At 37.1% G+C, this 72089-nt stretch overlaps 4 protein-coding genes across 6 annotated transcripts; 3 read left to right on the forward strand and 1 right to left on the reverse strand.

The window, feature by feature from the left end:
- Positions 1-534: 534 nt before the first annotated feature.
- LOC116254931 (uncharacterized) lies at positions 535-11864 on the reverse strand. Of its 2 annotated transcripts, XM_050078073.1 has the most exons (7): positions 11454-11864; positions 10890-11046; positions 4765-5016; positions 3742-3885; positions 2964-3650; positions 2618-2882; positions 535-1027 (listed from the first exon to the last, which is right to left on the reverse strand). In XM_050078073.1, exons 2-6 carry the CDS (start codon positions 10965-10967, stop codon positions 2634-2636), a joined length of 1410 nt encoding a protein of 469 aa, XP_049934030.1. In that variant the 5' UTR covers positions 10968-11046; positions 11454-11864; the 3' UTR covers positions 535-1027; positions 2618-2633. The 2 variants fall into 2 exon arrangements, with proteins under 2 accessions (XP_049934030.1, XP_031486446.1); XM_031630586.1 differs by lacking the exon at positions 10890-11046.
- A 10955-nt stretch (positions 11865-22819) lies between these two features.
- Positions 22820-43309, forward strand: LOC116254327 (V-type proton ATPase subunit a1). The gene is made up of 18 exons (XM_031629664.2): positions 22820-23056; positions 24223-24267; positions 25141-25263; positions 25356-25463; positions 29240-29353; positions 29456-29629; positions 29996-30133; positions 33293-33400; positions 33608-33715; positions 33850-33998; positions 36188-36341; positions 37902-38062; positions 40170-40376; positions 40465-40648; positions 40720-40803; positions 41839-42032; positions 42110-42169; positions 42634-43309. Exons 1-18 carry the CDS (start codon positions 22916-22918, stop codon positions 42833-42835), a joined length of 2454 nt encoding a protein of 817 aa, XP_031485524.1. The 5' UTR covers positions 22820-22915; the 3' UTR covers positions 42836-43309.
- A 5622-nt stretch (positions 43310-48931) lies between these two features.
- LOC116254173 (PWWP domain-containing protein 3-like) lies at positions 48932-54218 on the forward strand. 2 transcript variants are annotated; one of them, XM_031629356.2, is made up of 3 exons: positions 48932-49073; positions 49218-53711; positions 53811-54218. In XM_031629356.2, the coding sequence occupies exon 2, from the start codon at positions 49349-49351 to the stop codon at positions 53690-53692; it is 4344 nt and encodes a 1447-aa protein (XP_031485216.1). In that variant the 5' UTR covers positions 48932-49073; positions 49218-49348; the 3' UTR covers positions 53693-53711; positions 53811-54218. The 2 variants fall into 2 exon arrangements, with proteins under 2 accessions (XP_031485216.1, XP_031485215.1); XM_031629355.2 differs by having other exon boundaries at positions 53823-54218.
- Positions 54219-58844: 4626 nt separating this feature from the next.
- Positions 58845-59801, forward strand: LOC116254449 (uncharacterized). Its single transcript, XM_031629847.1, has one exon. It carries the CDS (start codon positions 58845-58847, stop codon positions 59799-59801), a length of 957 nt encoding a protein of 318 aa, XP_031485707.1.
- The last annotated feature ends 12288 nt before the right edge of the window (positions 59802-72089 follow it).

Genomic DNA, 72089 nt, shown 5'->3' on the forward strand with positions numbered 1-72089 from the left:
AAATCCCCACCCCAGGTTTTATACATTACCTTACCGAAAAGAAAGACGAGAAGCCAAAATCGAATGCTGCAATTGTACCACTGGCGATGTAAGCAGATTAGATGCAGCTGCCACCACATCTGTTTAATCAAAGTTGGGAGTCCAATTCAATTGCACAAAATACAAACATGAATCAAGGCTCATACATTTTTTTGATTTCAGATTTCTGCCAAAATCAGATTGTCCTTATATGAGGAAACCTTACACTTGAATTGGAAAAAATCCATAATCAGAATTCCTTTTCGAATCCATATAACTGGGTTCAAATTCACGTAAGACATTCGATAGTTTCTGAACAATCGAAATTCCTAGCTCAAATCCAATTCTTAGATATTTTCTTCAGCCATTAGCTCTCATTAGGAGAATGGAATGAGAGGTCGTTGGCACACCAGGAAAAGTGGAAACTGCAAGTTCCTGTATTTAGCAGATAGAGCCACCCTGACAAGGGACAGTTATGGCTAAGAAGCTCCCAAAGAAAAGTAGGGCAAGCACAAGGGAATCCAACCCCTTCAAATCCATAAAAAAATATACACTGAACGGTTTATTTACAAAACAGTTTACAATTTTGCTTCATAAACAGGGAGACAAGTACATCTACGCGATTAGAGACTAAATCTTGAGAGAAAGACCCCTGTACCTCTCCTACATAAACTTGTAATGAATTTACAGACCTTACGAAATGAAAATTAAGGTCTACAGATAGATTGAACTCGATGAGAATTGAATGGCAGGACTAACGAGAAAGGATTGAATAAAGTATGTCTCAACCCTGGACTTAAGACTACCAAATATACCGGAAGCATCTGGATGTTGAGAGGAAAGTCAACTTTTTTAATGACTTCAATAGCAAAACTCTTGTTTCTTAAGTAGCCAATGGGTAAAATTTAACTCATCAACTGGAGTAAGACAGGATCTATCTGAACCTTCTCGTGGTATAATGCTTCTCACACACATACTGTACAGATGAAGGTGCTGCAACTTAAGAACCCTGCACAGTGAACATACTTGAAGTTAGACATTGAACATACAACCTTCTCTAGTCTCTCTCTTCTATGTCATTCCCAAAAACAATGTCCACATTCTCCCTTATGTATTCTAGAACTCTCTTTGATAAATCCAACTGCACAATATAAATTATACTCAAGTGCCCAAAATGCTGGAGCAAAAACATGAATGCATAGAACAAAGCTAAGACTGCTGAATCGAAAGCCTTTAAAAAAAGCCAACATTCTGATTTTCATTATTTTATTTTCAACTTATATTTGTGACCATGTAAGATCATCACACACACACACACATATATGACAGTATTGTGCTAGAAGTTCTTTCAGTTTTTAACCGTCCCCTTCCCTTGCTGGCTCTAAATATAGAGTACCGATGCATTTCTAAGCATTATGTGACAAATATTTATACACACAAACACACACACCCCTTTTATCTTGTGGTTTAGTGCACATTGTGAAATTGTATTGTAATTGGCCTTGAGTGACATCATTTCTTTCATTTTGAGCTACTTTGTGAGGATTCTTACATCTAGTTTTGTTAGGTTATATCCCCAAACCAGGTCTGCTGACCTGTATCTCACTGGGTTTGAATGTCATGCACCTGTATTTCATAGGTTTTGGTCTAAAACACACACTAGAAATAGCTTCATTCAACTCAGCAAAACAGCACTCAAAGAGCCATACAGAAAGGAAGTCTTAAACAGCAATATATAAGACACAATGAGGAGCTGCTTGGGTCTCCAACGGCTGGAACTCTAGCCGTTGGAGAGTTCTGCGGCTAGAAATACAGCAGAAAACATTCTGCTGAACAGAACACAAAGATAAATTACAAAATATAAAAATAGGAAAATTAAGAAAAGAGAACTATAATATTATGATTTAAGGTTATCCTGTCACTCACCAACCGGCCATCAAAAATAAAAGAGAGAAAGGAAAAAGAAGCAAACACCAGTTAGCCATTTCCCTGCCATCTATCAGTCAAGAAAGCAACTGGCTGGGGTCAATGCTAAATTTCAGTCCACATTCTGGCCAATGGATGGTTGAAATGGTTGAAGCTGGAAAAAATAAAAAAGCACATAAATTCCTACAATCACAGACCAGATAAAACGGATTGATCTATGGTTAACTGGAAAAAAATATTAGTGCTCCTTTTCCACCAGAAAAGGGTCAAAAAGAGCTAACAACCCACAGTCATTGTTCATAGCAACATGGTGAAGAAAGCCCACGAAACTGATTTCGGGATAGGAGATAGCTTCTTCAAAATAAAAACTAAAGTTATTGAGGTCAATCTGGGTTTCAGGCTAAACCAACTGGACGATGCTGTGTAATGATAACTACATATATCAATATGCCTGGCCGATGTAACTGCAAGCAAGTTGGCTACTTTGTCTTTCTACAACCCCATGTCTACAATAGACCCAGTCCCTTTATCCATGGCTGGGTAAAAAGCTTTAATGTTAAGAGTTCTTACCTTGTCTTTTAAAAACAAAGATATATATCCAAGTACAACAAAGTGGACTATCATATTATGTTCTATCACTTTAATAAGAGCTAGAAGTGAACTAGCAAAAGACCTGTTTGTTCCCACGTCTAGGTAATGTTGCACTCTCTAGGATTTGAAGAAGGATCTTCATCAGATGCTGCATCACTATCAGAAATTCCTAAGACATAAGCCTCCCCGTCATCATCCTCATCAAAATCAAAATCTGCTCTTGAATATCTCCTTTCAATGTATGCAAATGTCTGTCTTCTCTGCAGCCTTAGCACACGCATAATTACATCAGGAGTTAGTGTTATGCGTGAACGATCTTCTCTGCCTTGTCTGTTTGATTCCATAATCTGCAGAAAGTAAGCCTATGTCAGTATTGTGCAGAAAGGAGATATATGGATTAGAATGTATGAAGTAATTTTCTAGACTACCTCTTTCACATTGTCAGGCAATGGAATGATATCCCTAGCAATTGGTGACCAGAGCTTGACATTCTTCTCTATTCCACTGGTTGCAAGAACAGTCATGCAAGGGTGAGGCTCAAGGCAATTCACAATATGCATGTCACCAAGCATTATGCGAAGTAGTTCACCTCCTTTCTTCCTCCACATGAATATATGACCGCAGTCTGAACCACTAATGACATACTCATCATTAGGGCCGAAGAAACTCACACCTTTAACAGTTTGCGAATTTCGGTGACCTATGTAAGCCTGTGGATGGTCCAGTTCCTGCAACTTCTCAGCCGGGATTGACTTTGGGTTTGGCCCCATTCCCATATCCTTTTGGAACAGGTAGACGAGCTCATCATTATAGGAGACAAGTAACTCACTCATGTTAGAATATGCTAGCCCTGTGATGTGAACATTATCATTACCAATCAGGTGATTTGGTGAAAATGTGTCTAATGGTCGATCTCTATTGCTTGATGCATCACATTGATAGTTCCTTACGTCATAGACACGGGCATATTCATCAAAGCCAGCTACTGTGAAATGGTTTGGATTGTGAGGGTCAATAACAATTGCATTTAACTGTATGTTCCTGTTGGAATGTCCATTCTCTGTTAACAAAGAGCAAGTAAAAAGCTTGGTGGCAGGAGGGCATCGAAGATCAAACTGCAAAAATTTGTTTCCAAAAGAAAAAAAATCAGCACGGGAACTGACTATCAAGAATTGGAAATCAAACAAATAATGGCTTCCAACATACACGTTGTACTACACCATCTTCCCCGCAGCTGTAAAATATGTACGGACTTCCTGGTTCTATCGCAAGCTTGTGCACACGACCATCATGCTCGCCTAATTGTTTTGTCTCAACTCTCCCATTCTCCATAATCTGCCCAAATCTAACCTGAAAACAGAATGAAAAATTGCCTTAGATGTACAATTTTCAAAGGGAACTTGTTTCATCTGCTTGAAACAAATAGGCATCAAATATTAGTAAAAACAAGGACAGCAGGCCAGTTAAAAGTGCATTCATAGGCCAATGTCATAACAAAAGATACTTAGGGCAACAATATAACTTGACATCGGATGAACTACAATTTACAAATGGAGAACAATTCAGGCAGCTAAAAAGGCAGAACTAAGAGAAGGAACTCTGGGATACAATATAGCCGCAAGGGGAGATTCAATCTCCAACTCCTACACTACCATTTACATACCTTACATGCTTAACATAATCATAAACTTTGTGATAATCCACTACAAACTTTACTCTTCAGATTATTTCTTACATAGTTTCTTATGTCACTCTTCCTTATCACAATATCAGCAAACCATTGTTGATCAAGGTCAGATTTTGGGTATATATTATGATATTATGTATGAGTATCCTTTCTATGTAGCCAGAAGAAGAATCCAAACACAAATCGGTCAAGCCCCTAAAAGAACTAGTGGAGACCAGACAGTTTCCCTTTCATGGAGCCGATACAGCTCCCAAGTTGGTCAAGTCAGTGTGTGTGTGTGTGTGTGTATATATATATAGATGTTGCCTGTTTCTGCCTTGTGTGCATGGTTTTCTTCCCTGTTTAACATGCTTTTTATTTAATGTGTTACAGCATTTTCTTATATATAATATATATATATATATAGCATGTGGTTTTGTGAGCACATAATCTTTTCCATTAACAAGCTTCCAACCAAACAAAATCAGAGATATGTAGTATGTACACAAAAGATTATATTTCCTTCAGGTAAGGAACAACACCAGAATAAATAAAATAATGACCTGCCCATCAGCAGCAGATGTTATTACGCTACAATTATTGGTGAAAGGCATGACACGAGCTTGAAAGACATTATCTTCATGCCCAGAATAATATGAAAACTTTTTCATCTTCTGTGCCCAGTTCCAAAATATAATCTGCTTGTCATCAGAACCTGAAACAAGAAGATCTCCAGTAGGATTGAAATGCACAGTATTTACACAACCATCATGAGCAGATAACTTTACATAGAGATCCATCCGCTTAATAAGATCCTGAAAATGGAAGGCCAGAAAAACAGCATCAATAGTAATCAGTGACCAGGAATATGATGCAAAAAAAGGCATACATTTTACGGCTGTAAGTTCGAAGAAATTTGCAAGGTCACAAAATGTAAGATAAATCATTCTATGCTATCTCTCTCTCTTTTTCTGTATCTACATATATATCTTAGAAGCTCAAAAGAAGTAAAAAGGAAAGAACGTTATATTAAAATTTTAAATAATATTGCCAATGTTCCAGAATGGTCCAGGGAAGAATAATGATTTTTTAAAAAAGTTTATGAACAAAGAGGTTTTCGAAAAATCCTTTTTTTTATTTTGCCAAATCCCTCTCCTGCTCTCGCCCCTCTCATCCTCTACTCTCTCACTCTCTTTCTCTCAACGACACCAAACTCTCTCTCTCTCAGTCTCTCTCCTATCCCTGTCCACCAGAGGGCCTGTGCTTGTTGTGGCAGCCAAGGTAAACCTTCTCCTTCATCATCGTCTTTTTTTCTTTCTTTTCATCTTGTTCATATAATCCTTGAACTTTTGTTTTTTTGTTTACACTGTTATCATTTTACAAAGTTGTTGAGTTAAATATTTTTTTCCCCCAGTTTTCCTACCTTCCTCTTGGTTAACATGCTGCTGAAGAGAGAGCAGTAAGAGGGGGTAACCTCGGCATTCATGATTGATAATTTATAAATTCCAAAAAGCCAACTAAGTTCACTAACAAAAAAACATTTGACAATCCTACAAAGACACATTTGATACATTTGCCTAGAGATGAACAGACTTAAAAAGCTGAAACCCTAATCCATATTTCATTTACAAAATCTGACAAAACAAGAGATAAACAGTCAACAGACTTAACAATAAGATTCTAACTGCCAAATCCCAGAACAGATCATCTTTGTATGATAAAAGCAACAAGAAAAAGAAAATAAATAAACAAGAACAGACACAACAACAGACAAGTAGAAAACAAAGAAACAAGACATAACTGCACAGATGCCCATTTCCAAAGAAAAGAAACAAAAACAAGAGAGCGAAGTATGCAAGCACAGACACAAAGCAAAGAAAGGCATAAAGAGAGAGAGAAAGGAAAAGAAAGAAGTTGATGAAATAAGAGAAAGCAAGACTGACAACGAAAAATAAGACTGACCTGCATCACTGCAAAACTCACCAGAAAACTCTCACCGGCAACCTGATTCTTTGTGGGGATGAGTCTAGGAAAATGATTGGGAAGCCAAAGGGTCGACACGATCGACCCAAAGTTCCAAATTTGGGACAGAGTTGGACTAAGTCAAAATTGACATAGTCCAAAAATGGATGGACACAGTCCTGGTGCATTGACCGCACCCAACACAGTCAGAGCCATGCCTGGGCCATGTCCAGGAGCGTACCCATCTATGTCACATGGGTGCAGGCATAGGATACAGAATCTTTCAAGAAAACTTAGGTGCCGGTTCGGCAGGCGTGTGCATGTGTGTGTATACATATATACACATGCAGACACACACAAAATTGCTAAACATTCGCTAACATAACTATGTTGATTTAAATCTAAGAAGTCATGAGATCTAGAAAGCATTGCTTTTTGGTATTACCGCAAGTAAATTAACGTACAAATCTTATTAATAAGGCTAGTACTACCACAGGACTTTTTCAAGCCAATTTGGCCCGTGCGGTGCCCAAGGTTTCCCAAGCCTTTGGCCAACCCTATGTAGTTGAGATTATTCTCCTTTCTTACCTCTCTCGTGATGTACACAGCTTTCCATGATAAATACATTGCGAGTTTTCTTTATTCACACTTTGCTTTCTTTATGCACTTTGCTTTCCAAATGATCTTTGCACCCCTTTCGATGGTTTGAAGGCTGACGGCAAATAGGTTTTTGCCGTGCCGCACGGACTGAAGTTGTCAGCCCATGACAAATACAGTGACTAAATTAAATATTAAAAATTAACTTTAAGTTTTAACATGACACGGTTGGGTTGCTTGAGCTAGACTTCACAAGAACAAATTTGGTCAGGTGCGATTGACTGCATCTGACGCATGTTGACCGTGTCAGATGCCATGTCGAAGCTGAACACATGTCAACGCAGGTGCACACCCATGTGATATAGGTACCCATATTTGCACTTGTGTTGCCCAATGCAGACATGGCCATGGGTACCTTGCCCAAACAGATGTATCTGTGTGAAGTAACCTAACAAAAGTGGGTATGATCCCTGCCAGATATCTGATATGACATTACATATTAAGGATGGAATTGATGTTATGACAAGAATGGCTATGTATCTTCAGGCATACTATTCCATTTTAACCATTGATGAAATACTTAATGACTTCCAAGAAAACACGATCCCTATATTGTTAACTAGTGAAGTTGAAGCGAAAACAGACCCTTGTGTGCTAAAATACCCATGTGATTGAGAATTGAGACAATTTGAAGTAAATTATTAATTGAGCCCTACAACGATATCACCCAAAATATTAGTTGCATTGCGCTAGGGGAGACCTACATGATGGGTGTAGGTGATAATAACAGATTTGTGGCCATACTGGTTTTCCCTGCACTACGAGACAACTCCTACGTCATCTACCATAGTTGCTAGGGGCAATGTTGTAAAACGCGTATCGTAAGCCGTATCGGTCGGGCTTTAAGATGCGCCGTATCGTAACGTATCGTAACCGTATCGTAAATTTTTAAAAAATAATAATAATAAATCAGAAAAAATAAAAAAATCAGAAAATTCATTAAAAAATCAGAAAAAATTAAAAACTAATAAATTCTTCATAGAAAACATGTTTTAGTCTTTTAGATAATGATAGACTTATTATTTTGCTAAATGCTATAAACTTACGCATTCACGCGGATGGTTCATCATTCATACTTCATAGACATCAAAATTCATAACAATATCATTCTTTTTCATCTTCATCTTCATGGTTTAAAAAAACCCTTTTCCTCCCAATGGGAATCAGTCACCCATGCACAAATCCATGGTTTAATAGATAATTTCACGGTGAAAATCGATGATTTCACAATGGAAATCGATGATTTCCCTCTAAGGCGGTACAATCTATAGATTAGAAATGAAGAAGGGGTGGGTTTTTATAAAAAAAAAACTCGAAAAAATGGGGTTCAAGCCCCCTTTTTAGAAATCAGCCCGTATCGTACTGTATCGTACGATACGAGGGCCCGTATCGCACGTTTCGTGCGATACATGTACGATACACCCCCATTTATGATACAAGGGGTGTATCGTATCGTATTTTGTAAATGATACGATACGTATCGTACGATACGTACAACACTGGTTAGGGGACGAACCACACCATGCATGACCTAGTGTGGTCAGTTTATTGACATAATGATTAGCCATCCTTGCTCTAATCCCTACCGAACTAACAGAGATAGTTCAAAAAGGTTGCCACGCTAGAGTTGTGTTGGGTGCAGCTTGAGTGCTTCGCGAGTGCAGCTTGGGTGCGGCAACAAAGTTTAACAATCATTAATTGCTATTTTTATTACTTGTGAACAATTTTATTGCTAGTTTTGTTGTTTGCACACAATTTTGTTTCTATATAAATATATATAGATACAACTATATTATATTCTCACCACACCCACACCCATGTTTTTTTTGGAAGATGCAGCATCCACACCCTACACCTATGTGACATAACTGCCAATGGCATAATCAAAAGGAAACAGAATGCAAACTAAGCAAAAGCAAATATAGAAAGTAGGGAACAATAAGAAATTAACAAAAGCAATCAGGGTTTTTCTTAATCAACTCCAATAATACATCAAAGAATAAACACACCCGTAAATAAGGGCTGCTGCCAAATCAAATGGATCTTGGTTCCATAACAGAAAAATAATATCCAGACGCTGATAACTAAAGGTCCATATCAACTACTTAAATGGAAATAATTAAATGGATCCAGTCCATTTGGAATTTGAATAGCGTTCATCAGTTATTTTGCAACTGCTCATGTCTGTTAGTACCAAGAAAGACTGTCAAAGACTCAAAACCAGGGTGAAATATATCATTTTGGAAAAAGATGCCTTGGGAAGTCTCTAACCCTTGTAATGCTGTGAATCGTCTAGCAGATGTCAGGGTGAAAGTAAATGTCATCTTATTGATACATTCATGTAAAACCTGGAGAAGCCTAGTGAAACTTAAATGAATTAAATTGCACACATTGGGTTTTACATAATAGTCACATATATAATTTCAAATTGTTGATTGCATTGATTTGCTTCAAGTTTTGTTCTGATGGTAATAGTAGTGTGGATGAATTGATTTACTGTGTGAGAAGGTAGTGCTTTAATGCTTATTCCCCCCTAGACCATGATTGTGTGTGGTGTTTGCTATGATGGTTTCTGATATTTGATGATTGCGCTTGGTGATTTGTTAAGTTAATATCTAATATTGAAAATGTATTGTAGTATTATGCTACTTGCTTAAAAGAACATGTCACAATAAAATATTTAAGCCAAGGTTTAAGTCGCTAATGCATATATGTTGAGATGAACTGTTGATGAAAGAAGCACTTTGTTGCCTTTTTAACACTGAGGCCAGATACAAACTTTAGTCAAAATGCACCTAGGAACCCACCTGGGCAATGGGTGCAATGTTGTTTAACAAGGTCCACCAAGGTGGATCTGCCTAGTCGCCTAGGGGTGTGGCTCTGTCTCTCTCTCTCTCTCTCTCTCTCCACTTAGGTCCTTCTATCCAGAGTAATTTTATTAGTTCCTGCTTTGTACTGTTTGCCTTGCCGCACATCTTGTTGGGCAAGAGATTAGTAATGTTATCTCTCTCTCTCTCTGTGTGTGTGTGTGTGTGTGTGTGTGTGTGTGTGTGCGCGCGCAGTCACCAGCTAACATTTCCAGTGCCACTACTTCTGTCCTCCCATCAAAAGTTGTTGCTGCTGATGTTGTACAGATCTTTTTATGCTTTCCTTTCTTCTTGATTCCTCTTTTCCTTCTTCCACTTCTTTATTAATTTGCCTCTATTCTCTCCTCCTCCTCCAACGGCATGTATGATGTGGGTATCCACATCAAGTACTCAAAATAAGTCCTTATAATTATATTTTACATACATGTGGACATTTGTGTGTGGACATTTGTGTACTACCACCAAGTTCCGCACCTCACTCCTCTGTACGGCCATCCAAGATCACCACATGCCCATAGATGAGCATCCTTTTGGACGACATGGCTTACCCTTTCTGGCTTGAGACAAATTGGGAATCTCCTACGTTAACTAAAGACAGGTCACAACAGTTGATTCTAGTTATTGACAGCCATACCTTACATGCCCTTAAACACCACTTTTGGGAAGAAATAGATCTGTCAAACCCTTCTTCATACTTCTACTCGTCCCTTTATTCTGTTCAACTTCATCTTTACCATAACTGAACATGCCTAGAGTTTCCACATCCGAAAAAGTTGACTTTTGCACTACAAAGAATAGCTGGGAGAATTGTTTCTGTATTTTAGATCTAAAATACATTAGTACTAGATATGAATCAGCAACACTAGACCATGTTAATCATCTCTAAAAACACCATGGCGTCTACTGCAACATAATTAGCAGCGACATCTGCTATGCACCTCCATCCAATAAGAGAAATGAAGAAAGGAAATAGGTATACCACAAAAAGAGCCAGGTCATGGTTTACATTTGGAGAAAGCTCAACCGTAAAATCTTTTCGTCCTTGTAATGCCATGCTCATCACAGGCACATGTCTGGTTCAGAATTTTAAACGTTCTCTTAATGCTGATGAAAAAAGCAGTTCTTAGATATGAGAATGCAAGTTACATGCCCTACAGACAGAAGTGGGAAGTTGACAAGGAAACTATAGAATCACGACTTACCAATTCGATCAGCTGGAACATGGAAGCCCACAGCATTACGCAATATACAAAAATGCAAATGCACAAACGAAGCTCCATGTGCAACCGAACCTTTTTCTTAGGTTAATTTATGCATACACCAAAGTTAGAAGAATCCGGAACCAACAGCTCCATAAAACTACAGAGGAAAAAAAAGGAAAAGAAACAAATAGAAAAAACATGTAGAGTTAACAGACCCATACCACAAGAAACTATAAATACGGAGAAGAAAATTATCCATGCACAACCAACAACCTTTACTAAAAAAGTTACAAAAGTGAGAGAAGAAACCATAAAAAGTAAACTAAAAAAAAAAACTGCAGAACCCATTACTCCATAAATGTGAAAATTCAAAAAACCGACGCAGAAAAAAAAAAGCAAAAAAAAAAAGAGAGCAAACAACACTGTCACAAAACGAAGAAACAAAAGTTAATTTACTGGAACAATAACTAGAAAATAAAAGAACTCGATGCAACAAAATTCCAAGAAGTCCAGAAAGAAAAAAAAAAAGCCATTAGAGAGACACAACAATCGAGGAACACCGACCTCCAAACCGCCGACCCGCTGAGCGAAGAGCCTTGGCCGCGAGAACCCGATTTCTCTCCGGCGGATCTCGAACTCCATCGTAATCGATCGACCTTCCATCGCTCTCTCCACAAACCAAAGAGAAACAACAAAAAACAGAAAAACGCCCCACCACCTTCACAGCTAATTCACTGGAAGGACTCCGACAAGAATTCAATCCAACAGCCAAAGAAACTCATAGCAAATGAGATTTGGGACTATTTAAAGCATGTCGGGAAAGCACCCACAAAGGGGAACCTTCACATCAATCTCCATTCCCCATCTCTCCCGTCACAGACAGACACTCTTCCTCTCTCTCTCTCTCTCTCTCTGAGAAGAAGCGAAAAGGCAGAGAGGCCTAAGTCGCCAAACCAGATGACACTCCATGGGGCCCGTTTACCTTTTTCTGCTCCCAGGATTCAATTCCACGCCTTTTTACAGAAAGCATCAGCATGCAGCGGCCCCCACTTCTGGTCAGTAATATGGACAACCGGTTCGGGTCATGCTCGGATCCAAACTTTTCCTTGACAAGAAAGATCTTGGCCTGAAATTTTTGAGTGAAAAGTATCGGGTCGGGTCTTGACGATGGAATTGTTTGAGCAGGTTGAACTTTGACCCGATGGAATTCAGATAGAAAAAGGCTCCATTTGTTTGCTTCAAATCTAAATTAGATAGGCATTTAAATGACAATGTATATATATATATATATATATATATATATATATATATATATATTTTGACTGCACAACAAGTCGAGTAACTCAGGTTTGAATTGAACTCGCTCTAAAAAGCTCAGCTTGTGTTGACTTCGAACTTACAAAGATACTTGAAACGATAAATGAATCAATATACATATATATTGACTCTACAACAAATCGAGTAACTCGGGTTCGAATCGAACTCGCTCGAAAAAGCTCATCTTGTGTCAACTTCGAACTTACAAAGATACTCGAAACGATAAACGAATCAAGCTCGAGTTTTATGAACTCGACTCGTTTATACTCGATTCTATATAATATTGCCAAAACTAGTAAGGCAAAAACAAATTTTCACAAGTTACATAAGTCAACACTTACATGAGTTAAACGCTTACACGAGTTGAACATTTCAACATCAACGAGTGGAGTTAAAGTTTGATTTTGTGTAGTCAAGTCAAGCTCTAATTTGTTAAAGGAGTTTGACTCGACTTTGAGCTGAACAAACTCGGGCTCGACTCGACACGTATATTGCCCTATACATATGTGTAAGAGACCCTTTGACTTGGGGCTGGACTTCAGGCCCAACCATCAAGGTCCAAAGCTTGGGCCTAACCCAATTATAATAAAATGTATAAACATAATATATAAATATAACGATTATATTAAAAAGTATGCATAACTATAACAAAATAAAATTATGTATATTATTGAGCAGAATCAGGCTGCTAGTACCCAATCGGACCTGGCCCGAGAAACTTTGAGGTAGGCTTGGGTTCAGCCTACTTTGGGCCGGGCACCCCCGACTACATAACTATGATTATTTGATTTATAACCATTGTAAGTTTGTTGGGACTCACTGTAAGTTTGTTCATAACTATGATTATTTGATTTATAACCATTGTAAGTTTGTTGGGACTCACTGTAAGTTTGTTCATAACTATGATTATTGGATTTATTTTTAAAATAATATATATTTTAGTTTGAAGTGCATTAGTGTTCCATAGCCAAAAATTTCTAGCTCACTGTTGGTCCCCAAGAAAATTATGAATATAGAGTCCATTTTTTCATTATAAAAAAAAATTTGTGGGGCATTACCTTATCTAACCTAGTTTTGTATAAACTTGGTTTTATGAATAAAAACTTGGTGTATTTGTTTTGCTACTCACCTTAACCTGATTGTTTATGAATGGCTTGATGCTTTCTCTTATGCTCGCTATAAGGAATATAGCTCGCTTATGAAACTCGTTGGCTCACGATTTTTATTCCCTTTGTAAAACCAGGTTTTGTTCAAATTGGGTTTTCCTCAAATCCTGTTTTAGTGGCACCCAAACACTCAATAGATCTGATTTTTTAATGCCCTTTAGATAGACCTATATTTTAGCATAAGAATATTATGCATCTATCTCATCTTTATTTTATGTTTACATCATATGTATATGAAAGAATACTGAATGTCACTGTCAAATGAAAGTTTACTTAGATGTCAAATTAATGAAGATGGTAAGGTTTATATATAACTTAATTCACATTATGCTTATTGACCTTTCTGACCTTTATATTCTTCTTAAATCGATCAGTTTTCTTATACTATATGACTACAAATTAAAAACGAATTCTGTGAATTACGAAAAAATATACTATGTGTTGAAATGAAAAATCATGGAAATATATTTATGAAACGCAAAAGGATAGCTAAGCTAACGGTAGGCTGACTTCTTTGTTTTTGGGCTTGAGAAGGCTGTCACAAGCTATCCATTGTTTATTTTATATTTTAAAAATAATTTTTTATTTTAACCGGGCCGGCTCAATGGCCAATCCTAATGGGGAAGCGGCGGGCTATGAGGAGGTAAAAAATGAATTGATGAGCCAAAAAAAATGGTTGGAGGATGGTTTGAACTTCGAAAATAAAAAAATGATGTGTTCATGTAAAAGTTAAAAGGGTTTTTCTCAATTTGACCTGTCGCAACTTCAAAAATACAAAAAAAAAAAGTTTCATCCCTCCTTTCTCTCAAACGGACAAAACAATCTCATGCATTCATTCAAATGGAAAATAGAAGAACATCCAACGCCATCACATGCTGCTAAGCCAAGAAAAATGAAGAGACAAATATATATATATAATAATAATCCGATCCACTATTGGGTTTAGAAAGATAAGAATCAGAACAATCATCTCATTAATGACCTCATTTATAGGTTATTAAAGATTTCTCACAATCTTCAATAAAATAGTAAACATTTTGAGCGTTATATATATATATATATATATATACACAAGCACACTAAAGAAAGAGAGATGAAAACGGAGAGAGATTAGACTTAGGTTCAGCCAGATAAGAGCTGGGTCCAGGTAGGCTTGATGTTTGAAACCCGAGCTCAGGCTTGATTTGATTACAATGAAAAATATTTGTTTAAATATAAATTAATTAAAAATATATTTTAATTATATTAATAATAAAATATAAATATTATTGAAAAATTATCGAGCCAGATGCAATATATATATATATATATATATATATATATATAGAGAGAGAGAGAGAGAAAGAGAGAGAGAAAGAGAGAGAAAAAGAAAAAAAAGTGATGAAAGAGAGATGAAGGAAGAAGATAGAAAGCAAATTAAGAGAGGTAAAAAGAGGACAGAGTTTTTTTGTAAAAAGGGTGAGAGATTTAAAAAAGAGAGAGAAGACGTTTAGTAAAAGGAGGAAAAGGGGGACCTTAGTTAAAAAAAAGAAAAGAAGAGATGAATGTCCAAAGAGGTTTTGAAAAGGAGAAAAGAGAACGAAAGAAAGAAAAGATTAAAAAAAAAATGAGAAAGAAAACGAAAAGAAAAATAGCGATGAAGAGGAGAGAGAAAAAGCTTAAAAAAGAGATAGATAAAGCCGTCTTAAAAAGATAGAGAAAAATATTAGAAAGCCATGCTGGCGCCGGTCATGCTCTTAGAACTCCAAGGAAGATTTTTGAAACTTTAGGAATTTCATCGACTTGCTATGAATGAAAAAGACAAGGAAAAACTAGAGATGACTAGAAAAAAATGAACTCTTGAAATTCTCTACGAGCTCCTCCAGGGTTTCCACTTGGTAGAGATGGAGGCTTGAAGTTGAAGCTGAAGTGAGTGAGCTTGGAAAGTGAAAAGAATAATAAAGAGAAAAAAAAAAGAGGGAAATAGTGATGGTATTTATATATGAACAAGACATAATTGAATTAGCCTCATTATTTTCCTATGTGTAATTATATGTTTTTTAGTCATTGTTACCTTAAAAATAGGATAATCGTATCAATGTTCAATAACGTCAAAGATGTCAAAAAATGAAGTTGACCAAAGGTTTGACTATTTCAGCCTACTACCTCATGTCCGACCAACCTTGGCTTGGCCAAGTGGCGGACATACCTGCCTGACCTGTTCGCCAGGCAGGGGTGGAGGGAGGGGGGGCCCACCAAGGCCATGGCTCGGGTGAGTGCAAAAAATTTTAATTTTTATATTAAAAAAATCAATTTTTTTTAGTTTGACTCGACCCATCGTTTCTGTTGGCCCTACTCGTCGCTCATCTTGGCCCGACCTGCGAACCGTTTGATTCGCCTCTAAAAAATTTCTATCTTCGGCAAAGCATGACCTAGCTTGGCTAGGGCATTCTAGGCCAGCTCAGTCTGCCACGTCAGCTGTGGGCCTCGTGGAGATAAACAAAATGGTATTTTGAGGAATTTTGATAAAAGTGAGAGCATTTTTTTAAATAAAAAGATATTTCGAGAACAATTAATGGCATTTCGGGAAATTCAAGGATATATTGGAAAAAAACAAGAATATGTTGGGAATTTTGAACTGGAACCTAATGTGCTTTAGAAAATGACCATGTCTCAATCCTTGGGTTTGGAAAGGGTTTGTGAACTGGATTTAGATCTGAAACCAAACCCAAACACTAGGGTAGGACCATGTTAGAATTCTGGACCTGGAAATGGATCTAGATCTGGATCATAACCTCAAAACGATTCACCACGGTCGAGCACTAAATCCATACCATAGTCACCATATCATCTTGGCGTTTTTAATGATGTTTCTTTTTTCTATAATACGTCTATCTTGACAAAAAGGGAATATGGTAAATTCTTAAAAAATTTAAACAACCTTAAAATTTAGGGAAAAATAAAATGAACGATAAGCCAACATCAAAAAATAAGTAGATTAAATAACAAATAAAAATTAGAAAATGAAACAAGCATAATTGAAAACATAAAATATACTTTAAATAAAAAAAAAAGGAAAAATATGGAAACAACGTAAAAAAAACATGTTTTTTTGCATTTTTTTGGCATTAAGAATGATTTTTTCCCTTTTTTCCAGCTGACTTATTTTTGAAATTTAAATGCGTGTTTTTCAAACCAAAAAAAAAAAAAAAAACTTTTTTGTGACTATGTAGTTCATGATACACCGACTAAATCATGGTAATTTTGGATGCAACTACTACTCAAGGTATAAGAGTGGGCATCGGGCCAGAGGTTCATTGCGCTTTTTGGCCTGGGCCCGAGTTAAAATCCGGCCGGCTCAGGCCTCGGCTTGCATTGAACTAGGCCAAGCTTGATAAATTTTGTAATTAATTGCAAATAATTATATATATAAGATATATAATTTATATTTTTAATATAAATTTAACCGGGCCTGACTCGAACCACCAAAATGAGACCCGAACCGACCCGGACCCAAATTCGAATGGAGCCGGCCTGTCCTCACGCCCACCCCTATCACGGTATAGTACGTGTCAACAATTGTCTTCTTAATTAATTGTCCTTCACACGCCCGAGTGTCAAACAAATGAATTCTCATAATATGCTAACGACTCAATCGATTGAAGTAGAATTCTAGCAAGCGTTTGGTTTGATAATTTATTGCATTTGAACTTTAATTAATTGATTGTGCCTTAACAGAGAGACATTTATAAATATCATGGTTTCTGCTTCATTATGACTGTATAAATAGCAGCGGTAGTTTCAAAAGAGTCATGCATTCAATACCCTAATTAAGAATATGATTGCCGGTTTAATTAGTTAAAGGGGTGTGCATGCTATCAACTAAAGTTTCACAAAAAGTTTCTCAAGTTATGGGTGTAATACCTAAAAAATTTAGCACTTTATTGAAAATTGTGAGAAATATTTAAGAGCTTACAAAGGAGATTGTTATTCTGGTTTCTAATTTATTTATTTTTTAGCTGAAGCAGAAACTGTTAAAGACGGGTTGGGATCTGTCAGAGCAGGAATCCAAGCCTAAGAGTGGGTGAGGTATGAGCTATATTACAAAATAATATTTGCTTTGAACCTGTTTTTTTTTGTGTTACCATTTATGCTTATAGTTGGGTAACCACTGCAAAATGTTGAAAGATAATTATCTTAATATTTTAAAAATAAAATTAGCATGTCCTGGCAGTACACAATAAGAACTGATTTGTGAACCGATGTCCAAAACTCAGGCCCTAGCCCAGGCAAGGCTTGGTTATAATAAAGAAATGTTATTTAAAAATATAAAATAATTTTTAAATATATAATATATATTATTAATAAATAAACATTTTTTAAAGGTTATCGGGTCAGATTGGGCTCCCGTTGGGCCGATTCGGTCAAGCCAATCAGGCCCGAGCCCGGGCCCGTACCGGGCTGGGTACTTGGTACTCACCGACGGCCCAGCCGGCGTTCACCATTAGGCATAGCATAACATAATTGGTCAGGTTGACAGACATGTAAACACATAGGTTGGATTTATGTGGGCACATGCATCAAGAAAAAAACCATTAATATGGAAAAGGAAAAGAAAAAAACTCATTGCATTTACTATTGCTTTATATAGCTTCCCTTTTATCCCATCCGCTATTTCTGCCAACCCACCTTCTTGCTATTTTTTTCCTTTTAAGGTGCAGTTGGAAGCAATTATACAAATAATTGGATTGCGGGAGGAATTAAATATATTGGAGAAAGGGTTGGAATTGGATATGGCACATCCGGAAAACGACATCCCAGAGGTCCAGATCCGACCCATTTGCATTCCTCCTCGTAACCCAACCATGGGTCGTAAAGAATAATTGAGACAATGAGGACAATTTCCTCGTTGGGACCATATTCACATGCTTTCAATATTTGAGGCACGAGTCTGAACCAATTGAATCCCTTTCACATTTCTTGATGCATATTAATATATAGACGAGATCTATGTGGACTTTTACTGGCGGAAACTGAGGCTGCAAAAAGATTGTGATATATTATTTGTTTTTAGTGGTGGAATCAGAAATTTTGGTGAGAATGGGAAGGCCACTTGTGTGTTATGTGGGGGCGTGAAATAGACCTCCCCCTGGTGGAGCTTACTGAATAAGAATTTATTCCCACGAGCAAGGGTTGGTAGGCGGCCAATTCCTGTTCCAAATATATGAGTCAACCTCTTTGTGATACAAAAGGAAGGCTATCGACATGCAAGTTAAAGTATAGTGGGTGACACTCCGAAACACCAAAATCAGAGACCATGTGCTTTAGGGGGACAAGGAGGGTTGAGTGAGAAATTCGACTTTTTCTTTAGAGAATAAGATAAAATATTCCTTTAGTTGAATTTATTCAGCCCTTCCATCTCTTTAGGATGAACCTCGCGTTGTTGAAATAAACTTTGATCCACATTATCTAGCGTCTCTAAGTGTGACAACTTATGTAAGAGGTTGATGACCAAATAAATGAAACAAAAAAAGGGACTCCCATGCATTAGTAGGGATGTCAACGGGTCAGATTCGGATCTGATAAATCCTTAATCATATCCACTTTTTTGGATATTCATGTATTTGGATTAGAATACGAATAAAGAAAAGTCATATCCAAATCCGAATCTGAAATCCGATTTTACAATCTGAATCAATTTTGATATTCATATCTGAATATGAATCTGAATTTTGCACCAGATTTTGCCAATTTTTAGAACGTAACAGCATTAAATACATGATATTTTGTCGAAAAATGAATCCAATCTGAGTCCAAATCGGATATTTATGTATATCCGAATCCGATCATATGCTATTTATTAAATTCGAATCGGATCCCATTTCTTAATCAGATATTTTTTTTATATCTGATTTTTTTGGATTAGTTCAGTCAAATATCTGATTCAAATAATATATATTGACATAATGATGAATTAGTACTTCCATGCATTAGTATTAGTTCGATTATCTATGCCAAACCTGTTAACATGAATATACAACATATTATCAAAAGGTAGTTTTTTTTTGTTGTATGCTGTGTGGTTTGGCATAATTTAGAAAATTTGTTGTTTTAAAAAAAAAACTAAGAAATTTATGTTTATTATTAATTTATTAAAAATCAACAATTATAATCAGTTGATTTTGTTCTGATGAAGCCACATACTTTAGATCAAGTTCTTTTGCTCCTTGAACCCATATCATCTACATCAATGCTCTTATGTTTTTTCTAATAAGAGACTTCAATGTTGCTCTTTCCTGCCTCCAGGGTCATCATAACATGCACTTCATTTACCATTCAAATTCAATACATGAGACCTTCATTCTTAATTTATCCAAGTATATCTGTGTTTCCTCTGGCCTAAATGTTGGTTCAATTCATAATTTGCGAACTATTTTAACTAAAACTCACTTTCACTGCATCAATGAAGAGCATTACATTTTGATGACTTAAAAATTACATGAAGTGCCGACATCAAACCTGTGCTAGTGACATGAGCATCACTCAGCCAAAAAATCCTGGTTCCACCACTGCCCAAAGAATGCACTCAACAAGAGAATCCTATCATAGATTTCGAACTTTTGACACTATTTTGGCCTGATCCACAAAAACTTAAGATCATCTTCAAGTCACAAACCCAAAGTTCAGTATAGAGAGTGCATGACTTTGGCATAATCTGGTATTAAACTCAGCATGCTGAATGGGAAGATAAAAAATATACAGCCATTTGTTGTCTAGAGCTTTAAAATAGTGCAGACAAACAAATGCATGTTAAAATATAAGCTTCAGCTTGAAAACTTTTTAGTTTCTGAAGTGGACCCATTAACTGGTCTGGTCTTTAAGGGGTCGTTCGGCAGTAGGAACATTCTATGAATGTTTCATGAATCTATCCTAAGTTTATGACAAATTCATAGAACACTAGCACTAAGAGTCCATGAATCTAATTTAATATTTGGAGCAGATTCATCGAACACTCACAAAGTGTTCAACTTGCCAAACGACCCCTAAATGGTTGCCTTTCATTAAAATAATCACTAAGTGGGATGTGTACATTGTCATTAAATATTTATGAATTCATTTTTGCATACAAAAAAAAAAAAATTGATGTCTAACAATGGTTTGAATCTTATTTTTGAAAGATGCATGAATTACATCATTAATTTGCCACTATTACATCTTAAAAGTCGATAAACCTCAATCCAAGCAGCTCAATTTCCTCAAACTTGAGATGCACGGATTTGAGCGATGTTGAGGATTTTACCTCACACTTCTCAAATCTATAAATTAACTTAAGATCCGCATGATCAATCGCCACCGCATGTAAAGTTGTTTGGAAGCGAAGCTAGCAATTTGGTGACAGGTCGAAACTGCCCCCTTTTTTTTTTCTATCCTCAAGATCCAAGGCTGTTTCGGGACTTGGGTAGAAAGTGGGACACTCATCAACTAAAGTACAATGCATCTACTGTTTTCAGTTCATAAGAGTTACGTCCATAAAAATCGAACTGAAAGCTAAACTGAAATTTATAAGCTGGGAATGAACATGTAAGTGGCTCATAACATAGAAAAGAGTGTGGATGCAACCTTTATTCCATTATCATAATAATGAAGGTAGATGTGGTGAAGATGATAACTTTATTAACATCACTAACTTCGACAATAAGAATGTTATTCATAATCAGTGAGTGCTTTGCTTTTTTAAAAAAAAACTTAGATTTGCAATAAAGGTAGTGACAATTGATTCAGAGAGCACTTCTACTGCCCAAGACACTAATAAAAGTTGCCTTTTCTTCTGCCCATTATCAATCGCAGCCGTACTTCCACATGGATGCAATGAAAAAGGCAAGCTTTGATAACATCGAATTGATGAATTCCATCGCCGCTAATATTTGGATTTGAGGTGACATGACCGCATCGCTACATTGTGACTGGTGTGGGCATTTGCCCACACTAATTTGTTTTATTTATGTATTGATACTTCTTTCATCGTGTCTAATATTTGGATTTGAGGTGACTTGACCGCGTCAGTAGCGGAGCTACATTGTGACTGGTGTGGACATTTGCCCGCACTAATTTGTTTTATTTATGTATTGATGCTTCATTTTTTTGCACTGTTGTTGCATATTAGTATCCCTTAAAGGTTGAAACTCAAACTAAGAATGCCCTTTAATTACAAATTTGTAGCTCCGCTAGTGGTTGACATGTTTTATTAGAATAAACTATGTATTTGATTTAGGTTTAAGAGTTCAATTTCCAAATATCAAGTGCATAATTAAGATGTCGACCTCAAAGAAGACAAGTAACTAAAGTGGGTTTTAGAATCATAAACATTAAAGGAGGTCAATAATTCAATGCACATTTTTTTCACATAAATTGGTAACTATTTAGGTAACTTTATTGTCTATAAAAAAGGAATTAAATATATGAAACATCTAAATTATTACTAGCTGGGCCTGAATTGGATTAAATAACAAAAAAGTGACAGAGCCCACTTAGTCATTTATTACATGTTCTATTTCACACACCATACCAAAGTAAGTAAGGGTGGGCACTAGCCGGCCCTTTGGCCCGACAGACATAATTGGGCCTCCGCTAAACCACTTATTTCCGGGCTAGGCTAGGCCAAGGTTTAAATGGGCTTGCATGTGGCTCCGCTGCTATTAGATGCATGTAAATATTTGGCATGTCAATGGGTCACATTTATTTGATAAACGACCAATCAACAACCAAAAAAAAAAAACTCGTTAAACAAATTATCCATGCGATTGGTAAGTTCCCTGCATCTAAACATAATTAATTTGAATATTATTAAAACATGAATCCACACTAATTTCTTTAAAACATTAAGTAACGTTTGTTTAAAATATTTAACAAACTAGGGAAATGCATTTCGAAACTTTTGTATTGTCATCGTTAGGTTTCCGGCCGATATAACGCGTATTGATGGATAAACACAACAATCAAATCAAATCGATGACATAGAGATAGAGATCTTCTCGCCAACCAACTAATTTATACCCTTCGAGACTTCTACACCTTTTTAAAAGAAAAAAAATGCAACTGCAATATTTTCATATGATTACAACAAGAAACATTTTATGTATAAAAGGTCACATGATATGAGTTTGGTTTTAGAGTGTTCAACGGACCTACATGATTAAATATTTTTTTTGAAACTTTTTTACCGGGGCCAAATGTATTTTTCGGAGTTTCTACTAGGGCTGAAATGGAATTTCAATGCATTTTAAGAGGCAAAGTTTTAATTTTCAAAATAGATCGAATCCGACTTTGAAATCTGCATGAACCCGACCCGAAATTGGGGAATGCCGCGGCAGAGTTCGGTTCCTAGCGGAAACGCGCTTCCGCGGGAGGGAACCGGAGTCCGCACTCCCGCATGGCAGTTGCTTAAGGTTAAAGCGTCAGGGCCTTCCCTCTCAACGAGAGAGTGGGAGAGAGAAACGAGATCTGCGGGAAGAGGGGAACCGAGGAACTCCATTTCTCCTGTCGGGGAGAGCCCGAGAGAGAGAGATGAATGCGTTGAGAGATCTGCCGACCATGGATCTGCTGAGGTCGGAGCAGATGTGTATGGTGCAGCTGATCATACCCGTCGAGTCCGCCCATGGCGCCATAACATACTTAGGGGAACTCGGCCTCCTTCAGTTCCGAGATGTGAGTTCATCTTCCCTCGGTCTCTTTCCTCCAATTCGCTATCAATTTAATGTTTGTTTGCACTTCTGTCGTGGCCAATTGCTTTTGGTGCGTTGAGTTTTTCTTCATAACTCGGGGTTTATGTGTTGGAGTTTAACGGCCATGTTTGAGTGTTCTGATGATACTTCGAGCCATTGTTTCTCGATTCTGATTTTGGCAACTTATTCGTGTCATTTTTTTGATAATTTGAAATTCTAGTTTGAGATTTATTCTTCCTTCCGTCTTCAATTTATCATTTTCTCAATAGCTGCACTTTCAGTTCGTGATCTTGTGTGTTCAAAATATACATAATTATGGACTGGGTTGGAGAATGATTAATCTTTTTTCAAAAACTAAAGGAAGCGGTTGCTACTGTTGATGTTTGGGTCCCAGCGTGGTAGTTTAATTTGCATTTTGGGCGCTTCGTGAAATTGGAGGTTTTCAATTTCGGAAAACCTCGTGCATATTGAGATTTTGTAGTTGGGGCAGATCCGGTCATGGATCTAGTTGCTGGGAAGCCTGTTGGTGATTCACTATAACAGGGTGTGCGTGAGGTGCCGTAATCAAGGGGAAGGAAATGAAACTTATAAGACTTCTTTGGTTTATTTGTTCCATCGCTGGGAATTCTGCTTCTTTGTTGGAGCGGAACTTAAATGGCTTAAGTTACTTGTTTCTTTAATTTGGTTTGTCGATTCATACCAATTTCCTTGTGCAGTTCGAGAATTATAAATTGACATCAGGAACAGACTTGTTTCAGTTGACTTGAGTTGCTGATATATTTTGCATTACCACTTTATGTATCATTTGATTTACCATTAAATTTAATAATTGGATCATTGAGGTTAGCTTGTACGTCTTAACAATTAGATAATCTCGAAATTCCTTTCTGAGGGATGCATTATTTTGCCTGATTTGTAAGGGCGTTATACTCATAATACCAGATATGACAAATCAAACAACAAGATCTCTTTGTCTGCATACTTCTGCAATGTATATAACTCTGTAGATGAAAGGTGGTTGATACTTGTAGCCTTGCTCTTCGCACCACCTTATATTTTTCTATTTGGAGGAAAATGTTATATACTGACAGCAATCTATGTCTGAAACTTTGATATTGAGTTGACAGTCTTGTATTTTTCTTGTGGCAGTTGAATGCTGATAAAAGTCCTTTCCAAAGAACTTTTGTTAATCAGGTATTTATTAGTTTGCATCTCTTTTCTTCATTATGATGGATATGTACTGCATGTAGTTACTGTCTGGCTAAGATATTTTTGAGGTTATTGTGTAGTTATGATTTCCACAATATCCTTATCTAGGTTTGAAAGTCCATCATTAAATTGCTTCAGAGTCTAGGTCAAGTATTAGACTTGGTAAATATATATGTGTCCTTACGAGTTAAAAGTGAACCACCCCCAAAGAAGAAATAAGCAAGTTGATAGATATCACAATGGCTGGGGCTTGCTAGGTCAATAACTTTGATAAGGTAGCAGGAATGAATTCACATGGTAAACCTTAGTATTCTACTATGAGATAGGTGCACACTATATTTACTTTGCGACAGATGCATACTGGAGATCCATAACAGACATCCCATTATAATCCTTAGTTTTCAATTCTGCAAACAGTTCATATTCTTCTAGTTTCTTCTTTCCCTTTCTTCATTGGCTGTATATCACCTCTACGATTCTTCCCTAGCACTGGTGATTATATTGCTGATTCTTTTCTGGCAGAGTGATAATGAAATTCTTTTGCTCATCAGGAGGTCACTTAGATAAGCTGCCTTGTTTGGTATATTTGCATTTGAGTATCTAGATAAGAGTCTTAATGCAATCTGCAGCAAGTGAAAGCTGTTACACTATGGTCAGGTTATATGCTGAAATTCATCATGGTGGTGGTGGTTAGCATGATAGATTTACAATAATCTGCTTAGTGTGCCTATTTGCTTCCAAGTGGCTGTAGCAGCATCTCCTATTGCTTCTTACTGTCTCCCTGAACTTCTTGTTGAACTCAGTTGGTTATTGTCAAATAGGAAGGCGTTCATGACATGTTTGCATGTATTTTATTAGGTGAAACGATGTGGAGAGATGGCAAGGAAGTTGCATTTCTTCAAGGATCAAATACATAAAGCGGGTCTATCTTTTGCTGCTAATCCTGTCATGCCATCTGCAGTTGATTTGGAAGAACTAGAGGTACAGATCTTCTGGCTGTAATTTTACAGATTCTCTTTTCCTTAAAAAAAATATGTTCAGGAAGCACACAGATTTCTGATGGCTTATTGCAGGTACAATTGGCAGAGCATGAAACAGAACTCCTCGAAATAAATGCAAATAGTGAAAAATTACATCAAACATACAATGAGCTATTGGAGTTCAAGATAGTATTGCAGAAGGTAATTGGATCCTGTTGATTTATGTCTTGGTGTATACTGTGAAGAGGTTGTGGTTATGATTTCACAAGACGGCTTTTTTTATTAAACTATTTAATGACTTTTCAAAGCTAAGAAGCACTGAGATCTTCAGACTTGCACTGTGTGGAATCCCAATGATTTAGTTCTTTTGGTTTTGGAACTTGAAAGCAGTGTCACAAAAAACACAATAAATAAAATTGCCATTTAAAACTTAAAAAAATGCGTTTTAAAAAAATGTTAAAAATGAAAAAAACGCAAAAATGCATTAGAAAGTGTTTTTTAGTGTTTTTTTTTTCATTTTTTTCATGTTTTTTTATGCCAAACAGTTTTTTTTCATTTTCTATTTTTTATTCGTTGCAAATCTATTTATTTTTTGATGTTTGTGTTATTAGTTGTAACTTATTTTATTTTTCCCTCATTTTTAGTTTTTTTTTTTAATTTTTCAATTTTTTAAGCTCACCATATTATACTTGAGAAAACTTTGCCGTTTAAAACTCCGAAATGTTATTTGTGACTATGCTTAAAAGCACCACCAGCAATTCATTCTAGAAAGGCAAAAGTGATAGGTGGCTGTTGAAGTGATTTAGTCAATCATGTTATGGTGCTGTTTTACATCTGCTATAGAGACTTTCATCTTAATAATTGTGGGCCAGAAATCCTTGAATACAATGATGAGCGGTTGACTGTACATGCAACCTTGTCCACAAATTGCTTGCACGAACAATGCTAAGAAACTATGAAGTTCCTTTCAAGTTATAACCTGGAAACACATTAGAATTTTTTTTTGGGGAAAAATTGCTTGTCATTTCAGCTTTCCGTGGAAAGGTGCATTGTCGTTGTCAGAAGACCATGTACATATATTTATATATATTATCATATATGTATATAATTATTATACATATATGTATATAATTATTATACATGTGAGTATAGGCAAATTTGAATATTTATATGTATATTGTATAGTGATGTATATGTATGTATTACATTCACACTCACACACACACGTGTGTTTATATATATATATATATATATATATATATATATATAGTGAATGGTGATTCTAGCTATTTAGAGTCACTCAACCATCTAACCAAGGTCGTTCATCTGATGTAAATGGATGGTTGAAAGATGAAAACTAATACTAAATGACAAAAATGCCATTACCCTTTTCTCCTTGTTTTCTTTTAACTATCTATCATGATAGATTAGAGGCTCTGGTTAAATGGCTGGATGACTCTAAAAAGCCAGAGTTACCATTCGAATTTTATAACTATATATATATATATATATATATATATATATGTATATATATATATATATATATATATATATATCTATTCATTTTTATGTGTTTACATTTTTATCATTTTATGTATTTATTTCAATTATTTTTTTATGCTGCTGCAGTGCTCAGATATGAGCTTTTACCAGACTGGAGCTTGGCAGCTGTTTCCTTTTCTATACATTGTCTTCCGTCCTCCCTTGTAAATTATTCTTTTGGTTATTTCCTTGAGCTTTATTCAATACAGTTCTCTTGTGCCTTAGTGCACATTTATCTTGTGCAAGTTTTGTTTGAGCTTTCTATAAGCTCTTCTCTTTGAGGGTTGAGCTATTCTTTGCAGTTGCTGTAAAATATAAAGGCTTTTATGACCTGATTTTCTAAGATTGGATAAGGTTTGCAGAGTTATTACTTCACTCCAACCGCTAGTCCCACCTCCAGCGACCCCTCTTTGCAGTTAGTAAAATCAATTGCAAGGTCTGTAAGACGTTATCCACACACAAGGTGGATGACAGGTTGCATTTTGTGGATAACTTAAGTTCTTTATAGGCAAGAAATAATTTTTTTGTTCACACTTTTTTAGGAAAGCAGAGAGTGAAGCTTGAAAGTATAGACCTGAATAAAAATAGGAGACTAAATTGTAAAGTTGTTATTTCTGCAAGTAGGGTGAGATTTTGGAGATGATTGTCTTGTCCAACAATGTCCCTTTCACCACTCATTGGAATGCTTATTGATAGAAGAAAAACCTGGTATTTATTAGAAACTTTCTATATTTTTTTTCTTTTTTGCATTGAACACTAAAGGAGGACTTATCTTCGCTCCTTATTGTATAACTGCATGTGAACTCATCATTTATTGGTGCTTAATTTTGTTTTCACTGTGCACACTTAAAGACTCTGTTAAGCACTTAGAGTCTTAGACTTTCTAAGTGTGGAGATGGGACACATGCATTTATTGGAGCCAAAGCTACTGATAGAATTGCTGAAATGTTCTTCCTGATCTGTTAACACTCCCAATTAATATCAGTGCAAGAATGGTGGTGTATATGTCACAGGTGTTTTTTGGCCTGCTTTGTAGAAGCTTATGAGAGGATGCATATATATATATATATATGGAGAGAGAGAGAGAGAGAGATAAAATAATAATATAATTCTTAGCCTGCTTCATGGAGAGCATATGAGAGGTTGCCTGTCATCGTAATAATAATAATAATAAGGTGAGTTATGCATGTCACAAAGATATTTCTTAGCCTACTTCATAGAAAGCATGTAGGAGGGTTCCGTGCACCATTATAATTCTGAAACCTCCTTGGCTGTTCTTTATGTGTTATGTCAACAAATATTTAAAAATTTTTTCTAGTAATGAAGTAATAAGTTACAACTTGAAAAGCAAATAGCTCTATTTCATATGAAGTTGATGACTTTTCTGTTGTCCTCTGTATGTTTTTCTTATTATAAGATTAAGACCTATTGATTATTATTTAATCATCGAGTCATTTTGGAGATCATGTAATATCGTTTTGTGTCTAACGGCAGGTTATTCTTGCACTCAAAAGTTGAAAGTGAAAAGGGGTCTCATAGAACTGTGGTGCATTGGGACATGATGATAAAAAATGTAAATATAATCACATGGGTACTTCAATAAGGTTCACATACCCGTTGCCGTACCCATACCCAAAATGGGTGCTTGGACACACTTGAGTACTTTTTAGACCAAAACAGATCCAATTGCTTAATTTTACATAATTCAATTTTTTCCAACTCAATTTGCATTTTGTTTTAGAGTTATTGTTCATTCACATGTAATGTTTTTATTTAAAATCACTTGTTTATTTAAATGTTGCCTTCATTTTGATTTTTTTGTGTTATATATATATATATATATATTTATTTATTTATTTATATCCTGCTGTACCCCCATACCCACATTTTCTAAAGTTGCCGTGTTCGTACCCATATCTCCATACCTGAACCGTATCCATACCTATGTGACTTCATATAAATGAATCATTTGACTCATTTACACTCAAATGGGAGCAACTCACATGTATGCAAGGATAACTGTATGTGAATGGGTCCCTCAGATTATGTGAGTCAAAATCACCTATGGGAAAAAGGCTAGGTGGCGATATTTACTAAATGTTTTTGTTGGCCATTAAAATGGAAACTTGGTAAGTATGAATAATAATATAATAGAGGATCCGAGCCCTAGGAGAGAAGGTGAACTAGAAAAAGCACTACTGCTTTTTTTGCTTTAACGAAAAAAAAAATTCATATCTATTTTCAGATTTTTGATGTTTGTTTTTACTTTTCTTGCTTTGAAACTTGTGCATTAGTTTGTCTGGGCTTATCAGGTGGTAAATTTTGGAGTTGAATCATTATAAAATGGACTTCCTTTTCTTGATTTTTGTTAGATATGACTTCGGATCTCTCTTTTGAATAGCACTTGCTGTGCCTCCTCAATCTTTTGATTCCAGGCAGGTGGCTTCCTTGTTTCAGCCCAAAGCCGTGTGGCTGCAAATGAGAGAGAACTAGAGGAAACTGTGTTCTCCAAGGAAGAGTATAGTGAAAGCACATCCTTACTTGAGCAGGTAAATTTGTCAATCCTCTTCTGCCTTACTCAGACGCCAAACTTCTTTCATTTGCTACTCCCTGGGCGATACGTGTTAATATTTCATTTCATGTGGTTACAGGAAATGCAATCTCAACCTTCAAAAAATGCTGGCTTGAGATTTATCTGTGGAATTATTTGTAAGTCCAAAATTTCAAGATTCGAGAGGATCCTTTTCCGTGCTACAAGGGGTAATATGCTTTTCAATCAAGCTCCTTCTGAGGAGAAAATCATGGATCCCATATCCTCTGAAATGGTGTGCTCCTATCCTCTTCCTTTTTTCTAGGGAAAATAGGACTTTCTGGCTTTTTGCCTTTGGGTGCATTAATTCTCTCCTTTCTTTAGTATTCACCAAGAAAACTGAAGACAAGAAAACGGTATAAGAAAGAAACTGTGGATCTATTAATGTCATCAATGAGCATTTGGAGTTTAGTAGTAGTTGTATATGCTATTTCAGACTTCTATAAATAAAGCATTTGCATGCAAAAAAAGTTGGAGATATTAATTTTGGTGATCTAGTTCCTTCTTCTAGCATCATGTTCATATATCTGGTTTTCAATGAAAACTGTTCACTCCATGACGTTGATAAGTTAGCCTGAACTTTAGCCTTTTACATGTGCAGATTGAAAAGACCGTTTTCGTGGTCTTCTTTTCTGGAGAGCAGGCTAAAACAAAAATATTAAAAATATGTGAAGCTTTTGGTGCAAATTGTTATCCTGTTCCTGAGGATATAAGCAAGCAAACACAAGTAACACGTGAGGTTAGCACATTTTGCCTGAGGTTTTCATTAATGTTTGTCACTTGCACATGCATGGTTCAAGAGTTGGAGTACTGTGTTGTCTTCTCGGGGTGCTTCTCTTTTCTTCTTTTTTCTTTTTGATATGTTAAACATAAGGAAACTTGTGAAGTTATTAGGCAATAAGGTGCCACCTGGGTGAAGTGTGCATTGAGCACTATGATATTGTGTACAACCTAGTCAATATGGAATTGGCTTTAAGTCTTAGCACAAATGGGGTTTTGCCAATTTTGGTCGATGGCAAATATATGGCATCGTGTGCAGAAAAACGAGATATCCTTTAAGCAATCCTAATGTGGCACCAACCCACCAACTCATAGTTTTATACTTGTGTCCATTTGTAAGATGTTTTTGTCTTTATTTATTTGTTTTAAAGGAGAAATAAATGAGCTCTTGATTCATAGTTGGCTAGGAGTCACCAATGATAGGTACAGAGAGCCAAGGTCTTTTGTTCAGAAGAGCTAAATAATGGGTGCGGGTATGGGCCTACCCGGCCACTTCTTACAAGTGTAACTTATAGTAACTCTCCAAGTAAGCTCTGGTGTATTTGTAAATTTGAATATGTTGCTGTTAAAGTATATTTCATCCTTGTGAACAATCAAAACTAGAACACAGATACTAAATGTAACTGAATTACAGTTTGACTATATAATGCATAAACTTGGGAATTCTTGTGATTTTTGAATTAAAATATACAAAATAAATATACATATAGGTGAGTCTAAATAAATTTAATAAAACTCAAATATGACATATTATTCTCAAACAAAGTTAAAAGCTAATAAAAATGACTTAAATGAAAAATTAGAAAAATTTATAATTAATGAAAAATTAGAGAAATTTATAATTCACTGTTCTCATGTTAGATAGACTCTCTCCTCTCTTCCCTTCCCCCATCACACCCCCTTCCCCCGCCTCTTCTTTTCCCAAACACACACCCACACAAAAAAACAATATGCAAGACCTCGTTGGATGCCAGGGGCCAAAACCTGTCCTTGAAAAAACCATCTTTTGCCCATATACCATGTTTTTGGCAAACTCAGTTTGCTAAAGAGTAGAGACCTGATTTTTCAATAATTTATACACTGGGGGTGAGCTTTTGGCCCCCTACCAGCTGTAATGATGCAGGTAAAGGCGTAAAGCCACATGAACTAACGGTAGGTTAGTTTTAAAGGAAAAACAAAAGTTGGGAAGCTGATACCTCCTCATCTTAGGTAGATATGATAACTAGCTAGTCCTTTGCTTCAGAGATTATGTTGCACATCAGTTGTACCTTAGGCTTCATCCTTCCAAGAGTGTGTTCTCTTGGTTATGGGGGAAGGACGTGCAATTCAAAAGAGGTTGTAAACTGATGTTGCAGAAGAATTTATTGCCTTGTTACATGGACGTTAATGAGCTGGATTTTTTGTTACCCACACAAACACACAAGCCTGCCTCTAGTTAGTCCACTTTGATTGAAAAAACTGAATGTTTTTAGCATAAAATGTAATTTGAGTTTAAGATTTGCATTATAATCTGGTACGCATATGATCCTGATGAACATACAAATTCAAATTTTTTTCATTTCAATCTGCATTTAGTTTGCAATATCAAATTGATTGTATGTGGCAATCGTTACTTCCAGTTCAAGTTCCAAGCTGTTCTCATCCATATTGTCACGTGCCCACACAATTGAGGAGATTCCATTTTCACCAAAAGCACTTAAATTGCATTTTTTTTTTTATTGTTTTCATCACACTTATGGGGCTTCTTTTCCACAAAAATTATTAAGCTTTTTTCACAATACTGCGATAAGTAGTCCTTCGCATATTAAGCTACAGAAAAATTGGCTATCAAATAGGAGACAAAAGCTTCATTTTTAAAATAATAGGGCATCAAAAAGCGCAAACTATAAAGGTAAGAGCACAATTTCCTCTTCTTATTCTTCTGCCAAAGTAACCATCTTTTTCTGGCTTCTCTCTTTCCAAATGTAAGTGGAACTTTTACCCTTTTTCCGATGCGTATAAATGCTCATATTTTTGAATAGATAGAATGGTAAAAGGTACAGAAGTGGTGCAGAACTATAATTTCATGAACCAGATAATATTAAATAAGACCAATGAAACAGCATTTTTTTTGGGTTGCAAACTATATAGATTAAAATGTCATGGTGTCAACAAAGTTAACTATTTGAAACCATGGAACTCTGGAATTCCACATTAGTGGGGTTCTTGCTAGCTCAGGCAAAGAATTGAAGTTGATATTTGCGGCTGGAAGTCATCTTAGTGTGTAAAAGTGGAATATTGATGAAGACTGCTATCTGTTACCATTGCCAGCTTGACAAGAAGAAAAATCAAGCTTAGTAGAGGCAATGGTTAATATTTTAATAAAAAAGGTACTTACGTGGAAAGATTTGAAAATCTAGTTTATCTAAGAAACTATGCTATGGCCTTGTAATAGTGTAATTATCTGTCCTTGGTCAATTACTTGCTTTTATTTTATTTTTTCGTGTTAAAATTCTTTAGTCTTTTGATGGTTTGTTTTGTTAGTTGTTACTTCTCAATGGCTCTTATTTTTAGTTTTTTTTTATCCTTATGCTTTTAGTTGCATTTGACATTTTAGCTAAATGTAATTTTCTATCATGTATTTTTTTTTCCTGTTTTTATATATAATTCTTGTTTTCTGAAATTTTAGACCTTAAAATGTGATTAGTATGAAAGATACAATTGCATCTTTGACTCTTTTAATATGGTATAATGGTAGCAATGTTGAATTTTGGATTTGAAGATTTGAGAGAGGGAAAACAATATGCTCCCTGTATCAGGAAGGAATAATCTGAAGATGGGTGATACATGTCCATATGGACATGAAGAATGAGGAATGATAGGCACAAAACAAAGTGCACTGTGTCGGAACTGTTTAAATCTTTCAGTCGGTCATACCGTTAAAAAGATGGTTTTTCAACTTGTATGTGTATGCTATTCTGAAATCCTATAATGTAATTGTACCATCCTGTCATTTGTGCTTCTCCTCATTTAGAAAAAGTTTCTTCAATATGAATTCACCATTAGAAACTGTATTTATTCCTTGTACAATAACCTTAGGATTCTAATGTTGTGATTCTGGGATGAATTTTTGTTACAGGTCTTAGCCAGGCTTTCTGAACTCAATGCTACATTGGATGCTGGCACTCGTCATCGGGACAAGGCTCTTACTTCTATCGGATACAGTCTAAAAACATGGTCTGTTCTGGTAAGCAAGTCTGTTTTCATATTAATGAATTTATAGGTGCATATGTTGACTAGTATGTTCCATTTAAGTTGAAGTTTCTTTCTAAAGAACATCAATATCAGTTGGCTTCTGCTTTACATAATGGGATACTGGATAGTCGTGTTTCTATAATGCCATCTACTGGTGTAATCCACATGCTTATGGTGTATAGGATTGTCTCTTTTCCAGGTGAAAAAAGAGAAAGCTGTATATGATACACTGAATATGCTCAACTTTGATGTGACCAAGAAATGTCTTGTTGCTGAGGGTTGGTGTCCCATATTTGCAAAAGCTCAGGTGGTTCTCTGTTTACATGTGTCGTCTGATCATGCAGAATTTGTTGCAAATTTGCTATTAATATGTCATTCGGCTGCTTACACAACTTCTGCATAATCCTAAGTTCAATATGTGTGGTGTGTTTCTGCCAACAGATTCAAGAAGCATTACAACGTGCTACTATTGACAGCAATTCACAAGTGGGGACAATTTTTCATGTCCTGGATGCAATAGAATCACCACCAACATATTTCAGAACCAACCGATTTACACATGCATTTCAAGAAATAGTGGATGCATACGGGTTTGTCTTGGCTCACAAAATATATTTAGTTTTGGTAGCTTATTATGTTCTTTTGTAGATGAACAAATGCACAACTTGGTTGTTTATATTCATTAAGAATGTGTTGTGTTTATAATATGCAGCTAATTTGGAATTTTGGAGAAAATCTAAATAGACTAAATTTGCACACAAGTTTAATCATTCAGATACCATTTTTTCTTTATGTAGTTTGACAATTTTGTTTCCTTGGTCACATCTTTCTAAGAAGAATTGTAGAACCTTTTTCTCTTTATTACAGCATTGTTTTCATACTTTACTTTGTATGGGTTCTTTTTTTTTGTTTGATATCTATTACAAAACCTTTACTAGCAATGTATTTGAAGCAACGATTAGCAGCAACCATGGCATCTAGATTCTGAGCTTTGTAAGTGGTTAAATGGGTGACATGAAGGCTTCCTCTTTGTTTGCTTGCTGACTCTTGCCCAAAAAAACATGTAAAGACTTTCTATTATTTTTAACCATGTGACAACCTTTCTAATTTTTCATGTTAATCCAGTAGTCGTTAATTTTTCAGAAGGACCCATGTAAGGCTTAGTATCCTGCCCAGGTGCTGACAGGGCCGCTTAGGTCCATTTATTATACCATTATTTTCATATTTTAATTTATATGGGTTGTTTTTTTGCTTGATATATATTACATAACCTTTACTAGCAACGTATTTGAAGCAGCGATTAGCAGCAACCATCACATCTAGATTGTTGAGCTTTGTGAGTGGCTAAATGGCTGACTTGAAGGCCTCCTCTTTGTTTGCTTGCTTAGTCTTACAAAAAAACAAAAAAGCATGTAAAGACTTTCTATTATTTTTTAACCATGTGACAATTTTTCTAATTTTATGTCAATCTAGTAGTAGTTAATTTTTTGAAAAGGTCCCATGTAAAGCTTAGTAGCCTGCCCACGTGCTTACAGGCCTCTTAGGCCTGCATTAGGTGTCAACTAGCACTTTTGGACTGCACAAATAACACTCTCACTGTGGAGACGTATTTTTGAGTGTCATTCAAATGGATAACAGAAGGTTCGGATTTCTTTATTTCCTAGGAGGACAACCTGTAGTTGATTATTCCAAACATAAAGCATTGTGCAATCAGTATACACATATATGAGAAATGAGTAGGAACATCCTCAACTTTAGGTTGATCTGACCAAATGTCGTAATAGTAATGTTCTGTAACTGTATGATAACGCCTATAAGCCTTTATTCAATCTTGTTATAGAAAGAAGAAGTATGATTCTATGCCGAGTCTTGCGTTCTTGGATATAGAGATGGCATCCCTATGATTTATGTTGGGAAAAAAAATACTCAAAAAATATGGTTTTCATTCAAGGACTGGCCAGACGACCCTAAAGTAAGGGTTGGTCCTATATATATCAACTTATAAACCTTGTCAAACATGGAGACCTGCCTTTGGACAGTCTAGTCGCGAAGGACAAATTCGGCCAGAGGAGGCACATTATTTATACCATTTTTACGAATATTTCCATTTTCATCAAAAAATGCAAAGGACTGGAAAAGTAAAGAAAAACTAAGAAATGAGAAAATACCACAATACTTTGGAAAAAATGACAAAATATCATATCATATTTTTATCCTGTTTTTTCCTTGTTTTAGGAAGGTTTTTAATGTATTACAGATTTTGTGATGTTTCTTTTAATGTATTAATAACTATTTGGAATTTCATCAATGTTTTTGCAAGAAAATTAGTAAACAACTCAAACTTTCATATTCTTTTCTACTGTTTTTTATATTTTTTAAATTTTTTGAAAATTCCCAAAAATTTCCAAGAAAAATAAACTTTGCAATTAATACTTGAGAAGAACCTCGATGCCTTGTTAACAAAAGCCAGAGAATGATATTCTATGACAACGTTTTATACCTATAGATGAAAGAGGGACATTGACACTGCACATCCAAACGTGAAATTTTGTCTTGCACCAGACTTCCAAGTTGAGTACAGAAAAAAAAGGCACAGGCTCATAAATGATGGGATTATAAATTATTTGATCTTATGTCAGCTTCGTGACATTTTTCTTTGATAGTAGAGAATAGTTTGATTGTTTCGTGGTGTTCGGCTTAGTTAAGGACAACGGTCTTATTGTTTGACTAAATTTACTGGCTTTTTGAATAATAGTTCTACTTTTCCCCCTCTTTGCAGTGTTGCTAGATACCAGGAAGCAAACCCTGCAGTTTATACAGTTATGACGTTTCCATTTCTGTTTGCTGTCATGTTTGGTGATTGGGGTCATGGAATTTGCTTGCTTCTGGGGTCGCTGGTGCTGATACTAAGAGAGAATAAGCTTAGCTCTCAGGTATACTCATTGAACATTCTTATTTTGCACCTTTTGAAAATGAAGCACATTACAACTTGTGCATCGATGTGAGCAATGTACTAAACAGAAATTGACATCTACTGGATGATATCTTTAGGCCATTGCACTTTTGATGGTACTGTAACAGAGAGTATTTGTCTTTGTCAACTTTAAGATCCTGCGTTTCCTCATTTTTCTTGCAGCATGGATGGCATGCTGATGTCATTGACATTCTTTTTTTCTTATGTATAAGGTCTCTTTGTGACATTACCATATTATGGAAATTGTTATCGCATTCTGTCTGTGTCTGGACAGTATATACAACATGCCATGACTGTGTGGCTGTGGAAGTGATCTTGATCACAATGGCTGCTTGTACTTGCCATTGATCCTTTAGGCTAAACTTCTAACAATCTGCTTTTCACTGTACCAAGATATAATAGTTGGCTGAAAAAGTGCAATAAAAAAATGAATAACAAACAATGGTCTGTGCGCATAGGGATCAACTACCTAACCAATATTTAGGTGAGTTTCCATAGTGGTCGACACCTCCTATTTTCAATGGAAGAGTTTTTGAAAAATTTTCCCTCTAATACATTAAAGAAGCATTTGCTTAAGAGCACTTCTGTCCATGTTTTGTGGGGAACAGATTGAGAACAATGATTTTTCTGTGGGTCAGGTACTATAACGGTTCAAGGGAGCTCTAACACTTTCTTTAGTATGGTGTATTCTTTCAAGCATTATTCTGTATGAAGATTGGGTATACTGAATCTCAATGGGCACCCTTGAATGCAACATGTGGAATGTGATTCTACATTTCCTTGCCAGTTCCTGTTGATAAAACATTTGAAGAATCTTATCTATTTACCTACTAAAGCATCTCAATTGTCAAACTGAGAAGCTCAATCTCCAGACACCCTGTCCTTGGATCTTATTATCTTGCAAGAATCTAGGAGTGAATCCATACAATTAGACATATAAAAATGAAAAAATTTGACCCACAATTTAGAAAATGTAAAGTTTTAAACTAAAAGTTCAAAATAAGGTGTTGTTTTCTGTATGCTGCCTTCCTCAAGTGAAGCAGCTTTACTTTGTGGATCACACTGAAGAATGTTTGTGGTAGTTCTTAGAATTGCCTTGAGATTGTGTGTGTGGTGGTTCAACTAACTTTGGTTTGACTTTCTAGTCATAACACCAGTTTTCCCAAAAATTCTCAAATTTTGGGATCAATGTGTACAACCTTGTAGAAAAATTATTTTTATCATTTTTTGTCTAAAAGTGGAGGATATCACGTTGTTAGGATTACTGGTGCAGTTGACTTGTAATCAGTTCTAGCTTGTATTTCATGGCAAACAGTCGGCTGGTAATCATATAAAAAAATTGTTATACTTTAAATATTTATACTACATTTTCTACAAGCAACATTTTGCCATCTTTGTCTGATTGTATTTGCCTTTAAAGCTGCATTACTTTTGTTTCCATCCTTATGCTTGAATTGCTATATATAGTATGAATGAGTTGCAAAATGTTCCTGTCGACATAACTTGTCTTGCCTTTCAGAAACTTGGTGACTTCATGGAGATGGCATTTGGAGGGCGATATGTGTTGCTTTTAATGGCGGTGTTCTCAATATATTGTGGATTAATCTACAATGAATTTTTTTCAGTGCCTTTCCATATATTTGGAGAATCTGCATATAAATGTCGTGATGCTACATGCAGGTAAAAATTATTGGTCTCTTCCTCTTATGATGAATACAAATGAGCTGGTAGCCTTGTGACATAACACATAAATGAAATGATGCCAGGACTTTTCAGGAATGTAGAATCACAGAACCTAAAGGCTGTAAATCAGGCATAAAGTTGATGATGGAAACATATAAAGAGTCACACTCTTGAAGATAGCAGCCACTCCAAGAAATCACACTAGGAGAAACCTCAAACTAGAGGTGAAAAACTTGTATTCAATCTCAAATAATACACAAAATCAGACTTTAAAGCCCATGCTAAGCAAGGGACCCAAGTCCCTTATTTAAAGAAGAAAGGAAGGAAGAAGGAGAAAAAGGAGCTAACTGTTGGGCAGCTCCAACGGCTAGATTTCTAGCCATTGGGGGCAACCAACAGCTAGTTCTCTTTGCTAATAAAAAGAAATAAAAAATATACAGAAAAATATACAAAAAATAAATGAAAAATAAATACAAAAAAGGCCTATGCATACATACATATATTTATATATACAAATCATACATCAAAATCAAACTACTAGGAGTTTAAAATATATGGTAGTACATATAAAACATATATGCATATTTACATTAGAGGTAATCCTTAAATTCTTTCAAAGGCGACTATCCCTGTACATACACATGTAAGGAATGATGCCAAAAGGTTTTTTCGTAAATGTGTAATAGCAGAGTAAAAAAGCGTTTAGTTACTATAATGACTGCTTAATATTTATTGCATATGAACATGTGAAAAACTTTCTCTGATTAGAAGACTAAGTGCAATCTGTTACTCGAAGGAACAATATTAATTCATTTTGCCCTGGAAGAAAGTTCTTGATGTCATTGAAAGGGAAATAATATTTCATTATCGAAAAATCTGGTGTCCTGTCCTATAATCTTCCCAACTTGTTCTGATTCTTCTGACCATGCTCTCAAAGTCTCGACATGTTTGGAAAAAATGGAAGAGTGATTTGATAATCTCAAAGACTCAAGGTTTTGCTGAGCAATGAGCATAAAAAGTAGTGAACAATACACAATAAAAAAGGACAAAAGTACTAGTAGAATATACACAACAAATGCACAGAAGTAATAAGAATAAAAATTAGGTTATGCATAGCTAACCAAGTTCAGTCAAATATAATTTCTTTTTTTTTTTTCACTCCTCTCGTATCTGATGTGGTGATACATGAAGCATGGCGAGTTTTGGAGTCAGAACTTGAAGTTGATTAGTTGACTGTTTTCTGAGCAAATTTTCTCTCTAGTCCTACAATATGGTCTTTATATGGTGTTATGACAAATGAATCGCAATAGGCTTTATGAACTTGTGGAACTCAAGGTTCTTTGTAATGTTAGTGATACTGCTTTCCACAATGCAAAGTTGTGGGTATCACCTCCCTATTTCCAAGAAGCTATCAGTGTCATTTTAAGTTTAGCTCCATCTGGTGCATCTATTGTGAAATTGTTTCATTTGCACTTGTTCTTGCACCATGATAATTAAAATAAATTTCAGAGAAATGTCTCTTTGTGGATTAATCTCCAAAAAATATCTTATTGTAGATTAATCTCCAAGGCCCGAGCATTATAAGCTCTATTGTCAAGTGGTGTTGCTCTAAGGTCTTTAGTACGTTGAGTATAACAAATAATCATCCAACAGTTCAGCATGCACCAGACAAGGAGTAAAGAATACTTAGTTAGTGGGATGAAATGTCTAATTGTAGGGTCTAGATTAACCTCCAAGGACTGAGCACTATAAGCAATGATGCTAGCCAGCTTTCCTCAAAACATTTTATTTGGTGCACTAATATGACTAAGGCTTGTGTTTTCAGTCCTTGGGTGACACTTTGCACCACCACTCTGGGGCAGTAGCCACTTTGTTCAAGGCTTTATGCTTGATAATTGCACTAAAGCAGGCCCTAACCCTGCCATTCTGTTGCCTAAGCTTTCCCTTGGTGTTGTCCTCATAAGGCTTAGGTGTTGGGGCTTATCCTCAATTTTCTAAAAAAGAGCGACTCTTTTTGTTACTTGATAATATTCCTCTGTTAGAGGATTATATTTCTAATTGATTTCATGCCTCTGAATTTAATCACCATAACTTCTCTTTTCAGTGATGCGTCTACCATTGGATTGGTCAAATATCGTGATCCATATGCATTTGGTGTAGACCCTAGCTGGCGTGGGAGTCGGTCCGAGTTACCTTTTTTGAACTCTCTCAAAATGAAGATGTCAATTTTGTTTGGTATGGTGCAGATGAATCTTGGCATTATACTAAGTTACTTCAATGCTAAGTTTTTTGGCAGCTCACTTGACATACGGTTGGTCTTGTTATTTTTTTTTTAACTGTTTACTTCTTGTGAATTAGTTCTTGGCTAACGCAAAATAAATGAAAATCTGATTTTGCAGGTATCAGTTTGTGCCTCACATGCTATTCTTAAACTGTCTGTTTGGATATCTCGCCCTCCTCATAATTGTTAAGTGGTGCACAGGATCTCAAGCTGACCTGTACCATGTGATGATTTATATGTTCCTCAGCCCCACCGATGATCTTGGTGAAAATCAGTTATTCTGGGGGCAGAAACCACTTCAGGTACTGATATAGTGTCTATGTTTCTATTAAGTAGCACTTTCTTCTGGATTACTGAGGTGGTCTTTCTGCAGATCTTGCTGTTGCTTCTTGCTGTCATTGCAGTTCCATGGATGCTCTTCCCAAAACCTCTAATTCTGAGAAGACAGCACACAGAGGTAGGTTCAAGTTCTGACCCAGCAAAATTGATGAGATAACTGCTTACAAATAATTAACAAGAAAAGAGAGAAAAAATTGAAAAGCTGAAAGAAATTTATGTTCATTTGATTGAAGTTCGTATGCAAGGTGCTACATATAATCTAAGGATACCTTGTTCCCTATGCATGATGCAACCATAAAATGGCAGCAGATTCTTGATGGATTATGATGCTTCACTAGTCACTACTTTGATAATGGGTCCTTTTTAGCTCATCTTCAGTCAAATTAAGATTGAAAAGCTGTTCTGGTTGTGTAACTGTTTAACTGGGAACTGTTCCACTTTTCACCAGTAGTGGTTCTTAAACATATTTTATATCGTTGAAAGAGATTCTTGCCTGCTTGTGTAGACTATAAGCAATCTCATATTTGTTGCTGATAAGCCAATAGAATCTATTCTTGATGACCTTATAGTTTTTATTTTTTTCAAACTTTCCTTTTTTGGAAGGAAAAGTGTTGTGCGAGAAAAAATTCCAGTGCAATAAAAGTGCCATATGCTAAAAAATTGCATGTTTCCTGTGGATTTTCCTTGCAACTTGGATTCACTAGGTACAGTATGTTTAGCTGATTGGAATGGTTACTGCATTCATTATTCTAACTACTGCTGGCAGGCGTTGAAATGTTTGGTACCGGAAAACACACCTTCTGTAGAGGTCGCTTCTGATATTTGATTAGGTTTTTCATAACCATCAGAATTGTTACTTTGGGTGTAACTTTACTTCAAAAGTTAAGCTTGTGATTGTCCACTCCACTCTGAATGTTTTGTAACTTGACCATTACATGCTTACACTATGGAACGAATGATGAAACCCAAATTTACTGGGAACGGTGATGATGCATTTGAAAGGAATTTAAAAGAAGCACTGAGAAACATGCATCTTTGGCATCTAAAAGATCATTATGTGGTGTGGATGCATTGGGGAGGAATTTAAATCAAAATTTTGAAGTTATGTGCTCTCTTGCATAATATTATACTGATCTACATGTGCACCTCATAGAGATTTCAAGGTCGCACCTATGGTATGCTTACAAGTTCTGAAGTGGACTCGGATGTGGAACCAGATTCAGCTAGGCATCGGCATGAGGACTTTAATTTCAGTGAAGTGTTTGTACATCAGATGATCCACTCGATTGAGTTTGTGCTTGGTTCAGTCTCAAATACTGCATCATATCTTCGTCTTTGGGCTTTAAGGCAAGTTATGATTCACCCACTTATATTTTGTTTCTTGTATGATGTTATTTTTACCAATGTTTTTCATGTTTCTGCAGCTTGGCTCATTCAGAACTTTCTACTGTATTTTATGAGAAGGTACTTCTGCTTGCATGGAGGTGAGTAAGAATTCTTACAACTATATCTTGCTTGCATTTTAATTGATAAATGGTGTTTTAGTGGCATCTGCTGGAGAACTGCAAAGTACCGATTTCTTTTTCCATGCTTTTTTCATCTGACTGTTGTCAAAAGTTCTAGGCACGTTCTTGAGGCTAGGGGAGACTGGGACTAGGAGCATTAATGGTCTCAGAAAGGGGGAAAAGGGGTTAACCAATAAAATGCTTTTAAAATTAAGAACAAAACTGAAACATTTCTCCATGACAAACCTATCGCTGGAACTTATAACAATAAAACAATTAATATACACAATTAATATTTTGTTGTTGGGTCGTTTCCTATGTAACTAATTAGATATACCAGTTACTTCATCCATGGATTGTGGGGTTTACTCTTTGCTAGCGCGGAACTTCAACATTCTATTTAGTTGAAAACAGGAACTCAATTCTATCCTTTACTTTTTCAGGTTTGACAACATCCTGATAAAATTGATTGGTCTGGCTGTTTTTGCCTTTGCGACTGCCTTTATATTACTAATGATGGAGACACTTAGCGCATTTCTTCACGCTTTGAGGCTCCACTGGGTTGAATTTCAGAGCAAGTTCTATCATGGAGATGGCTACAAGTTCAGACCATTCTCATTTGCTTCATTAGTTGAAGATGACTGAGTTGTACCTAATACGAAGTGAGGACTAATCCGGTTCTTGTGCCATGCCTGAAGTGGTATATCCTTGTAAAAGAAGTTGTGGAAAACCGAACCCCGCACGTAGTTTAGCGCCCACTTTTACACCAGCAGGTGACTGAGGGAGCTCAAATTTTCTCGGGAGGAAGCCATGGTTTATAGTTCGACAGACTTCTGCTGCCTTCTCAAAAGCACGCCGATTTACAACGTGTACATCCTTGTGGACTATTCCCAAATGCTAAAGCAATCTTGGTGAGATAGTAATTGGTTAAAATTGTAGTTCTGTTAATCGCCGGTGGATCTTTGCCCAAGATATTGGGGCATAGGTAGTTACGGTAAATACATGCAAAAAACTGCAAGGTCCTTCTGTAATGATGATTTATAGTGACCTTGATTTTTGTCAGGGTGATTTTTTGAATATTGGAATTCTCTTAACGGAATAAAATTCGAATATTTTCAAGTTTGTTTCTTCCTGCAAATTTGGACATGGTCAATAAACAGAACTTTCTCTTAAACTTGAAAATAAGATAAAATCCAGATTATGCTGGCAATTTGGCTTCGAATGCTGAATATCTATATCAGGTGAGATGGAGGATCTGAACTGTTGGTCATTACTGTTGTTTACTTGTATCCTGTATTTACCGGTCGGTATTGTTTCGAACTTTTTTTGCCGCATACTCCGGTTTGGCTTGTAGTGGGTAACATAACAAGGCTAAAACCCAAGCCTTTGGCAACTTGGTAGCTTAATTCTTCTTTACCGTGGTTGTGATCACACCTTGTCTGGTGAAGTCAGTCAGTCACGCCCATTTAAGAGGCTGTTTTGCAGTGGTAACAACTTGGGCCCGCTAGTAGTCCGGCTGGATTAGATGCATATCGGGCTGAGTCTTCCATCCAGTGCCCACCCTGTCCAGCCATATGTTTTTATTATTTTTATAATTTTTTTAGCCAAATTTTTTAGTTTCTCAGCATAATAAATCAATTTTAACACAATATGCAAATATCCAATATACAAATTAGACATGCTGGGCCCAATAACTTATCTAGCAGGGTTGCCGGATTACTTTAGGTTAGTGGCGGAGCCAGAAATTTTTGGCTGTGGGGCACTAGCAGCCGCCCTTGGGCCTTGGCCGGTGGCCCTTGCAGCCTTGCCCTTCACCGTTTCAGTCTTCCCCTTTCTGAGTTTCGGTGAATTTGGACCCTTTGCCGTTTCACGGCTTCGGTGCTTCACCACTTCAGCCTTCCCCTTTCTGAGTTTCGGTGTTGGGCGTAATGGGTGGGCAGACTGTTTTAAGTTTCTTGGTGGAGCTGGACCGCTCATCGCTACTGGGACCCGATCCATTTCTGGCATGGGCAACCCGGCGTCAATAGGGGCGTGAAGCTCCATTCCACATGGAGCTATCATCGGCTGGCATGGGCAGGCGCCCACGCTGGCTTCGCTACTGCTTTAGGCCTATGGAATGAAACCAATATTCAAGCGTAGTCCGTTGTGACTTGTGAGCCAGGTGCAAGAGATGCCCACTCCTTGTGTATCCTCATTCCTCATCCATTCTTGAAAACGTAAAGGTTTTTTCTTTAAATCTTACTACTTTGACTAAGCCTGGCCATCGGGCCGAGTACCTGGCTCGAGCCGAGAATTGGGCATCCTGCTGGGCTCGGGCCAGCCCTGTAGGCCTGATTCAGCTTGATAATTTACATTTAAATATTATATATATATATACATATATATATAGTTATATATATTTTATTATGATTAACTATATTTATATTAATAATGTATTTTTCTTAATGCGCAGACTTGGGTTTCAGGTTGTTAGGCCGAACCCAGGCCACAGTTATAAGTGCAGCCCAGCCGGAGCCGGAGCCTGATTCCTTATTGGGCCTGGCGGGGCTGACCCACACAGATAATAGTGTTAATGCCAAAAAAAAAATATATATTGTGTAATGTAAACCCTCTTATTGACACTAAAGTTTCCCAAAGAGTAAGCCAAGCCAGTTTCCCTAATTTGGCTGTCAACATGAAGCCAGTGTTTGTGAATATCTGTATCTTTTGATCGGCATGCGTAACAAAATGATATTTCGTTGCAGCTACGTGGGCTTGGAAATTTTTTCATTTTCCCTTTTGAATTATTTGAAAATGGAAAGGCCCCCGAGGGGGACGGCCTGTTTCTTTTCCACCAAGGAGGATGTAAGACAGTTTTTGGAGAGACAAATGTATGAGATAAATGGAGTTTAATAAAAAAGTTGTTTGACAACAACATATTAGTATTGTTTCATTAATTTACCCTCAAAAAGATGGAGCAGATTCATAAAACACTTGTTACAATATCCTAAGAATGTGCCTAATTTTTTGGAACATGTTCATTGAATAATTACATAGTATTATTGCTGCCAAGCAGAAAAGGATGATTTGGATCAGATATCAGACAAAACTATTTCGAGAAAATCAGACATGTAAAAAATTTAACATCTGATTAAAAAATTGGATCAGATTCGGATTTAAGAAATGACACTCATCATATTCAAATTCGGAACCAGATCAGGTTTAGTTTTAAATAAATATCTTATACACAATATTTTCACATTTTTAAAATTGGCCAGATTCGGTTCAAATTGGATTTGGATTCGGATATGATTTTTTCTCTGTTTATATTCGAACTCGAATTCGAATTTAAATCAAACATGATCAGTTAACATCCCTATAAACAGCCTAAAAGGGGGCTTATAATGATCCTCTTCACCAATTTTGGACACAACTTTTCTTAGAATAAATAAACATTTGTTAGGAGAAAGTGAGAAAGAGTCGACCCTTTTTGTACAGAAGAAAAGCTGCCTGCAGGAAATGAGATATTCAATAATTTTTAATGGAAAAATAGTTTTTTAGGATCTAATTGTGGCCCCCAAAGTTTCTTAAATTGAAGGTACTTTACTTAATAAATGGTACTTGTCAACTGAATAACTTTTGTTAACTATAAAAGCTTTTTTGGGACGTGAATAATCTAGAATTTCACTTAATGGGACAACAAACATTTGATTTGTTTAGGATGAATTGTGACACAATGAATGTCGTTTACTAGTATCGAGGTCAGTGGGGGACCCACGACTCCGAAGTAAACCCTTTGTCCTTCAGTCATATAGAGTTTGTTTTTTGTGCTACTTTTACTGTGCTTCAACTTGTACATCAGTAATCATTTTTTATAATAATTGAAATTGATGTCAGACAGTCAAAATAGAGACTTAACTCTCACAAGAAACAATTGTATTTATACCAACCCTTTCGAGATAATAGACCAAGTGAGTTAATATAAGGCTAGAAAATGGTTGCTCACGTCAGGAATTTTTCTAATTTTAATAGAACTCTAGATGTACAAAATTCATCTAAATGGAAAACATGTTAACTGATTGAAACAGCTAAATCATCTTTATTGTTGTTGTTTTTTTTTTTTTTTTTTTTTGGAAATTGGCACCCCTGAAATGTCAACATGTAACGACAAATGGGTAGCTCAAAATTGGTGAAAATTTGACGTTAAGATCTTTTTATATAAAAAATTGTCTTCCATATAGTACGATCTTCTATACCACGTTTGATTGGTGGATAAATAATTTGTTTTAAGACAAAAATGTTCTTCCGTGTTGTTATTATGGGCAGACTTGAAGGCTTAATTTAAACTTTTGGGTGTGGTAAGCCGATGAATGATGCACCTAGAAATCAGACATGGACAGAAAAATATCACCAAAGTTACACTGCTCCCTTTAATTGCAAAAGAAAAAAGGTTGACTCAAGAGAATCCCACTATTTTCTGTGAAAATTTTTCCACCTTAGGGGTGTCAATATATCGGATTTGAATTGAACATCCATTGAAACCATAAAAGATCAGATATGAACAGAACTATAACATTCTATTGAGAAATCGGTTCAGATTCAGATTTAATAAATGACATCTGATTGGATTTGGATCAGATTCAGATATACATAAGTTTCAGATCAGATTTAGTTTTAAATAAATATCTCTAATCCCTTGCATTTTGAAAATTGGTCAGATTTGATTCGAAATTCGAGTTCAGATTCAGATGTGAATATACAAATTGGATTCGAATCATAATCACATTGTAAAATTGGATTTCAGATTTTGATTCTGATATAACTTTTCATCATTCAAATCCGAATCCAGATTCGAATCTGAATGTGACTATCTGAACAAAAACAAATAAGAGTACATCTGATTTGAATATGGTCCGTTGACATCCCGACTCCCAAGCAGAAAACAATTGCCGGGAACACGTAAACATCCTTGAAGCCAAAATGCTTGATGCATTTTCGTCAGTCTTGCCATCAATCTCGAGTTTCCAAAGTTGATCTAGAGCATAGCATTAAGCATAAAGAACTCCTCATTATTTCAATACTTAACTATTTTTGAGCTTTCATATGCACCAATTTAGTCTTGATCTTTAGTTTTCTTTTAACTTTGGCCGCCAAAAAGCTAAAAAATTTGGCTGCGATATTCAAAAAAGAACATAAAGCTTTACCCCAAAGATCTTGGACTGCATTGATGCTTGGTGTGATCTCATTGTTAACGTAAAAATTGGTTTGTTGATCAAACCAGCTTAGCCGCTCACTTGGTAAAACAGCCAATTCAGAGATCCAACCGTGAATTATTGAAATTTGATTCAAAATAATAGATAAAAATTTCATTCAAAATTGAAAAAAATTATGAAAGAGCAAGTAAAGAGGCAGAAATTCGTTATTTCCCCTTTCATGATTTCTAACTATCGAAAGAAACTCTCAAGAAACCGCCACCTAAAAAAAGAAACAAGCAGAAAAATACCCCCAAGAGAGAGCAGTTCTTATCATTTATGTCTAAAAATAATGTTTTTCCTTTAATAGGTGGCTCTCTAAGCATTGTTAAGTTAGAAGGCAATGTGCATTGAGACATTTCACTTGCGATGAAATATAATAAGTAGGTTAATCTAAAAAATTTGAAATTGAACAATAATTTTTTTAATTATTCAAATGTAAATATTTTTTTTCTAAAAAAAATAAAAAAATGAAAATAACAAAGAAAATAACTTATGGCACTGTTAATGGGTCATAGTTCAGATCCAATCCAACAGATTAATTTAGGCCGACTTTGATAACACGGATCGTGACTACAGTGGGCGACACAAAAATGTCAAAAAGTTTCGGTTTTCATAATTTACGAAGTGACGCCCAATTTTTGAAGAATAACAATGTGATACCCAAATTTGAATTTCTTTCTTAGAGCTACCTGACTTGTACGTCAGAAAAGAAGTCCTAGAAAAGAGTTTAAAATTAAGCATGCTTTTGTCATACCGCCAAAAGTTCGGCGCTGCCTCAAAATTTTTCTATTTTCTCGTACAACAAAGAAAAAAGACCAAAGTAGCCTTGGTGCCTGCTTAGGCAATAATGCCCTTTCTAGTTAGTTAGTAGTTACTCCTAAACAAGTAACATCACTGATCCGACAAGTTAATGAAAATTGGGTTCTCAACATTTTAATTGACAACATTTTAATTGATAAGTATACTGTTTCCTAGTTATTATGTCTTAAAAAAAGGAGCGAAGCTATATTTAGGTCTTGGATTTCTTTATTATTATTATTGTTTGAAATCACATATAAATTTTAAAAAATTTACTTACTTTATATAATTTTTTTAAAAAATAGTATTTCCATGTTAGTTAAAATTTAAAAACTTCACTATTTCTAAACGTTGAAAGCAAGTCTTGCGCCGCCAGATAGTGATATGCGATGCACCACATTTTTCCGGTCAGAGAATCCGAATTTTAGGGGCATTTTCGTCTAGTTTTTTAGATTTTCCCAGCCTCTGCAACGTTGCCCGCCAAAGGGCCCCAACGCTTTCGGGTTGTCCCCGAAAAGACCTCCGTACGGAATCCCTTTCGAGGCGGCAAAGTTTTCTCCGCTCGGCGGTAAAAATTTTCCTCCGAAATTTCAAAAGCGGGGAAAGGATCGCAGTGAAATGACGGAAACGCCCTCCGTTCGGTCGGCCTTCGGGTATAGCGGCAGCTCATCGAGCGGATAGGTTTTCTCGGTTTTTATATAGTGACGAACTACTTTTTCCCCAACTAATTTTCCCTAGGGCTCTCTCTAGCTCTCTCTCTCTCTCTCTCTCTCTCTCTCTCTGGAAATCGAGGACCGCCATGATTGAGCAAGCTTGAGGTTTGAAGGCCTTCTCCTGAGACACATAGAGAGGTACTATCATCATTACCGTCATCGCTAATCGTCGTCGTCATCGTGTTCTTTTGTTTCTTTTCTTCCGAATTTAGGGTTTTCGTTCGTGTTTCTTTTTTTTTTTCTTGGTTTGCTGTTGTGGTTAATTATGTTTCTATTTTCTAGGGGTTTTGTCTTCTCCGTCTTCGTCCTCGTCTTTGTCTTCTGCTTGTTGTGGCTGGCTCCTTCTTCGGGAGTTTGGTGGTCGGGGGAGTTAGGGTTAGGGTTTCTTCTTCCCAGTCTATGCTGCTGGCGCCATGAATGGTCTCGTCGACGGTCCGGATTTGAACAAGGAGGTCGTGGTGGGCGAGAAGGATGAAAATTATAAGTTAAGTGTTGGGCGCAGGGAGGAAACCGTTGAGAAGCACGTACCGGCCGAGCGTGCGGCTTGTGAAGGTTCCGGCGGGGAAGGTGATCCGGATGAAAAGATGGAGCACGCCCCTCAGGGTGGTGGGAGCGAAGCGAAGGATGAGTTCGTGTGTGTCGCGGAGTCGTCTGCGCTCGTTCCTGATGGAGAGGGCGGTGCCGGTAACGAGGTGGTGGTGAAGGCGCCTGTTGAAGTTGTCCAGGTAGTTAGTGAAGGTCTGGCTGAGGGAGCTGTACCATTGGAAGAGAGAGCCGATGTAAAGGACGGTGGTGGGGATGAAGTGGCAAACGCACCCATTCCCGACGGGGCAGCGAGTGTGGCTGTACCAGATGGACGGGGCGATGTCTCTGACCCTGTGACGGAGAAAGTTGCGGAAGTGGTCCGTGAAGGTGTGATCGAGGAGGTCGTAGTGGTGGTGGAAAAGCGTGTTGAAGTGGAAACCATTTGTGGGGATATTGACGGGAACAACCTTGGGAATTCGAATATCGAGGATAATAATTCTGCAGATGAACCAAAAGATCTTTCCGTTGATGATGATCCGAAGAAGCAGAAAATTGCAGATGTCAATGCAAGTGCACAGGCGGGGTTTGGTCTTGCAACAGGAGTAGGGAGTTCAGACGTTGAGAATGATGGAGTCAAGCTTGATCAAACGGCTGAAGATAAGGCTAAGGGGCCTGATTTTGCGGTTGGCGGAGAAGGGAGTTCAAGCTTTGAGGTAGTGAAGCTTGATCAAACAGCTGAAGATAAGACTAAGGGGGCTGATTTTGCGGGTGGCGGTTCTGCAGATTTGGGCAAGGCTCAAGCTGCGGCTGCGGTTGTGGAGGTGACTCGTTTGGAAAAGATTGAGGTTGTTGAGTCAGAGCTTATTGCCGTCGGTGATGGTTCTGATTTAGTTGTGGCAAAGGCTAGCGTGTCATCTGGAGTTACGAATGTAGATCATGTCTCTCCTGATGGCAGTGAAAAAGCTGAGGAATCGCGGAAAGAAGATGACGGTTCAGCGGCAGAACAGAGTAACGGGACTAGTGTTAGTCCTGCAGAAGAGCACGCGGAAGTCCCCTTGCCTGATAGGAACGATGATAGGTTGGTACAAACCACTGGAACCGAGGGTATTGCCTGTCAGGACGAGGGTTCTGGTGGCGAAGGTGGAGGAGCAAATGCATTGCATGAACATGAAGATGAAAATGCTAAAGAACAAACTTTGAACTTGGAGAGTAACGTTGACCATTCCAAGAATGTCGCTGTAACTTCTTCTCTGGCTGAGGCTTCGAGCATGGATGGTCAGCATAGCGGTACAGGTGGCAATCCAACGGATAACAATACCTTGGATGATGGCAAGCTTACAAGCTCTGTGTCAGATGGCTTGCATAATGCTCGAGCTGATGATTCTAAGGTGAACGACTCATTGGCTGGCGAGACTCAGAACAATGGTGGTATCGAGACAAACGGAAATGCAGATGTGGGACATCAAAATGTCAAAAAGGAAGATTCCGCCCTTGGGAAGCATGACGTTACAGCGGATGGGGATGAGAGTGAGGAAGCTAAGAGCGATGAAAAGATTGAACTGGTTGAATCCATCTCTGAAGAAAAATCTGATGATCATGTAGCTGGCATGGACCAAGCTGATGATGTTAGTGATGAAAAGGTGCATGAAAGCAAAGACATGGAAACTGACGAAGGCTTTGAAGATGACGAAGTGCACGAAATGTCGTATTTTGAGGAGGTCCTCCCTGAGGACGTCCTGTCTCAAGAGGATACTTTTTCTGTTGGCGACATAATATGGGGAAAAATAAGGAGTCATCCGTGGTGGCCTGGCCAGATATTCGATGCCTCAGATTCATCTGAAAAGGCATTAAAATATTCGAAAAGGGATACTTTTTTGATAGCTTACTTTGGGGACCGCACTTTTGCATGGTGTGATGAGTCTCAGTTGAAATCATTTTGGACAAACTTTGCAAGGATGGAAAAACAGAGTAGTTCTAATGCGTTTCTTAATGCCATGGATTGTGCGTTGGAAGAAGTTGCTAGGCGGACAGAGCTGGGGGTGACATGCAGCTGTTTCCCAGAAGAAGCCTATAAGAAGCTTAAGAGCCCTGAGGTTGAGAATGCAGGCATACGTGAAGGAATAACTGTACCAGACGATGTTGGGAGGTCTTTGTCGGTTGCATCATTTAAGCCAGAGAAATTTCTTGAATATGTCAAAGAGTTGGCTTTGTTTTCCCCCAAGAAGCGCACTAACAGGTTGGAACTTACATTTGTTCAAGCTCAGTTATCTGCATTTTACTCTGCCAAAGGGTATTTAAATCTTCCAGCATTTCATATTTATGGAGGATTATCTGGTGATGAGACTGGCCTTTCACCCTTGAAAGAATCTCGTTCTGGAGGTTCTGTTGGCATTGCTACCCCGAGTCCAAGAAGGGAGGAGCCAACAACTCCTGCATCACTTGCAGAAGGTGGAGAAGGGAAAAGCCATGCTAGTTCATCTCGGAAACGGAAACGACTTCTAGAAGAGAGTCCACATCGTAGTAGAAAACAGAGGAGCCTAGCTGAGCTGATGGATATGAAAGGCCGACAAAGGAAAAGCCAGAAATCCAAGTCTGTCTCACCATCTAGTGAGAAGAAAAAGGACTCTGAGTCGGTTTTGCTGTCAAGTGGAAAAAAAAGCCAGAAATTTGAGTCTTCCTTGTCTAGTGGGAAGAAGAAGCCGAAATCTGAGTCTAAACTTTCTAGTGGAAAGAAAAACCAGAAATCTAAGTCCATTTCACCATCTAGTGGAAAGAAGAAGAAAGACTCAGATTCAGCGGAATTCTCTCATAGAAGAGGGCGAAGAAGGTCTATTTCTGGAGATGCGGAAACTACTGGAGAGGAAGCACTTGATGCTGCAAGTAGTGGCAAAGGAAAGAAGTCAAAGACTGGCTCTAATGCTAGAGAGACTTCTAAAAAGAAGAGAAGAAGATTTGACTCTTGTGAGAATGTTGAAACTGCTGGGGAGGAGGCTCCTGATGATGTAAGTGGTGGTGTATCAAAAGCTAGCAAGAAGCCTAAATCTAGGTTGGTTTCGCCACCTAGTGGTAAAAGACAGGAAAAGGATGATACTATAGCTACGCCTGGAGATTCTACCCAAAAGAAAAGGATCTCCAATTTGTCAGGTAATATTGATGCTGAAACTCCCCCCTTGCAGAAGTCCTTCAAGATAGGAGACCGCATCACTAAGGTTGCTAGCCAACTCACAGGTCCTCCGATCATTAAGTGCAATAGTGATGCTTCTCAAAAGGATCTTACTGATGTCAAGATCGTGAAGGATAATAGGAGAGGCAGTGCTACCCCACTGACACCTAGAGCCAGTTCTGATAAAAAAAAAGGGGTCCCAAGGATAGATTCTTCTTCTGATGAAATGTTAGCTTTACTTGGTACAGCTGCGGAGAATCCTCTAAAAGGAATAGATTCATCATCTGAAGTAATTGATTTTTTCACAGACTTCAGGAGTTCACTTTATGAAAAAGGTTCATCCAATAAGAGGTATAAGAAGTCAGTAGAAAAACGGGATCAAGACCAGAAATCAGGTGGGAAAACATCTTCCGATTCACAATCTGAAGGGAAGAAGTCATCGGATGCCAAACCCAGGAAAGGCAAATCTGCTGGCTCTAAAACTACTGTTGATTATAGCAGCCCAGAAGAAGGATCGTCAAAAACTGGGCAGAAAAGGAAAGCTAAATCCTCTAAAGAAAGTCCGGTAAAGAAACAAAAGTTTACTTCTCAACAATCAACATCTCCTTCGGTAGGGTTAAAGCGTGACTCTGAGAGGGAACCAGCAGTGGGTGTAACCGACTCGGAATTGAGTAAAGACTTGCAAGAGGAAAACAGGACAGGCAATTTGGATGAGAAATCTGGTGAAGAATGCTCTCCTACAGCACTAATATTGACATTTACTGAAGGGGATACCCTTCCCTCAGAAGCTGATTTAAGTAGAATATTTAGCCGATATGGCCCCCTTGAAGAGTCAGAAACTGAAGTTCTTAGGAAGACCAGCCGTGCCAGGGTGGTCTTCAAGAAACGTCCAGATGCAGAAGTTGCTTTCAGCAGTGCTGGTAAATTCAGCATTTTTGGACCGTCACTTGTCAGTTACAGGCTTAGGTATCTTTCTTCAACATCCAAAGATTCTCCAAGATCTGCAATGCGGGGCATAAAAGAAGCCGCATCTGCAGATGGAAATATAAAGTCTCCGTTTCCTGGATAAGATGAGATAAGGACTGCAGGTATTTGTTATACCTATTCTCTGCTCACGCTTCTACTTCAGCAATATGTATTGATGTATTTGTTTAACATAGTTTTTTAGTATTCTGATGTTCTGATAGTGTGTATTGCAGGCAAAGTGCAAAATTAATGAACTGGAGACTCATATCATCATCAGTATGTCATGTTCAACGATGGTAAGGACGAAGGTGTATTTAACGAAGGGAGCTCCTTGGACAGTTAGGATGTTTCAGACGCTGTAGTTAGCTGACGGTTTTCTCCCCATCCTGTACCTTTTGTTGGATTAGGTATCATCATCATGCCATTGGCATGTATTTACATGTACTCAGTCGGAGCAATGTATACAGAATGTACCTTGAAATTGCAGTTGGATGAATATCTGACAGCTTTGTCACGTTCATGGTCCAAATTTTCACCTGCAGGGGACCTATGTTGTACTATGTTCTTGTGGCCATTTTACAGCATTTTCAGCTTTTTTAGTAATAAATCCAAGTGCCTTGCTGCTAACATATCTTTTGCTAAGCACGATGCTTTGGACCAATTGCCTTCATCCTGAAGCAAGCGCTAGTACTTAATTCTGCTTCTTGTTTTATGTTCATCTTTGATAACTTCATTTGATTGCAATTTCTGTTGTTGAGATTCCGTATTTTTTTTCAGCTACAAATACCTGAGTAATTAAAGACTCTTTTACCCAAATGGCTAGAAAACAGTGTTAGTTTTAGCATATAGATGAGTTGTCTCATTCAATTGTTTCTGTGACTGCGTGTTTGCCATGATATGCAATGGGTGGGCTGCTGAAGCTAAATGTTGCCTGGTTTTGCCTTTTTTAGTTAGGTTTTTGTTTTGGTCAAGATCACCAGGGAGTGATTTGGGATGTCCTCCTGAAGCTGGTGGTTATCTATCATTGATCAATAATGCAAGGAGGTACTTGATTTCCTTGCAGTTCGAAGCTGAGCTTGGAATGCCTATGTCATGGATATGGCCAAAGTCGTGGGTACGGTCAACATATCCTATACCAGTTCTTGCCAAGTTTTGAAACAGGTCATTTTTCTCCAAAACCTTAAAGGCTTTTTAGTATTCTGTCAGTTTGGTAATACTGTTTCCTTTTTTGTTTTCCCCCCTATTGGCACCATTTAATTTTAAATGGTATCATGACATGTTTTTTCAATTGTATGTGTAATCTTGCCCCTGCGTCTAAGAGTTTCTAGCAATGATCCGCACCTGAGTGTGCTCCTGCGCCCACTGAGATTACGGATCTGGTCCAGGATTGTGCCCTGGTTGCTGCACCATGATCGGTAAAGTCACGAGACTGCCAGGGGCAAGTGTATGCTATCACGTGTATGTAGTATGTGAGAACCGGCAACCTGGTCCTTGTTCAAGCTTAGAAATCCCTGTAGCAGCTTGTTGTGGTCAGTTGTTGGTGGTTGTGCTGCCTAAGCATTTTAGATGAAATTATTTTGAAATAAAGGTGGAGTCGCGTTGAAGTTGCTGAATGTATTGACAAGTTTCAATAATCGATCTTCAAGATTACCACGCATGACTTGGTATCCAGTGCACTTTTTTTCAGTGGTCTCTTACGTTGCAGAGAAAAATGTTTGGCCTAGTAGATATACCACGAGGAAGGTGGAAATCAATCTATTAAGGTGAAGTGTGTGCTACTGAATCCGTAGAATGATCTAACGGCCCGGAAGCAGTGCGGTTCGCAGGTAGTATGCTTAGTCCGTTTATTTGGATGGAGGGTCATGGAAGATTCAAGGATCTTCATCCTTTCTTGGGTGGCAAAGTGTAATATGGTAGATGTGTTTTTTGGCGTTTCATGATTGATGAGATGGTGCTGGTCCTGCTGGATACTGGAATGAACATCTGAAAGCTGAGATTTATTTGTGTTCTGATGAAGGGATGCTTGATGAAGTTGACATATGACTGTTTTCTGATGAAGAGCTTGCTGCTGAAGCTGGTAATTCAGGGTATGCTGCGTATGCTTGCATCCACACTTTTGCCTGCCTTCTTTGTTCTCTGTGGCTGTACTAGTTCTCTAACCCTGGACCTTTCATTAACACCACCTGCTTTGCTTTTGTGAATGCATTCAGGCTTCAACCAGCTCTACGGTAATCCTAATAACTAAGGCTGCGACATCTGCTTGCACGCAACTGTTTGATTGCCTACCCTCAGGTCTGCTTGCTTTGACGATACGCCTTGTGGTTAATATATGTAATTTCTAGAGATGACCTTAAATCTCCAGTTTTCTTTTTAGTTTTTGTTAGATTGTTCGTTTTGGGGTGAGTAGCGGGTTGCTTGGAGTAGTGCATTCACATTTAAGGGCTCAAGAAAGTAGCACCTACTGGACTAGAATCGAAGCAAAAACATGCTATGAACATTTGCTGCCCTGACTAGCTATACTATGCATGAGGCCTTTTTTTTTTTTCTGTTCTATACGTGCTAATTTGATTTAGATTTGTGAACCCTGAACTTGGTATATATTAGAATTTTAATCCCCCCACCCAGAAAAGAAAAGAAAAGAAAAGAAAGCTCAACTTTTAATGTGGTTGCAGAAACAGGCTAAATGAAAGGTATTCAATGATTAATAGTTTTGTTATATCAGAACTTCGGCACTTTCTTGTTGTAAACGAAAAAGTTCGGAAATTTCTTTGTTACTGACCTTCCAGATTACTGGGGGAAAATACTTTTTCGCATGGCGAAGTCGATACTGCCGAATGCTGGATAATATTTAAAAATGTCACTAAAAAAACAAAATATTTAAAAATGTCACTAAAAAAACAATAAGTTGTTGCTAAGACCATCATAAACCATTGATGCATTGTAAATTGCACAAATATAATGGTTTTTTTAATAATAAATTTTGAAATTTTAATAATAAATTTAATCATCCCTTGAGGTGCAACCTGACCCACAGGGTCTAAGGATGTTTTGGGATCTGGAACCTGAGTAATTCTACAATTTGATCATTTTTTAGGTCCAGCGTCACGTGCGTGCATGGCAGTTACCTATGCTAGTCTTTTAAAAGTTTTTTTATTTTTAAATAAAAATCTTAAATATTTATATATATATATATATATATATATATATATATATATATAAAAGTGCTCAAATTTTGTTTAAATTAATTTTTCTGGCTCTACCACTGCGTGTGTGTGCCTCCATTTCACTACGTGTGCCACCATTTGTGATTAAAGAAACATAGCTCGGGGTTTGAATGGGAGATGCGTTTGCTTCTGCCACAATTTGTAATCCAAGAAGCATAGCCTGGAGCTTGAATGGGAGATGTGTTTGATTATGTGCAGGGGTGAAGGGAGGGGGATGACCATTGTTTGGATTCGAATTCAGTTTGACCTTACTCGAATCCAGAAGTTAAACTGTTTCTCTAAAAAAACATCTTAACTTATGTACCACTAACTCGCTTCAGTTGTGCTATACTTCTTGGGGCTGAACTAATCAACAATTTCCGGTATTTTCAGGTGTTTATATCTCACCTTTGAAGAAGGGAAAAGTGGAATAAGCTGACACTCCATTAGAGCGTCTCAAACATCTCCGTATAACAATTCCTGGCATATCGTACTGCTGTCGTTACCATTCTTAAGGAAGTTTCAAGTTCTATCTGACGCCGATTTAGTGATTCTCAAATGCTAATACAGGTGGTGAGCAGCGAAACGTGAAATGTAAAAGGTGTTGTGTTGAGATACGTTTCAATCTTGAAATTCCTGTTGTTTTCTGTTTGTTGTTGTTTATTTCGTAAGTTTGGTACTTGAGGATCACCTTTAGTTAAAATACGAACATAAAAGACTATTTTTATTTAATAGCTTAAAATATAAGAGAAATTGAAATCAGCCGGCTGTCGGGCGACAAATATTTAAAAGAAAATATTGGTAAGAACACTCCGCAATGGCTTATAAGGTTTTAGCACAGCGGCCGGCAGATTTCACAAGAATATTTGAGAAACGGCGACGGCGCTTGAGTGAGACGTTTCTTGAAAGGGAGAGAAGAGGGTGGTAGCGTCTTCGACCTCGAGGCGGCGCCACCGCCGCTGCTACTGCTACTGCTACTCCTATAACATTTCGAAGGGAAAGATTGGTTGGCGGATACCGGGCCTCTGTCTGTTACAGCCCTCCTTTTTCCGGTCATGCGATGATCACCACCTCCATCATGTCCTGACGGTTGGCCCTTGGGCAGTCTGACGGGATAGCGTGGGGGCAGAGGAGGCTTTGTGGTGGTAGAAACCTTAGGCTGCAGCTGCGTCGTTGGTGGAGGCAGAGGAGGTAGAAACCTTGGGCTGCTGCATCCTTGGCAGAGAAACCTTAGGCTGCCTCTGCGTCGTTGGTGGAGGCAGAGGAGGTTTAATGGTGGTGGAAACCTTGGGCTCCTGGGTCCTTGGCAGCGCCGCCGCCGCCGCCGTCGTCCTCGTCGTCGTCGCCACCGGTTGGGGCTTAGGTATTATGGTTCTTCTTGCACCAAGATCATGATGATCATGAACTGCTGATGACGGCTGCTTGTTGCGCACCAGAGGACGTTGGCCTTCCGCGGACGAGCTCTCCTTCTTTTCGGGAAGCAACAGCGACGCCCTGCCTTCATCATTCACAGTTCACACGTACCAGGAGGGAGGCAGGGAGGGGAGATTTCATTGTCAGATTTTTAAATGGGGATAGTCCTCCTGGTGTTGATCTGATTTACAGCTATGACCGGATCTTGGCTAATGACGTTTCAGGTTCGGGTCCGATTATCCAAGGCTGGGTCCTCTTCTGGCAAGATCTGAAGTTGGATTCTGTCCACATGATTCGTATATCAGTTCGAAAAATATTGAACCTGAATAAAAATACTAACTAGACGTTGGTTGTGCTTTAAATTTTGATTCGAAAACCAAGTCTTAGTCTAAATTCAATATTTTTCGGACTGAGATACGAATCATGCGGATATTAGGATCCAATTTTCTTGCCAAAAGCGGACCCAGCCTTGGATAATCAGACCCGAACATAGAACGTGACTAGCTAAGATCTGGTCATCGCCATAAATCAGATCAAGACCAGACAGTCACGGAACGGGGAGGACTACCAGCCATTTAAAAATCGAACAGTGAAATCACTTCTCCCTCCCTCCCTCCGGGTACGTGTGAACTGTGAATGATGGAGGGCAGGGAGTCGAAGTTGCTTCCCGGAAAGAAGAAGAGCTCGACGGCGGAAGGCCAACGTCCTCTGGTGCGCAACAAGCAGCCATCATCAGCAGTTCATGATCGTCATGATCTTGGTGCAAGAAGAACCATATTGCCTAAGCCCCAACCGGTGGCGACGACGACGAGGACGACGACGGCGGCGGCGGCGCTGCCAAGGACCCAGGAGCCCAAGGTTTCCACCACCATTAAACGTCTTCTGCCTCCACCAACGACGCAGAGGCAGCCTAAGGTTTCTCTGCCAAGGATGCAGCAGCCCAAGGTTTCTTCCACCACTAAACCTCCTCTGCCTCCACCAACGACGCAGCTGCAGCCTAAGGTTTCTACCACCACAAAGCCTCCTCTGCCCCCACGCTATCCCGTCAGACTGCCCAAGGGCCAACCGTCAGGACATGATGGAGGTGGTGATCATCGCATGACCGGAAAAAGGAGCGCTGTAACAGACAGAGGCCCGGCATCCGCCAACCAATCTTTCCCTTCGAAATGTTATAGGAGTAGCAGTAGCAGTAGCAGTAGCAGCGGCAGTGGCACCGCCCCGAGGTCGAAGACGCTACCACTCTCTTCTCTCCCTTTCAAGAAACGTCTCACTCAAGGGCCGTCGCCAGAAACCAGCATCAAAATCCGGGAAGACGACCGACCGGTGAAAAAGAGTGATAATCTCCGCCAAGAACCCTTGGCAGCCGCCCCTTCGCAGTCGAAGAGTGATGCAGCTACTACGGTGCAAGATACTCCGGCTGGTGTCCGATTAAGCGGAAGCAGCCACCAGACAAGTCGCGTGAAACCCGGATGGGGAAGGGGCATGCCTCCGCTCCCCCCACCCGGCGGCGGCAGCGGTCGCGGTCGCGGCGGAAAGAGGGTGGTTCGTTTTGCTGATCAGCTTCAGGATGGACCCGACCCAACTGTTCGAAAGTGAGAATGGTGCCTCCCATGAGTGGGGATCGACGACTGCGGATATCATTTGCAGAACTTCCAACCCCATGAATGTTATCTCCATGCGTTATGATACACGCGATTCAAGTCACAGTTCCTACCACCTTCTTGGTAACATGTTTCTTGACAATTGCCGATTCCTTGTATATAAGAGATTGAATGCGATCGATGGTCGATCAAACATTGGCAATATGCAGGTGGTTCTATAATATACATTGTAGTTTAAGTCTGTATATATTGAAATTTCTTGGTGATGTGTCTGCGCAAATTTTGGCGTAAATTATTAGTTAGGTGTTTTGACTAATGTGTAGTTAATTTTGGTGTAAACTAAGTCCAATTCGATGGCAATGGCCTCATCAACACAAATGAAGTTCATTTCTGGCGAGTGTTTATAATCACCCATGATACTTTTATTGAGAGTCCCACTGAGGCTAAGTCCCATTTCTGATGCTTTTCTAGCATCACGGATTGCACCAGTTCCTTATAGTGCACGATAATACATGACTTTTCACTTAGTTGTGTCTAACAACACTGAGCAATGGTGGATTGCAGGCAAGAACTTGTGATGCAAACATATAACGTAGATATGCTATTAGCACTGGTGTTTCGAAAATCAACGTAGGCGATGCAGCTATTTAGGGTGCTTAAGTTCTTAAGAAGACTTCAACGAAGTGCATCTCAATGGATGCTGCAAATAAATAGATATTGTGCATATTATGATAGATTGGGAAATATAAACTTATACTATTCTAACATGACTTGCAACAATTTTGTTATTATTAAGATCATCAATAATTTGAATTTGTTTATACGAATGAGTACTATTTTATATTTTTTATTATCGTTTCATGTTGTTAGCTTTTTCTTTATTTGATTTTGTAACTTATTCTTTAAGAACGGGTTAGATTTATTTTACTGTTAAGATCACCAATGATGTAATTAATTTTATTTAAACTATCCTATGCTCCTATATCATTATTTAATATTGGTAATTCCTTATTCTCCAAGTAAACTAAATATCATAATTTTGTGATTATTAAGGTCACCAATAATTTAATCACCCTCTACAACTTAACTTTTTGAAGTGGGGATGTCCATATATCCAATTTGAATCATGCATCCGACCGAACCATTTTGGAAATTAAGGAATCAAGTTGCATTTGAATTTACGAAGTGATATCCAATTGGATTTAGATGCGGATTCGAAATACATAAATATCCAATCGGATTCAACTACATATTTTCTTACATTTTGAAAATTGGTCAAATTCGGTGCAAAATTCGAATTCGGATTCAGATACGAATGTAAAAGTAAGATTTCAGATTCAAACTTGACTTTTCTTTGTTTGTATTGGAACCCGAATTGGAACCAAATATTTGAATAGAAAGCAATTATGGTTGAGGGTATGTCCAACTCTAATACAATCCACTGACATTCTTACTTTGAAGGCAACCCTTAATACGCACTGCATGGTTTGTATTAAGTCACAATAACTTCTGCTCTTTACTGCAAACCGCTAGTAACTAACTATAATTTGCAACTATTTTAGATTGAATATCCTTTTTTCTGTAAGAATTGGAGGTGAATTTAGACACCATGATGCACGACCAATTCCTATGTAGTTCAGCAGCCTAGACGGTAAAATGTTTGCCATCAAGTAGATGCAGTCAATTTTGTTGGATGAACCTATGCGCTTCAGTCATAGATATAGTCTTGAACCTAGAACATAGTTGTGCAAGGAGGTGATCGACCTTTAGCAGAAGCATGAGAAGAACAAGTTTGCCAAGCAATGATAGGTGAAGGGGAGAGTAGAACACATAGATGGCACAATGTTTTAAAAGTCAGGTCTAACTACCCCAAATTTTTCACATCTACATTGTTTGAAATTCGTTACTATATTTATGTGCAATTTTGGTTGGCTATGTGCATCAATTATTGAGAAATACAAATTTCAACAACTGCGCACACTTTTCTATTAAATATGTCTTAACATGATTGAACATTGATTAGCCAAGGAAACAATCTATGTCACACGGACTCTTCAAAAGAAGGGCTGCCACCCGTGTCAACACGATGCTGGTGCTGATACGAGTGTGGTTCCAACATGCACCCCAACTGCATTTTTTCTTATGCATGTTCAAAATATTTTCTATTCTTTTCTCCGTCTCTTTTTTTTTTATGTACAGTAAAAAGTAAAAAGAAAGGACAAATTAAGCTAAGTATATATAATAAATATATTATATGTGAGTTAAAAAATTTACATGTAAATTTTAAACAATTTCACTTGTCCTATATAAAATTTTTGAAAAATGATCTATCGGCCCATGTCAAAATTTAAAAACTTTAATTGGCCCCCCTCATAAAAAATTTCTGGCTGCTCCAACCCTGGGTGTTCCTACAAGGTACAAAGAAGACGACAAGCCCCCCTGCCCTCCAGCCGCATTTCAAGCCACTTCCTCTAAAATTTGTTATTGGAGCCTATGACAATCGTGTTACTGCCCCCAAACTGAAAATGCTGTAATGTGAAAACCCAACATCTTTGATTCTGGATATGGAGAGGTTGATCTACGGCAAAAGGATCTCTCACCCTTGGCTCCCCTTGACTAGAAATTTTTCTTCAGCGGGAAGAAATATCATTTTTCAAATTTTTTATATAAGATAAGTAAAATTTTTTAAAATTTACATGTAAATTTTAAAAAAAAATAGAGGTGGGGCCAGGGCCCGTGCCGGCCTCCCCTTGGCTCCGCCCCTCACCCTCACCATTCGAGGCCGAGCACTTTACACTAATTGTCACCCAACAGCCACCATGGATTCACTTGGAGGCAATTTGTAAGTGACTTTGCTCTTCCATGTCAAGCTTCCATACACCTGGTGGAATGCCAGTCCTAACCCAGCATATCAACTCTTCCAGAGTATCAACCTTGTCAGTAGAGATGGCTTCAAAACTAGTCATACAGTTATACTAAATCTGTTTTGTCATGGCCTCAATGGATACGCTCCCTTCCTCATCAAAGCAAGCATTTATGCAACCATAACATTGGCGTGAATTTAGATGCACTCACTTGGAAGAACATATAATGAATGTATTCTAAGAAATTGCCATTGCATGAACATCTGAAACTTTGTAAAGTCGACAGTTTTAATTTTCATGGGCACTAGTGTCACATCGTACTATATTCATGTGGTTATTTTGCATTGGGCTGCTTGATCAGTGGGTTTCCAGTTTTATAGGCTCATGAGTTGTGCAATCAAATGGTGGTGGTAAAAATTAACAAGAAGATTAAATCAATTTATTGTATTAGCTAGAGCAATGGTGGGAAATTAGTATTAGATGTTCAATATTTGAATTCATTATTGTTCTTAACTAAGCGGTTTCCTCCTGGAGGATTTTCTGCAATGTATATCCTTGGATAACCTTCGTAGATCAATGAGAGTTGGTCTCCAATAGCAATAGCTAACAGAGATGTTTCTGTGGTGGAAAGGGAGAGGTGAGTTATGGAGATCTTTATAGTTCATTTGGCAATATGCTCGTTTGATTTCAAATTCTTCAAAGATGCTTGCTACTGAAGGTGTGGAAGTTTTTTATTAAACGAGTAATTAGATATTTTGTAGTCCTTATTTGTGTTCTTGCATAAGTACAAACAGTTCTTCTGTCATTCTAAATAGTTATTCTTTGATTGATTTGCATTCTTGGTTTCCGTTTGGTAATAGAAAAGGGAGAATAACCTCCACCATGGTAAATTTAGAATAGATCTTCACTATATTAACTTATCTTAGTGCATAAATATGAAAAATACCTATTTTGGATCTGAGGTAACATAGCTTCATACAAAGCAAAGAAATAAAGAGAAATTACATGTCACAAAGGTTTGCAAAATCTATTCAAGAATCAATGCAAGAATGCAAACTTGATGAAGTTGTATCTATAACTTTCCACAATCACCTTTAATATATTAAAATCACATAATTCATGCTTGAGATGAAACCTTGCTATTAGAAACAACCATTCCTGTTTTTCCCACTTTCTTTTCTTTTTTACTTTTCACTCTTTCACCATTTTTCTTCTTTAAATATGAAAAATACCTATTTTGGATTTAAAGTAACATATATCTTGATAGAAAGAAAAGAAATAAAGAGAAATTACATGTCACAAAGGTTTGTAAAATCTATTCAAGAATCACTGCATGAATGCAAACTTGATGAGGTTTTATTCTATAACTTTTCAAAATTACCTTTAATGTATTAAAATCACATCATTCATACTTGAGATGAAGCCGTGCTATTAGAAACAATCATTCCCCCCACACCCCTCTTTTTTTTCTCTTTTTTGTTTTTCATTCTTTCATCCTTTTTCTTCCTTAAGGCCACATATAAATTTGTCTTCCCTTAAACCTTTCTTTACCCATAAGTTTTAAAAAATACCTCATATATCCCATCTAATTTAAAAGGCAACCATGCATTTCAAATTATGCTTAATTTCCATTATCCCTTTAAACTCAATTTAGATTAAACTCTTCTGTTCTAATTTTGGTCGCAACCTCTAGAGGTTTCTTCTTTGTTTTCAATTTGCTTTTCATAGAAAGAAACTTGATATCAATATTTTTCCTTTTATAATGAAAACCCATAAACTTAGGTGAAAGTTAGCCAACTTTTATAATATATACTTTGATAGTTTTTTTTTTTAAATGCATAAACTTGATCAAATTTATTGCCCATATAATATAACAAACATCCTTTAAATTCCACTTCACAAATAGATAAAGAGACAACAGATTTTCTGTTTGAATTTATGTAAATAAAAATATTAAAAAACTAGAGTGCCCCTTTCTTTCATCCAAGTCTCATGCTCAATTAGTATCCATATCGTTTACAAGAGAAAAATAATTTATAAATGAATAAAATAAACTATGATAAAACATAGATTTTATATGCCAATGGATTATTTTGTGTCTTTCAAGTGCGACTCGCAAGGGGTATTATATATCTACTTACTAAGCCAGTTCCATAATAAAATATCTTTCCTTATATATATCAAATATCAAAGACTTTCAACTAGTCTTTTAAAATATATATGATTCACCTTCCCATAACATGTGCTCTTCTTCAACTCCACTTAATCAATTGGAGTGACTATATGATCACATTTTTGCTTCTTGAGAATATTTTCTGCATAAGTATTTTATGATACGAATATGCCTTCTTTCAAGTGCTATCTTGAGCATATTGTACATGAAAATTGATAATATAATGCATATTCAAGCTTAGAAAGTGTTGCAATAACCTATTTTAGGTAGAAAGTCGAATATAAAACAACTTTCTTTGCCGAGTGGGATAATACAATTATCTCTCTTTTTCAGCATTTTCTAGGTTTTCATTTAGAAGAATTTTATACAACAAAATTTGTATGTAAAACAAGAAGCATAATAAACTCAGCTCCAAGGAAAGTAAAAGGTAAGCATTTTAGAAAAGGCCCTATTGCAAATGATGATGCTTCCTCATGGGATGACAAAATTTGAACCTAGTTTGTCTTTAGCTGGCCACCACCTTTTCCCTTTCTTGGTCATCTAGTTGTTCCATTCTACTAGTAAAGATTTCTGTCCTTGAATCTTGATTTTCTTGGTTAGCAAGCGATTTCAACCTTATATGATTATCTCTAGAATGTGTAGAAGAACAACATATTATTGTTGTTTGTACTGACTTTATGATGACCAAGCCAATATTTTGCCAACACTTGTTAAATTTTACTATCAAGCTAGTAAGTCATATGGACGATCTTGCATGACATATTACTTGTATGATGTCTTTCTAATCCTTAGGAGCTTCTTTTATCTTTCGTAAGAAGTATTTAAAAATGGTATATTTCATGAAGGGTCACCATAAATGTTTGCTCTTCATACAATACAAGAACTGGTGGTGCAAGGTTCTGCCTTTCTTCATCTTATTACTTCGTTTTGATTTGTTTTGTTTTGTTTTCTTTTTTTTTAAGTTTTGGATGTTCTTTTCGAATTTTGAGGAAAGATATATAGACACATGCAAAAGAAAAGTTACATTAGGTTCTATTTCTTTCTCCTTTATTACAAGTAGATGATTCTCTCAAGTACAGGAATTTCATTTCTTTTATATATAGCTTACCCTCGTTCAACTTGGGTTTCCAAGCCAATTGAATATTACATGCCTTTTCTCACTATTTTCCTGAAAATCTGTGCAATGTCATAATCCTTCTTGTTGTCTAAACTGTAAAATTACAATAATGCCCTTACAAACTATTGAGTAGGGGCCAAACTTCACACTCTAACAAACTCTTTCCTTAGGGACAATTGGTTAATTATTGGTAACCGATCACACTTAGAAACAACCAAACCATTTTGGTAACATTAACATTCCTCTAAATTCCAGTCATGATCGTATCATCTTCTTGCATTAATTTTTCTTTTGGTTCACTGCAGTTGTATTGTTAGGTTAATTTTGTTGCCAAGCAGCACGGCTCCTTCCTTGGAGATTTCCTGTGTGGAATAAATTGTAGACAATACAAGAGGCAACCATCCGCTTTATATGTAGGAGGGTCTTTCGTCAACAGATTCACTCACATAAATTTATACCTGTGAGACTGCCACTCGCATATAACGGGACTGCCAAATTCACCGCCATACATCTTCTGTGGGGGCAGCAACGCCGGAGCACTAGGCGGTGGAAAGTTTTGTGGGTGAAGATCCATTTACCGGTGATCGGAGTCACCGCTATAGGTTCCCGCGCTCTATTTTCCCCGGTCAATGAACACATGTTTGTAAATTTTGTTGGTGGTCACTTCCAACATTTTTGTGACATTTAATTTTATAACACATTGTTAGGTTAGTAAGTACTTGTGGGGATAGTTGGACTCGACTTGCTTCACTCTACTACGCACATTTGTCATAGTTTCAAGTCCAAAATTGCCAAACACAAACTCTCGCTATCAAGTCTCGTAAGAGACAACAATAGCAACCAAAAACAGTTTTCATCAATGTCAGCATTCTAGCTACAATATGTAGCATTTGTATGGAAACAAGAACAAATTGATAGCTACCCATCTTTTGTGTTCAACCCGGACTCAAGTGCTAGCTAAGTAGAACCCAAAAAGATATTTAGCAATTATTGAAAAATATCTTGAATAAAGCAAGTACGAATTGATGGCTTTCGATCTTTTTCCTCCAAAAAGATTTTAGGAATTGTTGAAAATATCTTGAATAAAGCAAGTATGAATTGATAGCTTTCAATTTTTTTCCTATTCCTAAGTCACCAAGTGCTAAGTAGACCCCCAAAATGAATCTTATTAAGGAATTATTGGAAAATGTTTGAAAAATAATAGTTTTTATTTATATATTTTTACTTAAGGAAAACCGTCTTTGGCATAAAACCCTTAAGACTATATATGTCTATAAGGTTTTGGCTTGTTTTAGGGTTTAGGTTGACTTATGGTGCACCCTTTAACTTAAGTGTCGCGCTTCTTATTGTCAGCATATCAGAGAAATAACACACTGGAACATAACGGTGGCAATAGGTTTTGTCCTCGAACCATTTGAATGTAAATAGTGGTACTGCCCGATTGTGCTATTTGAAAAATGTTTGGAAAATAAGAGGTTGGGAATACACACAAGACATTAAATGTGTGGGTCATTCACCAAGGTTCACTTTATGGTGAACTTTTTTCTGTGATTGTTTGTGCTGAAATATTTTTTATGTACATTATTGTCACTGTTTGAATTGTTGGTTGAGATAAGGTTAGTGAGCTGGTGGTGATGGCAGCATTCCTTGTCATTATTAACGCGTGGAATGGAGAGGAGAAGCTCTCCAAACCATATTCTATTTGCACATGGAAATTATTGTCGGGTACTTTCTATCGTGACTGATGATGTTCCTTTTTTTAAGAGAGAAAAAGGGTTGTCACTTTTTAAAAACTACATAAATAGGATGCTTCTAAAACAAGGTGTGATGTAAAAATGGTGTTAGAGAACGACCACTTTTGATAGAAATTGTAATTATGTGAAAGAATTTATAAAGAGTACAATTTTAATGGAACATTTGGTTTGGTACATGTTAGTAGGGATGTCAATATATCTGATACTGTTGCGAAAGAATCAGATATGAATAAATATTAGTATTTGATTAGAAAATCAGATTGGATTTAGATTTAGGAAATGAATCTTTTTGGATGATATGGACATCCAAACAAATACAAATTCAAATTTGGATCAGATTTAGTTTTAAATAAATATCATACATCCAATGTTCTTACCTTTTGAAAATCCGCCAGATACAGGTCGAAATTTCGATTCCAGTTCAGATATAAATGTAAAAATTAGATAGGATTGTAAGATTGAATTTCGAATTTGGATTCGTATGTGAGTATCCAAAAAAATAGATATGGTTAACCTGACCAAGCATCACTGGGCTTTTTGGTAAACCCCTCCCTTCCTCTTCTTTTTTATTTTGGGCTCGGGCTTGGACGGTGCCGGCCGATGCCCAGCCCTATTTTCACCCTTAGGCTTAGGTCGAGCCGTTGGTTCAACCAGAAAGAAATTAGTTATTGAAGATAGATTTGATATGCAATCAAGTACCTCCGTGTGGAAACAGGAATCTCATGAACCTAGCAAAAAAGTTTTTTTTTTTTTTCAACTTGGACTCGGTTTGTTGGTGGTTCAGCCCGGTCCTTAACAACCCGATTCGGCCTTAAACTGAGTCGACTTGGTCCCGATTAACAAACCTAATCGAACTTGAACCGAATCAACCGGTCTAAAATGACCTGAACCGGTTCTGAAATTGTACCGCCAGATGGAGATGGGCTCCCGAATATCATAAAATGCTGGTGTCGGTGACTGCTCTTGCTACTTTTGTGCACCTAAACACTTGCAGACAGATCGAATCCCAGGCAGCAAAAAAATGCATTAAAATGATTCGGTACATTGGAAATTGACAAAAAATCATCAAATCAGATCTGTCTTCACACATGCGTGCTTCTTTTAACTCATTGTATGGTTTAAACCAGGGGGCGGAACTAGAAAATTTTGGCTAAAAAATATTCACTTACTTCCTGGTGTCGCTTTCACCAATAAGCAAGTGAATAAATTTTTTCTTAAAATACCAATATGAAAACAAGAAGTTTTGGGAGTTTGTGTGGGCAATTGCCCACAAAGTATCCATACCTGTCTCTGCCCCTGGGTTAAACAGCTATTGAGTTGATGAAGTACTTATGTAGGTTAAGAGAAAGGCAAGGGTATGGTATTTGAGAAAAAAAAAAAACTATAGGTATTTTGGTATACATTTATATGGGATCACTCCTATTTTCCTAAGTCGATAAAAAAAAAGGTAAAATAAGCAACCTCATCAACCAAATTTTACCCACTACTTTTACTATATATATATATATATATATATGCAGACCATATATGGTTGCAATATGATCAGTTTTTTCCCCATTGATAAAAAAAATGCATTGTCCTAAGGGGATGTTTAGCATCAATACCAGACCAACCAAAATTTATGACAAATTCATGTGACACTATGTTACAGATTTCCATGAAACTACTTAATTTTTGAGGCAGAATTGCTTGATATGAATTGGAGAGATGAATCAAGAAGGTTGCTTCTGTTTGAAGAGCAGCAATGGAGACAAAAAGCTCGAGCTCAACTCAACTACATTGTGTCGAGCTTGACTCACTTAACTCATTTAATTAGTTTACTTTAACCTCTCTCGTATTTCTTTAACTTGTTTACCTCGTGAAATCGATTAACTTGTTAACTCACACAAATTCGACTATCGTGAATTGGTTTTTTTGTAATCGAGCATAGCCGAGCTTAAACAAGTTGAGTTCTTATAATTCAAACTCGACTTGTTTAAAATTTTGAGTATAAATTTAAGCTCGAACTCGACTAGTTTGTAATCGAGTCGAGCTGAGTCAAGTTTTTTTGAGTCAGTTCGAGTCGAGCCAATTCAGCCCTAGCTGTCGAGTCAAGTTATCACCAATTTTTTAATGCATGAATTTGTGCTACAAGGTTTTCTTTAAAGAAATTTGAAAGTGTGACTCATTTGGTGAGATTCTAGTCTCCTTGTTTATTTATGCCATCGTCTTGTCTTGACTTGCTAGCTGAAGAGACGTCAACCACAGGAAATGCTCCCAACTACTGAAAGAATATAGGAATAAATAAGTACATGGATTTTTGTCATGAAAACAAAAAAAAAAGTGTCTCTCTCTCTAACTGGCAAGGGTAAAAATGTCAATAAATAATGGCAGAAAACACATAAATTATAATGGCGGTGAGAATCTTTCAAGAAAAATATATTATTATTTTTGGTGCATAGCGGTGTGAAACCAGCAGCCCCAAAACGATCTTGTATTCGATCCAATCACAATGATTCACATTTATTTGACCTTTTATGCTTATTGAATATCGTATGCTGCTCACAAAGTACCTACATAGTAATATATGAACATTAAGCTATAGTTAGATGCGGTATTGTCATAGCCAAACCTTATACACATACATCATCAACTGTAAGATCTAAAATATGCTTTAGAACTTATTGTTTGGACATCAAATTAATGTTTCTCAACATCTTAAAAGGTAAAAAAAACCATATTCATGTTCTAGTTCTAGTTGCAATGCAACTGTGCTGGGTTAAAAGTCCTCTCCGTTTATTCCCTGAGTGATTAATAGATTAACAACCTATCGAAAAAGAAGTCTCAATGCTCTTCATATGGAGTGTCGGAATCCCAATGTTTACAATCCAGAGTAATAAAACCCATGAAAATCGAACCGACGACGTGCCTTCTACACAACCCCATAAATACTTAATTTATGTGTAGGGATCAATTTCATACTCCTTGATTATCGGACTAATGGGACTCGAAACAATTGGTTGCCATTTGGACCAATGTTGTAGACATCAAAATGTTAAATTCTTAATATCACCGATACAACATTCAAGGGCAGAGCTAAAAATTTTTTATAAAAAAATTAAATTATAATTTTAAAATTTTGACATGGATTAAAATATTATTTTTTTAAATTGTTATATAGGATACATAAATTTTAGTGCCTCAAGACAAGGCACTTCGCTGGCTGGATAAGACTAACTAAGAAAGAGCATTTTGCACTTTCTTAGAGTGCACCGATAACTTACACTTCCAAAAAAAAAAAAGTTAGAAAGAAAAATCCATGCCCCTAACAAAAGTCCACTATCAAGGGCCAAACTCTCATCAATAAGGAGCTGTAGTGGCCATATATAAAAAAGTTAACTAAACTAAAAAAAAAAAAATCAAATATTATTTTATTAATATATTGGCAAGTATGTGGATGGATATATGCCAGTTAGGCCTATATAGCCCTCGAATTATATTGGCTAAGATAAAGGGGTCATATTGGCCCCTTGTTATGTTCCCTGGCTTTGAGAACATATTGATTTGGGAAGTTCACACAGGCCAATCCATTGGCAGCCACGGCCAAATTTTCACCACATGTTTTGGATAAAATCCTTTGAATGGCGTCACCCTCATGCAAAAAGAAAACAACTCCCCAAGAAGGATGAGGTACCACGGTGCTTAAAATGTAACAAATGAACCTTATACAAACTTTAACTTTTGAAGGATTGAATACCAGAAAGATGCTCATATTTGAGACGTTTTAATTTTGAAGGTAATTTGGCTGTTATGACATTTCATATGCGACGGTATAATGCTCAAACTACTTGTTAGATAGTTTGAGTATTTGAAACTAGATAATTTTTTACACATTCTGTCATCGCAAATGGAATGTCATGCTCTGCTTCCATTAAAGGCCAAAAAATAAATAAATAAATTGAAAGTTAAGTGTCATTTTGTAGTTTTTCAAATAAAATGGGAGAATTTGCTCATTGAAGTACATTTTTGAAACCACCTTTTGTTGTTAATTGTACAAACAGGGATTGACTTCTCCAAGTACTGATCCCGATGAGGATTGACTCAATGGAAATGAATAATATTTGTTAGGCCGGCATCCAAACACACTGCAAACTCACATACTGGGCTTGACACCTATAATCGGTTTGTTTTTTATGAATCTACTCCAATTTTAAGGCAGATTCTTGAAACATACACATGTTATTCCTAATAATAAACAAACGGTTCTATAAAAATTTATTTCATGTTTTTAGATCCTATGATATAGTGATTCCTTTGTTGGATAGAGAGTTGGTATTTAGACTCTACCCCTTGATCTGCACTTGGTTTTAGTAGGACAGGTGAACCTATTACACCC

The sequence above is a fragment of the Nymphaea colorata genome, chromosome 5 (genome assembly GCF_008831285.2).
Source record: "Nymphaea colorata isolate Beijing-Zhang1983 chromosome 5, ASM883128v2, whole genome shotgun sequence".
Lineage (NCBI taxonomy): Eukaryota > Viridiplantae > Streptophyta > Magnoliopsida > Nymphaeales > Nymphaeaceae > Nymphaea > Nymphaea colorata.

Excerpts from the sequence above, each read along its gene's own strand:
- LOC116254931 (XM_031630586.1), bottom strand. The coding sequence starts at position 11,552 with ATGGAAGGTCGATCGATTACGATGGAGTTCGAGATCCGCCGGAGAGAA. Across the intron at positions 5,017-11,453 it reads AGCGGGTCGGCGGTTTGGAG|GATCTTATTAAGCGGATGGA; the intron begins GTCGGTGTTCCT and ends TTCCATTTTCAG. Across the intron at positions 2,883-2,963 it reads TGCCTGACAATGTGAAAGAG|ATTATGGAATCAAACAGACA; the intron begins GTAGTCTAGAAA and ends TACTTTCTGCAG.
- LOC116254327 (XM_031629664.2), top strand. The coding sequence starts at position 22,916 with ATGAATGCGTTGAGAGATCTGCCGACCATGGATCTGCTGAGGTCGGAG. Across the intron at positions 33,401-33,607 it reads TAAAAACATGGTCTGTTCTG|GTGAAAAAAGAGAAAGCTGT; the intron begins GTAAGCAAGTCT and ends TCTCTTTTCCAG. Across the intron at positions 40,804-41,838 it reads TGAGAAGACAGCACACAGAG|AGATTTCAAGGTCGCACCTA; the intron begins GTAGGTTCAAGT and ends TGCACCTCATAG.
- LOC116254173 (XM_031629356.2), top strand. The coding sequence starts at position 49,349 with ATGAATGGTCTCGTCGACGGTCCGGATTTGAACAAGGAGGTCGTGGTG.
- LOC116254449 (XM_031629847.1), top strand. The coding sequence starts at position 58,845 with ATGGAGGGCAGGGAGTCGAAGTTGCTTCCCGGAAAGAAGAAGAGCTCG.